Source organism: Pinus tabuliformis, chromosome Q, assembly GCF_031772625.1.
Source record: "Pinus tabuliformis cultivar Carrire ecotype Pingquan chromosome Q, CPIR1, whole genome shotgun sequence".
Classification (NCBI taxonomy): Eukaryota; Viridiplantae; Streptophyta; class Pinopsida; order Pinales; family Pinaceae; genus Pinus; species Pinus tabuliformis.
Genome location: NC_142296.1, coordinates 308646223 through 308718311, shown reverse-complemented (window position 1 = coordinate 308718311; position 72089 = coordinate 308646223). Strand labels below are relative to the sequence as shown.

The following is a 72089-nucleotide window of genomic DNA, read 5'->3' as shown; positions in this document are numbered from 1 at the left end:
AATAGGTTAAACGCATACCTACTTGTAGATCTTCTCTGATCCAGATCTCCAGCCCAGAGTGCATCAATAGAGCCACAAATATCCAACACTCTGTCCAATCCAGGTCTTCCTTGGTAGCACAAACCATAATCACTAGTGCCATGAAAATACCTAAAAACCCGCTTCACTGTTGTCTAATGCTCCTGTCCTGGTTTTGACATAAACCTGATCAATACTCCCACTGCATGTGCAATGTCTAGTCTAGTATAGACCATTGCATACATCAGGCTACCGACTACATTTGCATATGGAACACGGGACATGTCTTCTTCCTCTTCTTGTGTCTTGGGACACTGTACAACAGATAACTTTACACCTTCAAGAATAGGAACCTTCACCGGTTTACTATCCTGCATATTAAATCTCTGCAATATTTTCTTGACATACTTCCTCTGGTTTAACCAAAGCTTCCTCTTTGCCCGGTCTCTTTTAATTTCGATGCCCAAAATATAATTTGCAGCACCAAGATCTTTCATGTCGAATTTAGAGGACAATTGGGTCTTCAAATCCTAGATAATTTCTTTGTCATTTCCAACCAGCAACATATCATCCACATACAAGACGAGATAAATAACACGGTCACCAATTAATTTAAAATACACACAGTGATCTTCTTTGCTTCTGGTGAAGCCAAGTCCCCTTATAAATGTATCAAATTTATTATACCACATCCTTGGTGACTATTTTAACCCATACAGAGACTTCTTGAACTTGCATACCAGTTCTTTCTTACCCTTCACTGCAAAGCCTCCAGGTTGCTTCATGTAGATTTCCTCTTCCAGATCCCCGTGAAGAAATGTTGTCTTCACATCCATCTATTCTACCTCAAAATCAAAAGAAGCAGCAACAGATAAAAGAAATCTAATAGAAGTTACCTTATCAACAAGAGAAAAAATATCACCAAAATCAATTCCCGTCACATAGGAATAACCTTTTGCTACCAACCGAGCTTTGTATTTCTCCACCTTTCCTTCTACATTTGTCTTCTTCTTGAACACCCATTTTCTGCCAATGGGTTTCCTTCCAGCCAGCAACTCCACCAGATCCCAAGCCTTGTTTTTGTGCAAAGATGCCATTTCATCAACCATGGCCTCTTTCCAGAGTTTTCCATCCTCTGAATATACTGCTTCCTTCACAGTTCTAGGATCATCATCAGTAATAGATAAAGAAAAATTTGAACAGAAAGCAGATGGACTATATCTTTATGGCTGCCTTCTTTCTCAAACTGATCTTCTCACACACGGATTTTGTGGCTCTTCATCTTCTGATTCCTCCTCTGCTGTAGAGTCTGATTCTTCATCCTTTAGCTCAAACTCTATCTTCTCAGGTTCCTTTGGTTGGACTTCATGTTTAATAACATCTTTCACCTCTCTGAACACCACATCTCGGCTGTACACAACCTTCCTTGTTACTGGGTTCCAAAGCTTATAACCCTTTAAACCATCCTTATACCCAATAAAGATGCACTTTTCAGATTTACTATCCAACTTGGTTCGTTTCTCCTTTGGAACATGTACATATGCATCACATCCAAATACCCTCAGATGTGAAAAAGAGGGTTTTTTACTATTCCATACCTCTTGTGGAGTTTTATCCTCCAATGTTGATGAGGGTGATCTGTTGACCAGGTAACATGTTGCCTCCATCGCCTCTGCCCAGAATTCTTATCCTAACCTGGCACCACTGAGCATGCTTCTTGCCCTTTCCATCAACATCTTGTTCATTCTTTCTGCAACTCCATTTTTCTTAGGTGTATATGGAGTATTCTTATGCCATGCTATACCACACTTCTTATAGAATTCTTCAAATTCCTTACTGCAAAAATCTCCACCGTTATCTGTCCTTAGCACCTTTATCTTCTTCTCTGTCTAGTTTTCCACCAGAGCCTTGAATTCTTTAAACCTATCAAAGACTTCATATTTCTTCTTAAGGAAATATATCCATGTATTCCTTGAGAAGTCATCTATAAATGATACATAGTACACAGACTTACCGAGTGACGGAACCTTCACAGGTCTAAACACATCACTATGCACAAGATCTAATATCTATTTCATCCTCTTACCACCAGCGGGGAAACTCACCTGATTCTACTTCCCATATACACATTTTTCACAGAAATCAAAATCCAAAGAGCTATTACTCATACCTTCTACCATACCTTTACCATGAAGTATTCAAAGGCCCTTCTCTCCAATATGTCCAAGCCTTTGATGCCACAACATGATCTTCTCTCTAGAGACCACAAGATTTTCTACTCCACTTTCAGGAACCACAGAACTGTTGCACCCATCAACAACAGTGCTACCTTGCAGCTTGTACAGAGTTCCAATACGAACTCCCTGCATCAATAGCAGTGTTCCCCGAACCATCTTGTAGGTATCCTTCTCGAACACTTTTTTTACACCTGCATCATCCAGCTTGCTTACAGAAATCAAATTTCAGGCCAATGCATGAATATGTATGACACCCGGAAGTGTTCCAACCCTTCCACCTTGCAACTTCAACTTTACTTTTCCACGACCAATGATTCTAGCCTTCCTATCATCCCTTAAGAAGACATCACCACCATTGTATTTCTCATACTCGCAGAACCACTCTCTATGGAGAGTGAAGTGAAAGGATGCACTTGATTCAATCAACCATGCCTCATGATCTACATGTGTACTTGAAGAAGCCAAGTACACATCCCCACCTTCATCTGAGGTGGTTTTTGCCTCTACAGAAGGAGCATCATCAGATCCATTTCCTTTGTCAGGAGCTTCAGATTTACAGTCCCTTTTGTAGTGCCCTTCCTTTCCGCATTTCCAACACACCACCTTTACAAGTTTTCCTGGAGATTTAGATCTCCCACTCGATGACTTATTTTTATTTCTTTTCTGGGACCATCCTTGTACAGACAAGGAATCACCATTCTGGCTCTCCATATTTTTCCGTCTCATATCCTCCATCAGCAAGGATGAGACTATTTCATCAAACTACAAGGCAGTTGCATTGCTACCTATTACAATAACCAGACTATCCCACGAATCTGGTAGAGAACACAACAAACTGATGCACTTATCTTCATCTGAAATTTTAATATCAACAGATGCTAACTGACTTACCATAATATTAAATGCGTTGAGATGCTCTGTCACCGAGTCTCCATATTTCATCCTCAGGTTATACAACTTTTTTCGCAGGAACAGTTTATTCACTAGAGACTTAGATTGGTACAAAGTCCCTAACTTGTCCCACAAAGCCTTCACTCTAGCTTCCCCTGATACATTCAAATATACTGAATCTAAGACACACAATCGTATTGTGCTCTTTGCCTTCCAATCCAACTTCTTCCATTATTCATTGGACACTCCCGTTGGTTTAGTACCCGGATCTACCGCAATCCACTGATATTTATCCACCAACAGATCCTCCGTCTTGAGTTTCCACAACTCAAAACTTTGAACATTAAATTTCTTGATCTCTATCTTTCCACTGCTCACCATCTTCTTTCACCACCAGAATCGATCTCGCGGATCTCCCACTAAACAGGGTCTACCACAGGCCCGAGAAAAACCCCTTAGCAACAAAGGCATCCCCTTGAAGCCAAAACAGCTCTAATACTAATTGTAGGTTTTAACCCGTACAGAAATTACCTACATACGAATTCTAAATCACAGAAAATAAACAATGCGAAAGCATAACACATAAAACATATATACACAAAGATTTTCCCCTGGATCCCCAAACCAGGACTACCAGCTTGATTTTTCATTATGTTCCTTTCAATGCTACAATACATATTTATAAATGTAGAAGCATCCAATACCATGGACCAAAAACCATCGCATCCAAAACCATGGACTGAAAACCATCGCGTCCAAAACCATGGACTGAAAACCATCGCATCCAAAACCATGTGCAAAAAAAAAGCACAAAACCATAGGTAGGTCCTCCCAACATGCATGTCATTGCAGGGACCCCATAGAGTGGGGTTACCTGCACCCCTCAAACCCCCTGTGACTCCCCCGCTAAGCAATCGGCGCAACGAAGGGGGGGCTCCACCGCCCTTCTAACCCCCTGATTAACTACGTGGGCTGGTCGTGGAAAGAATATAACACAACCCAACAGAAGCATGTAGATTAACAACGCGCAACTCATGTATTCTTCAAAGAATGCATGTCTTTCACATGAGCCTACAATGGCAACTGTGTGCCTTACCAAGGCTATGTAGCCTCCACCATCAAAAGTTCTATGAGACAAGTCATCCGTGAGCCATTTCAGGATGATGAAATCATTTCCATAGGATATACATTCTGGAAGAGCAACTCGGTAGTTAGTCATGATAGATGTGTAGAGATTCAAAATAGGTGTGAGGACTCAAATTGTCATCTGGCCCTCCTTCTAGCACCAAAATGTTGACAGTGTTGGACCCACCAACATGTAAGGGGATCTCCCCAATAAGAAGTCCCAATTAGACCTCAGACCATTTGGTGTAGGAGTCCCACCAGTAGGTCGTAAGGTAATTCCTTGACCCCAATGTCACACGGAGGCAAGTAAGATAACTCTGTCAGTAGCAAGGGTGTGACCACTGCAGTGAGTCAAGGAAGGTGCATGAGAGGTTCTAACACAAAGGGGGTGGGATGAGTGCGCCCTTGACAACCTGTATCAATACACATCTAGGAAGGGAACACACGAGTGAAGATGCATCACAAGGTGGAAAGCAGAGCAGTCGAAAATCCAAAGTGATGGTTAAACCAACGTCACATTTGCAGCAAGATTCATATAATTGCATGCAAATCAGTTCATACACAAATGTGTAAGTTAAACAACATATATCATTAAGGCAACCAGAATAGTCCAACTACAATAGCAACATATTCATGAAAATGTGATGGCTCTTATTATATAAAGAAGTGTAAGTTCCAATCATACAATACATCCATGTAAACCTGCTAGCCCCATCAGTGGAATGTTACAGCCACATCCTCTTGCTCCTCCAAAGAGATGAACTAGCTCCTTGCAGTGGAAAAGCCAAGGCGAGTTACAATACTGTCCAAGCTCTTTCCAAGATAGTCTTATCAAAAGCTTGGCTGACCAAAAGCCCTTACAATGAGTTATGAGGGACTATTTATAGCAAAGGGTGGAGTGACCCTTGACATTCCCCTTTGTGATAGTTCAACTACCCTCATGACTCTTCACCTACTCTATGACTATTACATCCAACTATTGACACTTGAATTACACTTGATGTGACTCAACATTACAATGCACATGTACTCATGTGAGACAACATGGCTTGAGCAAGCCATGCAAGACATCACTAACACTCGGTCCGCTGTGATGAGACCAACTCTTTGACATGCTTGTGATGATGAAGGTGAAGGTCGTCTGTGATGGTGTGCATGCACCTCGTGGTGACATCTTGCTGAAGCAAACTCTTACCTCCGTTGCAACCGGTGATTGGTTTGGCTCCTTCATCCAACTCGTCTACTAACATATGCATGGTCTTCTTGGGTGCGGCTGAACTTACAACACATTGATGCATGGTGTCCGTGATGATCTTCAAGTGTGTGTTGGTGGTCATGTCCATCAACTTGCTGAAGTATATGTTTAGCTCTAGTTGGACTTGCTTCTTGTCTTCGCCTTGGTGAGTGTGTCAAATGGGTTGGATTTCATGCGTGTGCACAATGACATGCATGCTGCTGAATCCCTTACATGCGATTAACAACACTACTCACCATGTCTTCTCCATGTCAGCTGCTAGGCTGGATCTATAACTTGTATGAGCACAGTTTCATCCATGAGTGCTTGTTGTACCCACTGCTGTTCCTGTTCCTGCTGTAACTCATTCATCTGTCTTCGCACGATCTTCATGTCGCACCGTCACCTCATAGCCTGTGTATCCAAAGTTACTTTCTTTATCAATGGATCTGCTTGATCTTGCAACTTCGTTCTGCCTCTGTGTTGTCAACAACCTTCCTCTTGTATTCATTGCATCTGTTGCATTCACTGCGTTCGTTGTGTTCGTTGCATTCGCTGTGTTCGCTGCATTCGTTGTATTCATTGTGTTCGGTAAGCTACCTTCAGTTGTTGTTCATGATGTTGCTTGCTGTGATATCTTGATGTTCTTATCTACGAACAACCTGATATCTTCCTGAGTAGGCAAGCTCATAGACATTTGATCGATTGCATCTCTAGTTGTGCTCTGAACGGTGTCTTTGACTCTGCTCTCTTGGAAACCATTGTACCTGCACTGCTGAGAGGTAAATGAACACCTACAATACCTAGAGACATGACAACACTCATTGAAAGTAATCTATCAGTTGAAAACCAAATTTAACTTGAGAATTGACTTGCAACATACCTGTGTAACTGATCCTGAAGGTTGTGCAATTTCGACTGGGAGGTCGGGAGACCGACTACCAAGACTACACAAGGCACATCCTGGGATGCTGGGAGATTGATTGACTGCTGGAACTATGCAATGCACAGTCCAGTCTGGTTGTTGACTATTGGGATTGCACAATCTCATATGGTAATGGCTGCAGGCTTAGTGACTGCATCGTGCAATTTTCTTGGCCAACAGTCACTGTCCCTCAGGATTGAGCAAAGCAGGCTCGGGGAACAACTACTGGGTAGAAATGTGCATTTCTGGGGAGGAAGGCAGAGCCTTCCCTCTCAGGATTATGTAATGCTATCTGGTGAGGCTCTTGGTGAGGTAGAGTCTGACCCAAGGCTGCCCAGACTCGCTGATGGGCAACTGAAAGTGAAAGTGAATGCGAATGCATGCTAATACTGAGTGTAAGCATAATTGAATGATCATGCATGCAAATGGTGAATGACAGATTTAGAAAATGGAACCACATGCATGTGGGTGAGGCGAGTCGCCGAATCGGTGACCATTCGCGAAAAACAGTTTCGTGCATGCGATAACAGTGAGATGTTGACGAAAACTAAAACGATGCTAGGAAAAGCTAATAGACATGTAAAGAACAACAATAATTCAAAGAAATCAAGCAAACAATACTCATACAAGTAAAAACACAAAAAGTGACAGAAATGCAACACAAGGCATGGGAAGCGGGCTTACCCCAAGACAACTGAGCTGAATGTGCCCACTGCTCCTAGATGTGATGTGGGATGTTAAAGTTGCAAGTTTCATGTGAGGAATGAGATCTGCAGCATCTGGTTGATGAGTTTTGATAACATCGAGGTTGTGACGTGCATGCCACAAATCTATGGAAAGCGACACTTGGTGGGAGGTTTCTGAAATGACCCTTGCATGTAACCTCCAACTGCTAAACATAGATCCCTAAAACAAGGGATTCCTTTGCATGTTGCCTTGGGAGAAGCAGCCCATGCATGCAAGTCAGTTTTGCTCGGTCCCAGAGGGAACCGATCAACTCAGCTGCACATGTAAGATACTGCTCGACTGCTGGAAGGAAATGCACATTTTGGTTGGGAGTTGGGTTGACCGCCCAGGAGGTTTACACAATTTATAGGCAGAGCAGCTGACTGCTACCCACATTTGTGCAAATCCTGCTAGGAGTGTTGGCTGGAAGGATTGCACAATCCTAGAGCCCAGTAGGATGCTAGAGAGGATTTGTGCAATTTCTTGAGGGAAGGCTATTTTCCCTCCAGAAATGCACAATTTTCAAGGTTGAGTTGCTCAGCCTGCAACTGGACCAAGTCCGGGTGAACACCCTGTGAGGGGAATGGATCAATAGTGATCAACAGGTTGCCTTTGTGCGAGGAGAACACTTGAAGCTTGAGTACTTGACGAAGTAAGACAAAGTGTTGTGAAAGGTTGGTAGGGAGGCTCCAAAACAGACTAAGGCAAAATTTTGAAGGGTGGTTGTAGCCGCTAGAACAATACCCTTATGGACTTCATGCCAGTAATGTAAATCATGTGAACAACAAAGATATATCGATTAATGAAATGAGTTACTTATGTGTTGATTCATTGAATGGATATTATGATATGTGTGATGTCTTTTTATGATGAGAATGAGTAGACCTACCTAAAATGGATATATAGTATTTTAATGACTTATAATTCATATTTATTGTACTCCTATGTTGTTTCTTTCATGCCTATCGATAGGAAGTAAATGGTTGAATTAAGCATGGGGATGATAGCGTTTTATTCCTACTTATGGATAAAGTACGTGGTCCACTAGTAGATATTGGAGAAGCTCTAAGCCTGCTGAAGTAACTAGAGGTTCTTGTGGATGATAAGGACTTAGAGATGAGAATATAAACCTTGATTAATAAGGGGAACACAAGAGGAAAGATTTTTCTCAGAGAATTTTATCGAAAGTGTTAAAAAAAATATTGAGTAAATCTAGAACTAGTTGAATTTTGTTGAAGAAGGTGAAAGCCCGGAATTAAGGTAGAGAGATAATATATATTGGACACCTCAGAGCTAGCAAGGACCTTTATAGGTTTAAAAGTACCTTGAGGCATATCCTTGTCTTGTAAAAGTCTCTTCTAGCATTGGAGACAGGATGAGAAGTTCCTTCTAAAGCATGTTTTTCCTTAGTATCGATTAGTTTGAGAATTTATGGATTGACTCTCCTTTAATTTTGTATGTCTTAAAGGATTGGAGGTCTTTATCCTTAGCCATTGGTCATATGGTTTAATAAGGGAGCCAAGGCCAAGAGCTTAGTATTTTAGCTGTCAGACATTAAGCTATTGGGCCTTGAGGGTTGGGTTTTTCACTAAACCACCCTCATGCAAACCTATAATACTAAGAAAACCCAAAAAAGTCAATAGTTAACATAAAAAAGTGATCAAGCCTATCAAGTGACAAAATATTAGGTGTCGACTTTTTGGATTTCGGCATATTGGTGTTATCTTTTCGAATTACAGTGTACCAGGAAAGCGTGGTGGAGTCTACTGATGTGATACTTTGGTGCAAATGGATTCCAAACTATTTGTTACATAACAGGAGTTTCAATTGCTATCAGTTAACGATACTGGGTGTTTGGCTTCGAGGTTGGGTGATAAAAAACCAAGTATCAAGATATCACCCTAATACCAACAACACCAGATAATACTAGTGGACATGACACGTTGATATGGAAATGATGGGATGATCCATGAGGTAGGGTGACATGGAAAATTATATATCATGGTGGTGTGGCATGGGACATGGGTCATTGATGACATGTCAAGTTGACATGTTATGGTGACTTGACGATCCATGTGGCAAGGTGATGTGGCACAACGTGGATCAAAGTGTGCAACAATAAGTGATGATGTGGTAGACATGTGGTAAGTATCATGGATATCCTATTTTGGACCTTAGGAAGTTTTGGAACCATATCAAGCTTATCCTTGATACAAATGGTACTCAATAGACTATCAATTTATGGAGTCGCAGAATGTCAAGTGATGGATTTTTGGTTTCAGTGTGTCAGGTTACTAGTGGTCAGACATCGATATTTTAGGAGAATCAAGATGAGGTATGGTGAGCCTCGGTATTGCAACAAGAATGCTGCAACTCCCAAGGCTACCGACTTTAATTATCAACCCGGGGTTCATACAAACTTAAGAGGTGTCGGCACTATATGTGCAGCATGCAATGTGTCCTTCCTTTGTTGTCATGATGTAATGGAGTGCATGTACTAAATTCAAATCCTAAACTAATTCCAGAAAATGAAATGTTCGAAATGGAACCTTAACCTATTGCAAGAAAGAAAGTACAAGGAAAGAGACAAAAATTCAATGCTAAATCACACCATTTCCTAATTAATTGCCAAGAAACTATGCTTTGCAATAATGATAAATTATCATGAACCAAATGCTACTATCTAAGCATGGAAGTAAGAAGCATCAAACATCACTAATGTGCAAGTAAAGGGACTGAAATAAATCTGTTTTTGTCTTTTTGTCTTTTCATGCAAAATCAAGTATGCAAACTAATTTCCTTTGGTGATGTGGCAGGTGAATTAAGGATGTTGGAGGTTGGATGGAAGGTTTAGGAGATTGTTTGATGGTGTGGGAGACCCTTGGGAGGCTTTTGGAGATTGTTTGATGGTGTGGGAGACCCTTGGGAGGCTTTTGGTGACTTCCTAGAGATTTTCTCTTAATTCGGCCTCAAAACAAGCTATTTTAGGAAAACTTATAGGATGTACTAGAAACCTACAGGATGATTCTATAGGAATTACAGTGAACCTACAGGATACAATCAAGAGAAAAATGTGAGGTGTTGGAGGTGATGGGAGGCCTAGGAAAGGTGTGCGATGGGTGGAATGGAGTGGGAAAATTCCTAGGATCACTCAGAACTCAAAACCAAAGTTGGGAGATGGATGGATTTGCTCAAAACGCTTGGAGAAGTTTCCTTTTGAAATGATGAAATTGGTGAGGGTTTAATGACCAAAAAAATCAAATCCAAATTGGATGGGACAATTTTTTTATTAACTAGGATGTATTAGGTCCCTATTCCAATTGGAATCACTCAAAAATACCTATGTTAACCCATGCAAAAAAAATAAAAAACATTACTAGTCGAAAATCTAGAAATTTGAGAACTAGTGAGCTAGTAAATCTAAAAAATGCCTAACCAAATTAAGTGCAAATGCAATGGGGTAATTTTTTTTATGAACAAGGATGTTTTTATGATCTAATGCAAGTGGAATCGATTCGATTGAAGCTCAGTAGTATGATCTAAAAAATAGCAGAAATTTATTGTTCTTTGCTAAAAAGGATGTCAAACAATCTAGATTTGGGAATAAGAAGACTAATACAAGCGGCTTAATGATTACTATGAACTTCCAAAGATTTTCCAAGGATGAAATAATGCTTTTGATCTTGCAAAAGAACTTACATCAACCATTTAAATCAATCCCACAACAAGAAATCATTAATACTACATGCATAAATAGAAAGAAATAAAAATTAGAGATGCATGTGAATAAGAAGTGAAAAGAAGGAAAGATAATGATACAAAAGGGCTCTGAGGCTCGTGGGATGGCCAAGCCTAAGGAAACTCAGAGACCTATGGAGGAGAACAAGATTTAGAAGCTGAACATGACACCAATCTTCATTATTTTCATCAATAGAATTACATCCTTGCAACAAAATACAATGGAGCTGCAAAAATACAAGCTCTCTCCACAATAACACTAATGAAAATCTCCCCCTAGAGGAAAATTCGACTTGGTACTTATAAAAAATTATTATGAATCATTCCCCATGAATGGAGGAAGCTTTTCCTACCAAAATCCCTTGATTAGTGGATCTAGTCCCCAATACTAGGAATTTGCATTAAATGGTGGGGAACACATTCCTAGATTTTCTCAATCATTCCCTAGAGGAAAATTTGACTTGGTACTTATAAAAAATTATTAAGAATCATTCCCCATGGATGGAGGAAGCTTTCCCCACTGAAATCCCTTGATTAGTGGATCTTCTCCCTTGATTGGTGGATCTGCTCCCTTGATTAGTGGAACACATTCCTAGATTTTCTCAATCATTGGAGTTCCACAATTTGTGTGATAATTCCATAGTATCTTGTTGACTTATTATTTATTATTGATCCTCCAGTAGTAGGGAACACATCCCTAAATTATCTCCTCCTCCAACTCTTCATAATCTGCCCAATATTCTCATAATATTCCACAAAAAATAAATAATATTAGGCACAAATATTCAATTATTCATAAACCTTCCTAATTAATATATTAAAGTTAAAAATAAATTATCTAATGCAAAAAGATAGGTTTAATGTGTTGAAGGATGGTCATAGGCCTTAATTTATGTTTTAAATTAGAGGCATGGGCCTTAATTTATGTCTAATTTAGAGTCCCATCATACCCCCCTGCTAAAAGTGTTGTTCAGCCTCTCAGCAACTTAGTGACCTCATTGTGCCTCATCCATGGTCCTGGTGGTCTCTCTCTTGTGCATTAAGAATCTTGGTTGTAAGCTCAGCAAGGACAAGCCCAAAATCATATTTGTTCAAAGAAAAATCATTGTTTCTTGAGACCATTAGCTTGCTTTCTTGCCCTTATTGAAGATGAGTTCTTGAATATTTTTTTAGTTTGGCAAGGTCTTCCACACCCTTATTTGCATAAAAAGTCATTTATTTGCCTTAGGACTGCCTCCTGTAGGATTTCTAGGTCACTGTAATTCCTATAGGATCATCCTGTAGGTTTACAGGGGATCATGTAGAAAACACAATCCCTTTGTAAACTGAAGTAAAGGAGTGGAAAAATTGATGGAAATGGTGGAGGAATGAATGGTAATGAGTAGTAAAATAAAAATATGAGTGACAGGGGTCTCTTTGTGATCCTCCTTTGCTCTTTGACCATCCTTCTTGCTGGCCTGCAAATGGAAATTTCATGAAAATGGAGAGGATGTTCTCTTTATTTTTTGTTTTTGTTTTTTTTCAAAAATGAAATGGGATGGATGAATGATGAATAGATAGTGAATATGAAGTGGATGGAGGGTTTGGAGTGTTGTGGTGACCTTGGCCTTTGCAAAAAATTCTTCTTTTAACTGCTGTCCTCATTCCTTGAAATCATCACCCTTCATAATTTGACTTTTCAACGTTGCATGAGAGAAGGAGTGAGTTGCAATTAACTAGTTGAAGGTGGCTGAGACTGCTGACCAATCCTTAGCTTATAAAACCTCATTTCTCATGCATTGACAATAGATTTCTAACTATAATATGCTCAAGAGAAGGGGTCAAGAATATTGCATACCTGTACCTACCTGATGGTTCTTGGAGAGACATGCATGCTGCTGCTGAGTTGATGTTGATGTGCAGGTGTTGGATGGTGATGTTGATGATCCTAATGCTACTGCTAAGCTTTGGAGGAGCTTCTTTGACCTATGGATCTCCTTTAAAACTGCTCACTTCCAATCCTGTAGGTGTTGTTATGTATCTTGTAGGTTTACAAGACAACGACTTGTTCTGTCCATATCTCCCAAACGGTAGACTAGATTGAGCTAAAACCTTTTGAGCATGTTGTCGTCATCATTATGCACCTCCCCATAGAAATGTTTTGGTCAAAGGATGCACAGATCTTGAGAAAAAATAAAAATGGTTAAAGGTGATGGAGGCCGATTTCTTGGAAATCGTGCACTAGAATTTGCTGAAATTGGTTGGGCATGTTACCATCATCCATATGCATCTCCCCATGAAACAGATTTTTAAATGGATGCACTTATATTAAGAAAATGAAAAAATGGCTGAAGGTGATGGAGGCCAATTTATTGGAAACCGTGCACTAAAATTTGATAAAACTTCTTGAGCATGTTATCAACATCCATATGCATCTCCCCCTGAAACAGCTTGGCAAATGGATGCATGGTTCTCAAGTTATGGGAAAAACAAATTTCTGCTCTATGTATTTTTGCATCATGTAGTAAAACAGAGCATCCTATAGTTTTTAGGACAACTAGCAAACTGAATGGTAGAAGCTTGATAATGATGGGTGGATGGTGAAAATAGATGAGGGTGATGGATTGGCATGGCCTTGGCCTTGTTGGAGCATTTGAGCAAAGGAGGAGAAAGTCAAAATTTGACTTCTTTTCACTAGGCTTGACCAATTTTCCTTTTGGTACCAACTTGTTCTTGTTGCTTGCAGATGTTGGAGAGTACATGCATTTATCAAAGAGATGCATGGAGCAAGGATTTCTTTTATTTTTTTTTCTCTTTTTTCTTCTAGGCCTACTAGCTACCTCAATGAGGTTTTCAACTAGTAGGTCTGCCTAGGTGCCTCAAAGGAGGTTTTCACCTAGGATCTTTTCTTTTTTCTCTTTTTTTCTTTTTTCCCAACCCATTGACCGCCTCATGGAGGTTTTCAATCAATGAGCCAATCTGAGGCACCTCAAAGGAGGTTTTCACATGAGTTTCTTTCTTTACCGTACTCTACTTGGAAAACAAAATCACTTTCAAGTATAAGAATACTTCCAATGGAGCCATGTGCACATCAAGATGACAGAAAAACTGATGTGTAGGTTTGAGATGTATGCTTTGACATTTACTTGAATTTGAGAGATCAAATGATTTGACTTTGATGATATCAAACACAATTGAAGAAGAGGGTATTGCTACAACTTAATGACTATCTGGAACCATATTTCAATATAGTTGTGATGCCCCTAGTCCACTTGTTGATTTGGATCATTCTTCATGCCTTCTTCTACCATGACCTTCAAATCTTCCTCTTTTCACTGATTGTTGTCTTGAATACATGGAGGATTTGATGGTAGCCTTAAGGGAGTTCTCTCGATCTCTTATTTTGATGTCTGCTCTTCATCAATCGCAGCCCATGGTTCTCTGGTCTTCTTATTTGAATCTTCTTCTTTTGGATGTGGTCCTTTAATGATATTAAGATGATCTCTTTTTTACAGTACTCTTCCTGAGCTATGGTGAATACCATTGATCTCAAGAGGAGATGTTTGGAAGTGTTTTGCCTCAGCATTGTAAGTGGGTTGAGCTGCTTCAATGTGTGGTTTTGGAAATGGTGGTACAGATAGTTAAGTGGGAGTGTATATTTGAGATGGATGTGGATGGGGTTGTGGTTGTGGTGGAGGTGAATGGTAAGGATAACATGGACTTTGGTATGGAGGATATTGAGGAAAATATCGAGGATATTGTGGATGGCTCCCATAAGTTCCTTGCCAACCTTGTTGCAAAGATTGGTTTTAGGGTTGATATGGACAATGTTGCCAAGGAAAGGTTGTGTTACAATTACTTTGAGGTGGATATGCATAACCTTGAAATTGTGAATTAGGTTATTGCATCATATCAAGCTGAATAGGTTGCCATGGTCCTCTTGGAGCTACATAACATAGTTGCATTGGTGATTGATTTGCTCCATTGTCCTCTTGGTGAACTTCCTTCAACCTTGGTAATGATGGACAATGTTTAACATCATGTGATTCTGAAACACAAATATCATCATTTTATTTTCCTTCATCTTGCATTCTTAACATTTCTACTTGTTTTGTTAGATTGCTAAGAATTTCTGTTTTAAAATCATCAAACAAATTTCCAAGTTTAGCTTGACTTACCAATCTTGATGTTGATTTACCTAATGTTGCTTTTCCTCTTGATATGTGTTTGCATGCTTCACAAATTTCTTCAAATGATAATTGATAAACATCACCTCTACTCATGAGATTAAGGAGATCAATCCATTCATCCCTAATTGTTCTAAGTAAGAGGGTTTTTAGTGTGTTAGATCCTAAATGGTGTAGCTTTTCCCTATTAACATTATACATGAACCTCTCTATTAGATCCTCTAGACTCTCATCTTCTCTTTGATTCATTCTAAAGATTTCTTCTTTAAGATCATGATCTTTATACTTTTCTGTAAATATCTTTTTCATATCATTCCATGATCTTATTGAATTAGTCCCTAAACTCATGAACCATCTAAGAGCTCTATCCTTCAATGTTGCCAGAAACAATCTCAATTTTTGAGTTTTTAATAAGTAACCATAAGATATACAAACAATCTCAAATTCAAAGAGAAAAGTTTCTGGATCCTCTGAACTTAGACCATGAAATTTTGGAAGAAAAGAGGGAGGGATGTTCTTCATGTGCACACTACCATCAGTATCTTGAATGGGAAATCCAAGAAGATCTTCCTCATTGTCATCATCTCCATCCATTTCTTCTACATTCATTGTCATCTTCATCTTCTACCTACAAAAGTGAATGGTGATGTGGCTCTTACTGCACCATGTGATCAAATGGAGGGGTGGGTTGGTGTTGGAGAAATTTTGTTTTTGTGATTGAATGAAAACACTAATGCAATGCACTTTTCCTATTTTTGAAATGAAATATGCCTACTACAATTTTTTTTTGTTTTTGCAAAAAGTAAAAAGAAATGAATCAACTAGAGAAGAAAACAATGCATACTTTGACACCTCCCCGACAACGGTGCCAAAAAGTGATGAGCCTCGGTATTGCAACAAGAATGTTTCAACTCCCAAGGCTACCAACTTTAATTATCAAACCAGGGTTCATACAAACTTAAGAGGTGTCGACACTATATGTGCCGCATGCAATGTGTCATTCCTTTGCTGTCATGATGTAATGGAGTGCATGTACTGAAGTCAAATCCTAAACTAATTCTAGAAAATTAAATGTTCGAAATGGAACCTTAACCTATTGCAAGAAAGAAAGTACAAGGAAAGAGACAAAAATTCAATGCTAAATCACACCATTTCCTAATTAACTGCCAAGAAACTATGCTTTGCAATAATGTTAAATTATCATGGACCAAATGCTACTATCTAAGCATGGAAGTAAGAAGCATCAAACATCACTAATGTGCAAGTAAATGGACTGAAATAAATCTATTTTTGTCTTTTTGTCTTTTCATGCAAAATCAAGTATGCAAACTAATTTGCTTTGATGATGTGACAGGTGAATTAAGGATGTTGGAGGTTGCATGGAAGGGTTAGGAGATGTTTGGATTGTGTGGGAGACACTTGGGAGGTTTTTGGTGACTTACTATAGGTTTTCTCTCAATTCGGCCTCAAAACAAGCTATTTCAGGAAAGCCTACAGGATGTACTAGAAACTTACAGGATGATCCTATAGGAATTACAGTGAACCTACAGGATACAGACGAGAGAAAAATGTGAGGTGTTGGAGGTGATGAGAGGCTTAGGAAAGGTGTGCGATGGGTGGAATGGAGTGGGAAAATTCCTAGGATCACTCAGAACTCAAAACCAAAGTTGGGAGATGGATGGATTTGCTCAAAAAGCTTGGAGAAGTTTCCTTGTGAAATGATGAAATTGGCGAGGGTTTAATGACAAAGAAAATCAAATCCAAATTGGATGGGACAAATTTTTTTATTAACTAGGATGTCTTAGGTCCCTATTCCAATTGGAATCACTCAAAAATACCTATGTTAACTCAAGAAAAAAAAAAAAACATTACTAGTCCAAAATCTAGAAATTTGAGAACTAGTGAGCTAGTAAATCTAAAAAATACCTAACCAAATCAAATGCAAATGCAATGTGGTAATTTTTCTTATGAACTAGGATGTTTTTTTTATCTAATGCAAGTGGAATCAATTCGATTGAAGCTCGTTAGCATGCTCTAAAAAATAGCAGAAAATTATTGTTCTTTGCTAAAAAGGAGGTCAAACAATCTAGATTTGGGAATAAGAAGACTAATCTAAGTAGCTCAGTGATTACTATGAACTTCCAAAGATTTTCCAAGGATGAAATAATGCTTGTGATCCTGTAAAAGAATTTACATCAACCATTTAACTCAATCCTACAACAAGAAATCATTAATACTAAATGCAGAAATAGAAAGAAATAAAAACTAGAGATGCATATGAATAAGAAGTGAAAAGAAGGAAAGAGAATGATACAAAAGGGCTCTGAGGCTCGTGGGATGGCCAAGCCTAAGGAAACTCAGAGACCTATGGAGGAGAACAATATTTAGAAGTTGAACATGGCACCAATCTTCATTATTTTCATCAATAAAATTACATCCCTGCAAGAAAATACAATGGAGCTGCAAAAATACAAGCTCTCTCCACAATAACACTAATGAAAATCTCCCCCTAGAGGAAAATTTGACTTGATACTTATAAAAAATGATTAGGAATCATTCCCCATGAATGGAGGAAGCTTTCCCCACCAAAATCCCTTGATTAGTGGAGCTAGTCCCCAATACTAGGAATTTGCATTAAATGGTGGGGACCACATTCCTAGATTTTCTCAATCATTCCCTAGAGGAAAATTCAACTTGGTACTTATAAAAAATTATTAATAATCATTCCTTATGGATGGAGGAAGCTTTCCCCACCGAAATCCCTTGATCAGTGGATCTGCTCCCTTGATTGGTGGATCTTCTCCCTTGATTAGTCGAACACATTCCTAGATTTGCTCAATCATTGGAGTTCCATAATTTGTTCCATAATTCCATAATATCTTGTTGACTTATTATTTATTATTGATCCTCCAGTAGTAGGGAGAAAGTCCCTAAATTATCTCCTCCTCCAACTCTTCATAATCTGCCCAATATTCTCATAATATTCCACAAAAAATAAATAATATTAGGCACAAATATTCAATTATTCATAAACTTTTCTAATGAATATATTAAAGTTAATCTGGAAAATGATCTACACAATTATGAGGATCGCAGAAACCTAAAAGACAGAATCTATTAAAGTTAAAAATAAATTATCTAATGCAAAAAGAGAGGTTTAATGTGCTGAAGGATGGTCATAGGCCTTGAATTATGTTTTAAATTAGAGGCATGGGCCTTAATTTATGTCTAATTTAGAGGCCCATCATGGTATTGGGTATACTTCTAAAACTAAAAAATCCCAAATCCCCATCAACTATTGGAGATGGATATTTTTTATCTATCATTGGCATTAAGAGGTCAAAGTAGCTACTATTGCACCTGATACATGCCTCGTGTGGCACAATTGGCTTGATGATGTGGACTGATGTGGTTTGACCATGAGGACATGGAGTACTGTATTAATGACACATGGGTAATGGGTGCCACGTGTCAATAACATGGATCTACATTGATAATGATATGGCCTTAAGGGGCAGATATTCAACCAGGCATAAATTTGTGCGAAGAGGTCAATTTGAGATGAAATCTATATCATTGGAAATCTCTCAATGAACATAAGATAATGGCAATATTATAATAATTTTTTGAGGTGCCAAAATAAAGAAAAAAATTAATAACCCCATATTCATAATTAATCTTGAAGGTTAGGTTCAGATAGACCATATAGCCCTAGTTCATATGCACCAACCTACTTCACTAAGTCTACTTGATTCTTCACAATGTTTTTTAGCTGCTTCTGCTTTCACCAAGTCTGATTTCTACTTATACCTTCACTAGGTCTTTTAGTTGCTTCTGCCTTCACCAAGTCTACCTGTTTCTTCTTCCTTCTGTCTATTCTCTGAAAACTTGTTGCTTTTGGCTTCTTCTCAAGATGAACTTGCACAACATGCCACATATCCAATTTTACAAATATAATTATAAAATTCTACCACATGTACTTATAGATCTCTTCTTTGTCTCATCCAAATTTCGTACTCTGAAACATCTAGAAAATAAAATTATAAATGCCAAGGTAACTTATTTGTAGCATGTTTCAGGTGCATTTCAAAACACTAAATTACTCATATCATATCTCTGTAATTATAGTGAAGCAAGGTCTACGATTTATATCACATATACCTTGAGAAAATTTCTCCATATCATCCAAATTTCATAGTTTGAAATGTCTCAAAAAGAAAGATATAGGAAAAATTCTAGGTTGGCATATTTCGAGCATGTTTCAGGGGAATTCAAGACACTAACTTCCTCATACCGCATCTCCAAAATTATAGCGAATCAAGGTATGAAATACCTATCAAATGTACCTTGAGATATATTATTTGTCTCCTCTAGATTTCACATTTTGAAACATCACAAAAGAAGGATATAATCAAAATACCAATCTAACTTGTTTGAAGTAGATTTTATGAGCATTCATGAAATATAAATTCCTTAGACCATATATCCAAAATTATATTGAATCAAGCCCTGGAATTTTAACCATAGATACATGAAGATAATATATCTATATCCTCCAAGTTTCACATTCTGAAATATCTCAGGAAAACATGTATAGCGAAATGTCAAGCTGCCCTATTTGATGAGCATTCAGGAAGCCAAACTTCTTTAGACCATATCTTTGAGATTATAGAAAATCGAGGTCTGGAATTTTAACCACAAGTACAAAAATATCTTTATATTTATCCTCCATGTCTCACGTTTTGAAACATCCTATAAGAAATTTTATAGCAAAAATGCTAAGATGGCTCATTCCCCACATAAATCACATTTTTTCTTCCACCTTTAGACTAAGAATCACACTGAAAATCATTCCATAGCTCTTCTTGTGACCTCATGTGTATTATTTATTATATTATATACAAATAAACTCATATTACCTTTATTTATAGTGTTTTCAAATCACTTATGGGTCTGACTTGTAAAATGGTTGGGTCGGCTTGCTTGTACTTTGGATGGTTCATTTTAATGAAATCTTTCATATTTCCTCATTCCTATGGAGTTAGAGGGAGTTCCATATGTAGTTGGAAAGGTATTGGAATAATATTTAGAACCATATATGTTATGATCCAATTTAATCTATGAAATTAGAGTAAAAATCCCTTCAAATATAGGGTATCCGAATTTGGCATTGAAAGTCAAAAAACTATAGTTCTAACAATCTTCATTTTTTAATATTTATCTTGGACATATGTAGTCTCCCCATGTCTTTGAAATCAACGACAAAGATATTTTCAAAAATTCCCCCCTTTTCATTGATGACAACCCTTAGTCAATTCTACAATAATATTGAATAACTCTCCCTGTTTTCAATTTTCCTTGTGCCTACAACTTCTCCCCCTTTGACATCAATGGCAAAGGGATGCTCCCCTTGAACTTGTGCTTCTTCTTATCTATAAATATTCTTATATATGCAAATTTTCTTATTGTCTACAACTCTTCTTCTATTTACAACTTCTTTGAGTGACTACATCTACTCCCCCTGTCTGCTATCTCTCCTTATGCCTACATGCTCTCCCCCTTTGCCATCAATGGGAAATAATTGTTTTTACTTTTGGCAGCAATTTATCCCTCTGAAATGTTAGCAATTTTTTTTTACTTCCTATGATTTCTTACTTCTCCTTTTTATGAAACTATTCTCCCCCTATCAAGGTTGTGTCTATCTATCCCTGCATGCAACATTTCATCTTATGTATCTATGGTCTTGAAACTACTCCTCTTATGCTTGAACTTCCTTTTACTTCTTCTGTTTGATACTCGTCCCCCTAGGCTTATGTTTCCTTTTTTCTACAACTTAACTCTTTTAACATCAAAATTTTCTCCCCATGAATTGATTCCTCTCCTTATTTTCAAATCTCTCCCTTTTTCTTTTCTTTTCAAATGAATTTCAACATTCACTTCAATTTCAACTGCTAATTCATATTCTACAAACTTTCCATTTCATCATCCTTCTCCTATAGCTCACTCTCAAAAGTTCCCATATTATTAATGTGGCATAAGGGGATACATTTTTCTCACTTATCTTATATTTTTCTTTTATTGATTAACTATTAGGGATATTATGTAATATCCCTCCCCTTAATAATAAATAAAAATAATACAAATAATAAATAATACAAAAAATAATAATTAATAATATAAATTATAAATAATAATAAATAAATCACTTAATAATAATAAAAATAATAAATCATAAATGATTAAATAATAAATAAGATTAAAAATATATACAAAGAAAATAGTAATAACCATACTAAAGCTCTAGATAAGAATAAGGAAACTATCAAAAAGAAGGAAATAAAACAAGAAAAGGAAACTATCAAAAAGAAAGAAATCAAAAGAAAGTTGCATGAGACACATGGAGTGTGTGCATGTGGTTCCTCTTCCAATGTTTGTTCTATTTAATAGATGGCGAGGAAGATGAGAGGCATTCCTGCATTCCATCTTTCCAAGATTCTGTCTTTCATTCTCTTGGGAGAATGGTATACTAAGACCTAGGAGTCACTAGCAGTAGTATGTTGATTGAGGGATCGGGGGTGGCCAGTTGTAGCAAGACGTTGCACAATTGAGCCTACGGTTGGGTGGAGAGTCGTCCCCAAAACCTTGTTGCGGTAAGCCTACTTCGACCACAAGTAAACAGGTAAGCACTATTCATTCAATTTGCATTTAGTTAATTAAATCATGTTTATTGGGCTAGGTAAGTGCCACTCTCATTTAAATTAATGTTAAATTAGATATTTATTTTTTGGACTATTACATATGGTATCAGAGCTTAATTTTTTTTTTTATTTTTTTTTTTGTATTGGTCAAAAGTTGTAAACAATTCTTTCAATATCTTTTGTTAGACTTTGTAGGCATCCTAGTGGTTAGATCAAAAAGTTATAATACGCAATTCATGTCATTAAGAAATTCCATATGTTAAGAAGAAGCCAAGGAATGATGACATTTTTTATGCTCCCTATAGCATGCACAATTTTTTTTTTTAATAAAGGCGATAATGAAATTATGGTAACATTGGGTTATAGAAGTAATAACTGCATGAATATTTGTATGATGGGAATTGGATAACTTTGCAAGTAGATGCAAAATTGGTAGATTTAAAAGTGTCTAAATTGGAAGTTGAGAATACTTGTAATTGATGAGAATGTCAAGTGATAAACTAGGATGAAAATGATGATTAATTGTGGGAAAATGATATAGACTATGCAGACTAATATTAAACACCAAACATGAAGCCTAGGAAAAAGAATTATATAATGAAACCTTGAGAAGGACTACACATAAATTGATAAGAGAAGAGAAAATCAATTAATAGAGGATGTATTGGATTCATGATACTGAGGCTTTTGCAAAAGAATTTATCAAGTTTTTACCATGGGAAATGGAAGGAGTTACCAAGCACACCAAGCATATGAAACCTTTTTGTGGATGATAGTGGCTTTGGGCTTCAAATGATTAACTAAGGATGAATATAATGAGACAGTAAGGCAAAGGTGTAAATTGATGTAAAATCCAATATTAATAATTTAAGGAATGTTGTAAGGCTATTAATATATTGAGGAAGGAAGAAAATATGACGAGAGATTAAATTTCAAAGCTGATGAGGCTCACGATGTGCTTCCTAGTTGAAAGAAGTGAAAATGAATATTGGAAATATGTGATGCTTCTTTATTTATCTGTTATTATAACGATGTTGAATGCTCATAATGGGTATGATATTCATAGAGATCATGATGTCATGATAAGATGTATACTAACATGTGTTTCATTTATTACGTGAAGTCATGATATATATTTGGTGCAAATATGTTGATGTTATAACTTATGATGGTATTTCATGAGGTGAAGCATGTGATAGTTGCATACAAATTTATGACATGCATGAGCATGTAGTTTGTTATTTTTGCGATTAACAATGATGAATGTTCTCATGATGACATGCAAGACTTGGCATGTGGATTATTTTCTATGATACTATGATGGTATAGCTAATGCATTGGTTGCATGTTGAGGTGTGATGATTCACAGGACTCCACAAATGGGCCGAAAGGGCCGGTTTATTCGATGATCTCGTGTGAACCCATACGCATGAGAGAGAATAAGTAACACCATATGGGTTGGGGACAAACTCAATCAACACTACATATGCCAGTGGTTCCTTTGTCTTGTGTATAGCTCTTGATGGATAGCTCTTGAAGAGCTATGGGATCATCTTGAGGAGGCCAAGTGCCTGATGTTCTAGGCTAGGTGCCTGTTATTGGATTGGGATGCCGAAGTCTGGAAGGGATGTAAAGGACTTCGATGCCTGGGGCTGTTCGCCTTAGTAGTTGTGGAGGGAGTGGGCCAGCATTGCGAGATGCCCGGGGTCATTGAGTACCGGACCGGATGCCTGCCTTGGGGCAGATGAGGTCTGATTCAGGTGCGAGCCTTGGGGCCAGCCTTGGACTAGGATACAGACCGGGTCAGGCTTACCTTGGTGCCGAAAGTGGGAAAAAGGACAGAGATTCCTTGATATTTCCCGGGGTGTTGGGGACTTCCGATGCCTGCTGGTTATACTAGTTCAGCAGAGGGTGTTGGCAACATGAAGTAAATTAAATAATAAATAATAAATATAATAAATAATAAACAATTCTACTTAACTTCGGGACGAAGTTCCTTAAAGTGGGAGAGTATGTAATATCCCTCCCCTTAATAATAAATAAAAATAATAAAAATAATAAATAATAAATAATACAAAAAATAATAATTAATAATATAAATTATAAATAATAATAAATAAATCACTTAATAATAATAAAAATAATAAATCATAAATGATTAAATAATAAATAAGATTAAAAATATATACAAAGAAAATAAATAGTAATAACCATACTAAAGCTCTAGATAAGAATAAGGAAACTATCAAAAAGAAGGAAATAAAACAAGAAAAGGAAACTATCAAAAAGAAAGAAATCAAAAGAAAGTTGCATGAGACACATGGAGTGTGTGCATTTGGTTCCTCTTCCAATGTTTGTTCTATTTAATAGATGGCGAGGAAGATGAGAGGTATTCCTGCATTCCATCTTTCTGAGATTCTGTCTTTCATTCTCTTGGGAGAATGGTATACTAAGACCTAGGAGTCACTGGCAGTAGTACGTTGATTGAGGGCTTGGGGGTGGCCAGTTGTAGCAAGACGTTGCACAATTGAGCCTACGGTTGGGTGGAGAGTTGTCCCCAAAACCTTGTTGCGGTAAGCCTACTTCGACCACAGGTAAACAGGTAAGCACTATTCATTCAATTTGCATTTAGTTAATTAAAATCATGTTTATTGGGCTAGGTAAGTGCCACTCTCATTTAAATTAATGTTAAATTAGATATTTATTTTTTGGACTGTTACATATTACTCCCATAGAATTAGTTTTTCTTTCTTTTAGTTTCATTGAGGACATATACATTGTTTGGAGACCTGATTGAATTTACTACCAATCTTCCTGAACCTACTTTTCTTATTTCGCATATTTTAGAATTGAATGTGAGATCATAACCTTGATCAACCTTTTGACCTCCACTTAGTATATTTTATTCTAGACCTTCAACCAACAAAACATTTAGAGTTTTTGTCCTTCCATCATCAAGCTTGGCTATGCCTTTTCGAACTATCCTTCCTAGATCATTATTTCCAAGTGTGACACTACCTCCTTTGACTTCCTTTAGATAGATATATTTGGTTCTATATCCTCTCATATGACTTCAACATTCATTGTCTATATACCATTGGTTATGTTTGTTTTGAACACATAGAGCTAGACCACATTCTACCCGCTCCTATTGCTTCCTTCTCCATAGCTTTGTTTTTGGATTTCTATTTTGATAGTACCTTTTTCTCTACTTTTATTTGGAGGCCTCAATGTAGTTCTTCTAAAATCACAAGCTTTATGCCAAAAATTATTACACTTGAAACATTCAACATAATTTAATGAGGGGGAAAATGAATTGTAACTTCTTACATCATTCTCATAAAAAAATCTAGGTTTGCTTCTCACAAAACCATTCATTGAGATATTGTATGATTCCCTACTCATATTCCTCATATATTCATTTCTTAAATATTCACTACAATATATTTCCTTATGACCAAAATTATTACATCAGAAGTAATAATCATAAAAGAGATTTTGATACATGGAAGTAAAAGGCCTTCTTGGGGAAATTGTTCTTTTGAATACATTCATGGATCTCGGCTAGTCTTTACTTCCTTACCTAGTTCTACTTTCTTTAATTTTCAAATTAGATATTTTGTGGTCCTCTCCTTCTTTCCTACTGTTATTTTCATTAATAGATATTTTGAGAAAATTAACATAGCTTTTAGGTTCCTTTTTGCATTTCTCTTTTGATGACATTGAGCTTGATTCTCCCTTGGAAATTTCATGATATCCAAGACCTATTTTAATAAGAGGATATCTAGAAATTGAGAATATTATTTAATTATTTAGTCCCTTTTACAAACTTTAAGTTTAGATTCAACTGAGCATTTTCCTTCTCTATATCCTTTCTTAAGGATACAACCTCTGCTTCTAGCTTCTCACAATTTCTTTCCTTTTCTTTCAATTGAATTATCAATGTATCCTCTATATTCTTAGAATTTTTATTTAGGAGGATAATTGATGCTTCATCATAATCATGATCATTATTTTCATATTTCTGCAATAGAAACTCCAAATCTTTCTTCTTTCTTCTGAGCCTTTTTGTTTCTTTTAAGGCACTCATAAGTTCTCCCTCAAAATATACCTTCCTATTAACATCTTCTTCCTTTGAATATTATTTGTCCTGATCATTATATTGAGCCTCCATGGCCATGATTAGGAATTCCTTTATGTCATTATTAGATGCATATCCATTACTTTCTTATGATAAGCCACATCTTTCCTTTTTATACTCATAACATTTTCTCTTATCTACATGTTCTTCTTTATTGTTATTTTTTTTCAAAAATTAAATGTGGACATATAACATCACGATGACTTATTTTTCTAGAATTATGGTAGAATAATAGCTTACCTTTTCCTTTAGTTCCTCTTGAGATAGATTGCACTTCTTATGCATCTAATACACCTTCAACTTCTTCCTCTAACTATGAATCTTCATTTTGATGATAAAAACTTGAGCATTCAAACTGAAAGAATATACTAATAATATTTTATCTTATATTCATGTTCTTATTTGTCGTTAATATATTAAAAAATTACATCTAGACATCTAACATAAACATGACCTATTTTTCTATAATTAATGTAGAATAGTAGCTAACCTTTTCCTTTTCTAGTTCCTCTTGAGATCTATTGCACTTTTTCAGCATCTAATACACCTTCAACTTCTTCCTCTATATGTGACTATTCATTTTGATGATTATCAACTTGAGCATTTATGACTAAAAGTCTCCTTCATCATCACTATCTTCCAATTTTGAATATGTACATTTAGAAGCATAATGACATATTCTACCACACTTAAAAATGTTAGATAATAGCTTATCCTTGAATTTACAAGATCCTCTCATTAGCTTTGTTACAAACTTAGATTTGTGTTCATCTGATTCATAGCTGGGCCAATTATAGGATTTGAGATTATGTGATTTCTTTGAATCCTTGAGAACTTCTTCATTTTGAGTTGACTTCTCTATTATTGTTTCATATGTTGTATCCATACTCAGATTCTCCTTATCTTTTATTTCTTCAATGTCACCTCCTTCATAGATTTTTTGCAACTTATCCCATATATCTTTCATTGTTTTACGATGAATCACATGATCAAACTCTTATTTTTTTTAGGCCACTCAAGATGACACACATGACTTCTGTATAATGCTTATACTCCTTCCATCCATCTACTACAAATTTTGAAGCATAAGCACTAAGAGTCATCAAATTTTCCTTCATCATTATCTTCCAGAAGGCATAGTTTGATCCATCAAACATGGGAGCTTTAATTGAACCTTCATGAATAGCCATGGTCCCACTAAGATCTTCCTTCTAGTGGCTAGACTGCTTCTGAAGGAACCTGCTTTGATTGTTGGATTCATGATTATACTAAGAGGGGTTGGTGAATTAGTATAATGCCAATTTTTACTTATTTAAAGCTAGCCAAACATCATAAAACATCAATCTCATAAAATAAATAAGTAAAAAATGGTATACATGGAAACCCTTACTGAAGAAAACCATAAAACTTCTATATATGAAAAATCTTATAGGCACCAAGCTACTATTACACTCAATTTGTAAGCACCAACCTATATGAGATACCAATCCCCTTTGACAGCTTTATAGGAACTAACCTACAAGAGATACCAATCCCCTCTGTTGCTTTGTAGGCATCAACCTATAGGAGAAACCAATCCCATTTGTATATTTGTATGCACTAACCTATAGGAGACACCAAGCCCCTCTGCTGCTTTGTAGGTACGAATCTACATGAGACACCAATTCCCACTGCTGAAAATATTTATAGGCACCAACCTACTTTCCTCTTCACAATGTGTATTAGATTCCTTTTCTTTCACCAAGTCTGCTTGCTACTTATTCCTTCACTAGGTTTTTTAGTTGCTCTTTCCTTCACTAGGTCACTTATTGTTCCTTCTTTCATAACGTATACTTCTCCAAAAAAAAATATTTTGGATTCTTCAAAGAATGAACTTGAACAATATGCCACATACCCAATTTCGCAAATATGATTTTGGAATTTCTACCATAGGCACCTATAAATCTCTTCTCCGTCTCATCCAAATTTCATAGCCCGAAGCATCTGAGATGTAAATTTATAACAAAAATGCCAAGTTGACCTATTTGAAGCATGTTTAGGAGTGTCAAGGAACACTATATTCCTAGTATCATATGTCCAAAATTATAGCAAAAAAATATTTTAAATTTCTATCACAAGTACCTTGAGATTTTTTCTCTTTCTCATCCAAATTTCACAATCTGAAACTTCTTAGAAAGAAATTTATATCGAAAATGCCAAGTTTACCTATTTGAAGCATGTTTTAGGAACATTCGGGAATGTTGATGTCCTCATACCATAACTTTGAAATTATAACGAAACAAGGTTTGGAATTTCTATCATACATACCTCGATATATATTCTCTATCTCCTCCATATCTTAGATTTTGAAACATAATAGAAAGAAAGATGCAGTCAAAATACCAAGCTGACCTCCTTGAAGTAGATTTTATGAACATTCCAGAAGCCTAAATTTCTCATACAATATCTCCAAAATTGTAATGAAACAAGTTATAAAATTTTAATCATAGGTATATGAAGATCATCTATCTACATCCTCTACATTTCACATTCTGAAACATCCAAGAAGAAAATATTGCGAAAATTCAAAGTTGACCTATTTGATGAGCATTCATGAATCCTAACTTAGACCATATCTCCAATATTATAGTGAACCAAGGTCTAAAATTTTAGCCATAAGTACATGAATATGTCCCATAAATCACATTTTTGCTTCCACATTTATACTCCAAGAATCACCCCAAAAAATATTCCTTAGCCCCTCTTGTGATGTCAAATCTATTTTACTTGGATTATATACAAATGAAATCATATTCCCTTTATTTATAGTGTGTGTATGTTCACTTATGGGGATGAATTGTAAAATTGGTTGGGTAAACCTGCTTGTACTTTGGATGGGTCATCTTGATGACTTTTTTTATATCTCCTCATTCCTATGGAGTTAGAGGAAGTGCCATAAACTATTGAAAAGGTCTTAGAATAGTATTTCTAACCATATATAGTGTGCTCCAATTTGGAAATCGTAAGTTCGAAAACAGTATTTCCAAGAATTTTCATTTTCCAATCTTTATCTTGGACATATGTAGTCTCCCCATTTCTTTGACATCAATGAAAACAATATTTTGAACATGATAAACTAGATTTGATTTATTGGCTATAAATTTGATTTCAAAACACTAACATGTTAAGAAATTAATGTGATCTTGTTAAGTAGTTTCCTTATGTAGAATGATGGGTTATGTTGGGTGTGGAGCCTGATTATCTTCCTGATTGTTCAGAGGTTTTTTTGTTTCAGCCACGTTGGATGCTTGTTCCTAACAAGGTGGAAATATCCCATGTATGATCACCATTAGGGGGGTCTGGGGGGGAAACAACAATTTTTATGATCCCTCCCATGGCGGGGTTTTGGGGGAAGTTCCCCAAAGCTAGAAATAGATGAAAAATTTCCTTGTAAAATATTGTATTTTTGTAGTCAATCTGGGCCATTCATTAGGTGGATGATCTGACAGTAGAAGTTATGTTAATTTAAGTTTTTTTCCCTAGAAGGAAACCCTCAGTATATATGAGGGAATTGTATAGTGGTTGTGTATTATTATTCTGAGTGAGAAAGAGAGAGGAGACTGTGTGAGATCGAAGAGGAAATTACAACAGATTTGTTGTAGGTTGTATCTATTCATTTTGTTGCATAATATAAAAGGAAGGATTGGTTGCTTCTCCGTGGATGTAGCCCAAATTGGGTGAACCACGTATATCTATGTCTCTCTTGTTTTATGTATTTTTGTGTATGTGTTTCCAGAATATTTTATGTGTTTCATTGCTCCATTAATTGATTTCTAACAAGTTAAATCTAAGAGGAGATAGCCATCCTAGTTGACAGTGATTGCTCAAGGGAATGGGTCAATATTGTTGTGAATTCCAAGCTATGCAAAGGAATAAAAAAGGGATAACCCTTGAATCTCTCTCCCCTAACGATGTCTTGTTGAGAATGAAAACTATTGTAATATATAAAATTTATAAAGGCCTACAAAAAGATAATGGTCTTGGTATATGCAAGATAAAAAGAACTTATATGCACAATAGTGCAAGGGTGATGGACCCCTAGGATGTTATAAGAAGTAATTTGGATTGTTAAGCTTATTGAAAATTACGAGAAACATTTAATTAATTTACTACACAGGCTTAACATGTCAGAATTTTGAATAAATTTGGAAAATTTCCCGTGTTTAATTGAATGTTAAGTTGCATTAAGAGGACATAGTTGGAGTAGTTAGAAATCAACAAGAGAAATATTGATGGGGATGATATGAACAACTAGGCCATGGAGTCCCTAAGTTGTGTAAAATATTTGGAAAGAGAAGTTTCCTTTTGAATAATTATTTTACTTTGGTTGTTATGATTTTCTTTTGAAAGAGTTTGAATTGTGAAGTACCTTCATTTTGAACATGTTGATTTATTGTTCAATGTTTGTATATGCAAATAGAATAAACTAGTTGTTTATTAGAAGTGTTAATCACATATTGAGATTGATTCGACTAACAAGTGGTATATGAATGAACTTGTACATCAAGAAAAATATAGATTGTTCTGGAAATTTGACATTAAAGGACCACTTTTTTGAAGTGGAATTGGAGGCAAGGAAGTACCTTTAATAATTGAAAGTGTCACAAGGACAACAACAAGGGGATGCAAGGCCAGAAAAGGAACCATATGGACACCCTTATACATGGTAATCACAACCATGTAAATATGGAAATCAACCATGCTACACAAGATGGAAAGATAAAGGAATTGGGTAAGAAATCCTTCAAGTTGAGTTAATGTTGCCTTAGAAGTAATTTCAATTGAATGCATGTCTTGTATGAATTCCCTAGAAAGTATAGTTAAGGTATATAGTTGTTGGTACATAAGATTTGGTTAAATATTAGAAATTTGTATGACCTAACCATGATGCATAATGATATTAAAAGTGAGTAGTACACTCACTAGTTAAAGAAAATCATGGTGGATTATATAAGTAAAATGTGGGCTTGTGAAATAGTGAAGCCCATGGGAATGAAATCTAATCCACTTATGAGGTTGTGAGTGTGACTCCCAACATGGGATGTGGAGAACCTATTGATTAATTTTTTTTTAGGTGGAATCATGATTTTAACCTTGTTAATTAAGGAGATCAATGAAGAAGCCTTGAACCTAGGTTAGGGGATAGAAAGAAGTTTTAGAATGTTGGTTTGATTAAGGAACTTAATGCACTAGAAGGAGATGAATTAAGTGACTATTAGATCAGTGAAGGACTCATTTTTGTGTCTTGAATGCCTTGGGTGGACACATTTCATTGAGTTAATAGGCCTTAAATCAACACTTGAAGTGGAAAATATTGAATCCCATATATGAAGGACATAGTGATAATGAAACACTTGGTCTTGAGTTAATCCAAATTGTTGTGAGGGAAAAGTTTTTCTTTCTATGTGTATTCTTTTTAAATGAGTGTGCTTATATGAAATTATCATGTAGTGCAATGATGTTTCCTTTCATCTTACTTAGTATGAAACTTAACATGATTAAATTATTGACTATGAAATGGGCTTGAAACAATTTTTTGTCTATTGTAAATGATATATTGAAAGTATTTTATACCTAAGAAACTAAAAAAATTTAACTGTGTGAAAGTGTATATTACAGGTAGAATGGTTTTGGAATATGGCCTAAAATTGAAAACAATAACAAGGATGGGCAACATCACCCACAAGGAGGCAAACATTATGAAAAAAGTATCATATTTATGAGATCTAGCTTCTATATGAAGTGAGTATAGAAAAATGAAGCTTTCTAATTTGAAATTTTATAATTGTACCTCACGAGAACTATAGGAATGTGATACAAGTAGGATGATGTATCTATCCATGAACGATGGATGACGAATGTGAAGCTAAAATCATAGGAGCATGGCCACTGTGGTGAAACTAGAATCCCATTATATATCTTGATCACCATGAGCCATGACAAGTGAGATGTGTGGTGTTATGATAAAGTAGCCAGAGGGATGATTTTATTGTAAGTCTCCATGAGTATATCTTGAGTTTGTTTTGTAAGAAAGCCTTAATAAGGTAGATTTATTGAGGGACTATGTAGTAGAGAAGGGGTTTTCCTAAGCCTAAAGGGGTGAGTGATTGCAAGGAGAGGATACTTGGATGAGATTACTATGAAAATTTTATGTCATCTTCTCATTGGGATAAATAATGCATTTAGGTGCATCTAATACAAGAAATGAGCTAAATTTGTTTCTTATGGAAGCCCATGAAGCAAACGTCACTCAAGTAGATAAGTATTATGTTGAAAGCCCATCTGTTTAAATACGTGTTTCCTTATGGAAATAGAGACTTCCTATGGAAAAGGATTCCATGAATCTGTATGAATATGGTCGTAACACATGTTCTATTGTTTTTTTTATTGTAGATACCAAATGGAATGACATAAGTCCAAAAGTGACAAAGTTGTGGAGAAAATGCATTGTTAAAGTGGTGGAAAGAGAAAGAATATAAAGAATGATGATGCTATGAAGGAATAAGGAAATTGGCATAGGTGAAAGAAAGAAGACTATATACTACTACAATGAACAAAAAGGGCACCTAAAATGGTGTAACGATGTTGAATGTGACACCTAAAATGTATTTAAACACTAAGGATAGGGTTCGTTTAAAGGGAAGGGCATTGTAACACCCCCAACACTTAATCCTGCTAATATTGTGATTATAATAATTATGTAGCAATCCTTGTATGGGCATGAAAATGTAAACAAGAAAAAGACCTTGAATAATTGTAATTATAATTAATACCATATTATGAAGAGGTGAATCCTTGACACAGACCATTAGAAGCAATGAGAGGATGAAATCCAACAAAATGGGTTGATGGAATTAATCCTTACCAATGAACTATTTGGCTGAGCCAATATTATGAGATTATAAACTTCTTCCTAAAAAGAGTATCTAAAAGGAAAGTGTTACTAGAGAGAGAGAGAGAGAGAGAGAGAGAGAGAGAGAGAGAGGACTTATGGAAAGACCTCTCCTTGTGTTGTGAAAGCCCTATTGTGGCCACATTATGAATGAGAATAGGCCTATGATTGACAGGTTGAAAGAATCAATATTGACTTCTGATATGGGCTATGTACCCTTTATCTTGGAGACTTCTTATCACGCATGAGAAATTGGAGAAAAGAGGGGAGGGAGGGAGAGGGAGAAAGAGCGAGAGAGAGAGAGAGAGAGAGAGAGAGAGAGAGAGAGAGAGAGAGAGAGAGAGAGGGAGGGAGGGAGGACTTATGGAAAGACCTCTCCTTGTGTTGTGCAAGCCCTATTATGGCCACATTATGAATGAGAATAGGCCTTGGATTGACAGGTTGAAAGAATTGATATTGACTTCTGAATGGATGAAGCAGAGTGGTCTTTGTTGTTACAACACTGGTAGCATGGGAGACATTTTCCCCCTTGGATGCTTGATGTGTAGAGTAGCAAAGAAACCACCCGTAACAACTGGACAAGACTCCAGCTTATTATGATCTTAAGGAAATCGATGAGCTTTACTTGATGAAGGAGAGTGGCCTTCATGACTCAACCCATGGTAATTCCAAGTTAGAGCATCCCTCATGGCTTCTTTGTTTGGATTTGGGGTTTCCATTTGCAAGAAAGGTTTCAACGCAATTGAGCATATATGGGGTGGAATGTGGCTCACCCTTCAATAGTTGTAGACAACATAGAATCTTGATAAGATAAGTACCCATGTGGAATTCATTTCTATAATGTAAATTATGTTGAAAAGAAAAAAATATTAATTAAATAAATGAGCTACTTATGTGTTGATATGCTAAATGGATAATATGGTATGTGTGATATCTATTTATGATGAGAATTAGTAGATTTAGATGAAATGGTTGTATAATATTTTCATGCCTACTTATCCATATTTAATGTACTCATTTGTTTTGTCTTCCATGTTTATGGGCAAGAAATAAATGGTTGACTTAAGCATGGGATTAATAACATTTTAGTCTTGGCTAGGGATGAAATCAATGGTTTTCTATTTGACAGATTAGAGAAGCTCTAAGAATGTTAAACTAGCAAAAGGGTCTTCTGGATGATAGAGAATTAGAGAGAAGAAAAAAATCCTTGATTAAAAAGGGGAATCAAGAGGAAATAGTCTTCTCAAAGAATTTCATGGAAAGTATCAAATATTTCATTAAGGAACCCTAAAGCTAGTGGAAGTATGTTGAAGAATGTGAAGGAAGACCAGGAATTAAGGTGGAGAGATAAAATATTTTGGATACCTCAAGGCTAGCAAGGACCTTTGTAATTATAAAAGTACCTTGGGGCATATCCTTTCCTTGTAAATATCTCTTCTAGCCTTAGCGATGGTCCAAGAATTTCCCCTACATGCATGTTTTTTCTTAGGTATCAAGTGGTTTGGAAATTTGAGGATTAACTCTCCTTTAGTTTGAAAATCTTGAAAATTTGGGGATTGGAGGTCTTTAGCCCAACCACTAGGCATTTTGGTTGGTAAGGGAGCCAAGACCAATATCTTAGCCAAAAAAATGGGTGTTGGGATTTCAATTGTCATACATTGGGCTATTGGGCCCCAGGGGTTGGTGTTTCACCAAACCATCCTCACATTCAAACATATGATACTAACAAAACTTGAAGACTTTGTCGGTGAATGAAGATGGGTAGTCAGACCTGTCCAGTGACGACATATCGTGTGTTGTATTTTTGGCTTTGGGAATTTTGAGGGAGTGTGGTGGAGTCTATCAATGTGAAACCTTGGTGCAAACTAAACCCACACTATTCATCACCTGATGGGAATTTTGGGTGCTATCAGGTTACAAGACTTGGTGTCAGGCATCAGGAATTTATAGGTTAGGCGTAAAAAATTGCATATTGAGGTATCACCTTGATACCATTAACGCCCAATAATATTGGTGGACATGGCATGAGATATGGAAATGACAATAAAATCCATGAGGCAGGGTGACATAGCACAAAACATGGTTCATTGATGACATGGAAAATTGACGTCTTGTAACGAAATGATGATCCATGTGGCAAGGTGATGTGACATAATGAGTGCGTAGCAAGAGGTGACCAAGTGGCAGTTAGGTGGTAGGTTTCATGGATATCCGGGGTTTGGATTTCGAGTAGTTTTGTCACCATGTTAAGCTCACCTTCGATACCAATGGAACCTAATAGGCTATTGAGTGTTAGAGTTAGCAAATGTCAAGTGACATAGTTTTGATCTCGACGTGTCAAGTAACTAATGGTCGGACATTGAGATTTTGAGAGAATCCAGACAAGGTTGCAAGCATTCTCTCGGTACTGATAGAACTTGAAACATCACTAGTTACCAAAGGTGCGTACCCATCATCTATCGTTGCATATTAGGAAGTCAAAGAAGCTACCGTCAGATCCAACATGGGCCTAGCATGACACAACATGGCATGATGATGTGGATTGACATTGTTTGACTGTAAGGAGATGGACTAATGTAGTGATGATACGTGGGAAAAAAGTGCCACATGTAAGTGATGTAGATATGCATGGAAACTGAAGTGGACATTAAGGGTATACCTTCAACTAGGTGCAAATTTGTGCCATGAGTTTAGATTGAGATGAAATCTATATAGTTGGAAAGTTCTTGATGAGAAATATTGTTGAGCAAATTTCAAGTTGGTTGTCACTAATGCCAAGCCTAACCATTCATGTCAAGTTCAGTTATAGATTAGTGAGCAGGGTTACTAGTTGGTAGATTTTGGAGATTGTTTAATAGGTTATTAGTTGGCAGATATTGATGTCAAAGTGAATACAAGTTCAGGGAGAGTTTGTTGACGTTGTATTTGATGCGTTTTTGGTGTTTGTAGTGTCCTTTGGTGGTTGTAGATTGTTGGATGTGAAGGAATTTTGTTTGTAGTTGACATGCTCAAATGATAGTGCAAAATGTGTAGTAGGATATCTCTCTCGGAGACCTTTCTAATGGTATATGATACTTGGTCAAACTCCCAAGGGTTGAGGAAAAAAATATTCTTGAAGTGAAGGTAAGGTTGGTAGTGAGAAAAGGATTCAAAGACTCTGGGTATCCATGCAATTTGAGGCACAAATAATTTAGCACATCGCTAAAAGAATCATATTTTGGATTCATCCAAGCATATTTGAGAAGTGCATAATATCTAAACAATCTAGAGGTTGTACATTTTTCCATAACTAGATTCAAGTGGAAAAGTGCGCAATGCCAAGGTTCTAAAAGTTCCAGGTTTTGTGCAAAGGTAAAGATATCCAAGTATTTGGGTATCTGAGGGTTGCACATGATAATCAATTAAAGAATGACCCATATCTAGATTCAATTTGGCAAGAGAGGTTTCACGATTCTAGTAAAGCTTGGTTCCAAGTGGAGGAAGAGATATCCAAGTATCCGAGCATCCAAGCCTTTTGAAGGCATGAAAAAGGAAAACACATGAAAGTGTTGGATACTGGATTTCTTCTGATTGATGATGATGTGGCAGTAACAATAGGTGGTAGACTCCGAGTGGTTGATGATGATGATATGGCAACAGTGGCAAGTGGCAGATCCCAAGTTGTTGATGATGATGATGTGGCAACAATGACAAGTGGCAGATCCTTAGTGCTTAACAATGATGATTTGGTAGACATGTGGTAATGACATGGCACACTGTCAACCACGTGGGAGGTAGATTTAGCCCTTTTTGGTGGACGTGTGGCTTGTTTTTTGGTGACACACGACATCACCTAGAGGATTCCATATGGTAGGATGATGTCATTATGATGACAACATGATGTTATCATGACAGGTAGAGGAAGAAAGACCCGGGACTATGATGACTTCGTATGGTAGAAGACGTGGCATTGCAGACGACGTGATAGTGACATGGCAGATGAGTTAGTCGTACCTCGAGATTCACATTAGGGGTTGTTTTTGCAACATTTTTGTAGTGTTAATGTTTATGGTCCATGGTGGATTAGTCACGTATGACAAATCCACACCCCTGCTTCTGTCAAAAGTCGAAAAAGCAGGGGGGCATTGGATGGTTCATTGGTCGTTGATTGAATAGACCAACACAGTTCATCTGCCATGCTTGTGGAAGATGGTGGATATTTAGTCGCATAAGCAACAAATCCTAACCCTCTCCTACCTCCCCTCCTCCTCCCCGCTCCCTTTCATTAACCATTAGACATACAAGGGGCCCCAGGATGGCTATTGAATTGGCAATATGTTTCTTTTAAATATAAAATCAAGAGCATCGTGAATTTTTACCAATGAATAAAGAGCCTAACGCTAAGAACCTGAAGGCTTAAGTCGTGGTTTTGGGATGTGAGCATATGCAACTAGGTCCAACTATTAAGGGATGCAAATATGTTTTGGCATTCAATGCCAAAATCTGTGTGGAGAATTAAAGGTTGTGAGCTGAATGGAATTAAAGTGCGGTTGCATATATAACTTAAAAATATGACAATGTTAATATATATAGTTGCATGAGAAAAGGCCAAATGTTGTTGTTGAAGAGGAGGAAGCTTTGTGCCAATGGATTGTTGTGAGAATAAATTGCTAGTATAACCACTGAGCAAGAAAACATTGTTGCAGCTGAGTAGAACAACTTGTCAAATGTTTATAGGGAGCTAGCACTGTGGAATACAAGCCTAGTTCATAGTCTTGATTAAGTCAAACGACTTGGTTGTTGATACAATCAAAAAGGAAAAATTTCCATGGGACAAACCATGGACTGATACACATGATATTTCAAGGTAACAAAGCTATAAAATAAAATTTAAAAGACAAAGGAAGCTGGGATGTCCCAATGAAGAATTGAAAAGGACGAGTTTTATATAAGTCCAACTTTGTGAAAGGGTTGAGAGTGTAACTAAATCATGTCGAAGAAAATATAGAGGTTGAGACTTGAGTTAGAGGGTTTTAATGTGGAATGATCACATGTTGCTACAAGACACAAGAAAACGATGAAGGCCAAGATAGTTCGAAGAGTGTTGAAGAAGGTTGAGTTCGGAAAAAGAGCCTAGAACATATCTGTATGTAGATTTGAAATATGAGATGTTGCTGACTAGTAAGAGAAGTAGATTTGAATGTTGACATCAAATTTGAGATTAAAGAGAAAGAGTTTCTAAAACGTATATGAAAAACTATGGTGAAATTTGAATGTGATGAAAGAGTTAGTAAGCAGATATGAGAAGCTTGATCAGATCTCGGTCTGAGGGGAGAGTTGCAGAGTAGAGAGAGAGTTAAAAACACAAGTATAGATAACTAAGTATATTTGTACTACAACGAAATATCTAGTTGATTGAGAGGTAAAGCAGGGAGAGAAGTAAATACAAATATGAAGTTTAAAGTGACAGAGTACTTGTGGATACAAGTTTGAAAATGGATGAAAAATGGATCTGCTAGGTTTTGCATGTTGGTGTCTGCACATTAGGGATTCAATTCTTTCTTTAGGTGGGTGCTTCTAAAACAATATGGGGATCGGTGCCTCCTATAAATGGGTGCTTGCAAATCAGGGAGTTGGTACTTCCTTCAAGCTCGTGATTGTAAAACAATTAGGGGTTAGTGCCTCTTGCAAGTGGGTCCCTGAAAATCAGGGAGTGAGTGCTTCCTTCTGGTTGGTGCTAGTAAACATGATGTAACAATAGGTCGGAGTTTGCATTTTCATAACAAACAAAAACAATATTTGTGGTTTTCTCTTTATGAGTTTCCACATACATCTGGTGTCTCTATCTATTTCATTTGTGTATGGCGTTTATGGTATTGTAATGTGATTCATGTGTTATTTACATGATTAATGGTTAAGTATTTAAAAATATTAATAATTAAGTATTTAAATATTATTTTTAATTGTTAAAATGGGCCATAATATTGATTCTCCCCACTTTTAATTTGGTTTCCAACGAAAACAATGACAATTTTAAAATTAATATTTGAAGTGCTAGAAAAAAAAAATATTATTACCCATCTTCATAAATAACATTGAAAATTGGTTCTTTATAAAACCTGCCCCTCTAATAATTTAATTAAAATCATTAGAGAACTTGGTACGTTATATAGAGATCCTTCTATTACATATATAAGATATTGATTAATGGATTGGGAACGATTAGGTAGCCTTTCTAATACTAAAGAACCTTACTGCAGCAACACTAATCTTAATTAAGAAGCAATACCGCGGCTTATGCAATTTGTGAATAGTATCCAACTCAAACGCTGCAATTTCTCATTGTATCCAAGCTGCTTTTGATCGTGCTGTCATCTACTCCTGGTCAGAGACCAGTGGGAGAGATTTAAATATATAAATTTACAGAGGAATAGAGTTACCAACTCGATTCACTGATTTCGATTTTCAAAGTTTTCAGCCATTAAAGACCTAGTAAATTAGGTAAAGGCATTGTAATTTTTAATTTCAGTAACATACAGTAAATAAGCAGTATATATAAAGATGGCGTTGCTGCCATATTTGACATGTTTTTCAAGTTTTTCATGCGAGTTTGCTTTGCTGACATACTTGACATGTTTTTAAGCTTTTCAGGAGTTTAAAGTCAAGTAGGAGTTCAAAAGTGCCGGTGCACGTTTGTTTTGACTCGAAAAGCCGTCGGCAGGGCACACGGACTCGGGCTCCTTTATCATGGCAGGGCAGGACTAACAAGGGTAGCCTGGCGCCACGTTTCAAACCCTTTGGCTGTACTCTTTAAATCGGGTTTGGGTTTTCATTCATCAGAGATATTCTGAAGATTGCCTCAGAGGGCAGAATCAGGTCTTCTTCTAAGTTGACATCCAACCCTATTTGCTGACAGATGATAGTATCATTAGTTTGTCAAGGATCCTTCATATTTATACACATATATGTGTGCTGTGGCCTTGCTCCACATAGTATTTGACGGTTTTTTTGTTGGCTTGATCTGTGGGGATTTGAACTTCAGATCACATAGTTTATATAGTATATTATGGCGACCCCAATTTAGCTTAAAACTGCTCTCTGGACTGGAATCCCCAATTAAGCTGCCCTGGGCTGAAAGGTTTTCACTATTAACTCAATTCTGATTTTCATTTTTTTTGGAATTACAATTCCCCTGAATTTCAATTCTGGGTGGTTTATGTAAAAGGGTATCAGGATGGATCCAAAAGAGAATGCAGAGGTAGCTGAGATCCCTTCCTACTTCATATGTCCGATATCTATGCAGATAATGAGAGACCCCATTACAGTTTGTACCGGTATGACATATGACAGAGAAAGTATGGAGAAATGGGTCTATTCTTGTGGTAAGAACACGTGCCCTGTTACGATGCAAGTAATGTCCAACTACGATATGACTCCCAATCACACCCTGCGTCGCCTCATTCAGGGGTGGTGCCTGGCCAACAGCTCAAAAGGTGTCCAACAAATCCCCATGCTCAGGCCCCCTGTCGACTCGAATCAGATCAAGAAATTGCTCCAAGATTTTGAATCATGCTCACCTTTTCAGGGAATTAATGGCTTGAAGAAACTGAGATCTCTGGCCGATGAGAGCGTGGAAAACAGAAGATGTATTGCTGATTGTGGTGGAGATTCTGCATTGATTTCTGTGATAGAAACAAATATTGTTGAAATGGAAAGTGGAAGTTATGAATGCGCGATGGCTTGCGAAGAGGCCTTGGGGATTCTGCACAAACTTCCAATGTCCGATGAGACTTCAGAAATGCTTTGTAGGTTCAAAACCCTAAACCACATTTCATGGATTCTCAAGAAAGGAAGCTGCAATGCAAGAGTTCATTCGGCCATGTTACTGAAGACCCTTTCTAGCAGTGGGCATAACAGGTTGCAACAGCTCGTTGCGAATGCGAATGAGGATCTGATTGAAGGGCTCCTTCAACTGCTGACAGAGGAAGTCTGCTCTCAGGCAACTACTTCATCTCTGGAGATTTTGATGGCCATCTGTTCTCCTTCCAGAAATAACAGAGTCAAGGCCATAGAGGCCGGAACTATTTGTATATTGATAGAATTACTTCCTGAATCCCAGAGAATGTCTTGCGAGAAAATGCTGTGTCTTCTGGATATTCTATGTGAATGTGCGGAGGGAAGAGCTACAACAATTGATCATGCCATGGGCATAGCTTCCATCTCCAAGAAAATATTCAGAGTCTCTCAAGTTGCAACTGAGAAAGCAGTTCGAATACTCTGGTCGCTCTGCAAGTTCTCTCCTACTACTCACCTTCTTAAGGAAATGGTGCAGATTGGTGCCGTCTACAAATTGTGTGTGCTCCAGCAACTTGAATGCACATCAAAGACAAAACAGAAGGCGAGGGAAATGCTCAGAGCCCACGGTGAGTATTGGACAAACTCACCCTGCGTTCCACGAATTCGTTAGCAAGCTATAGATGGCATTGAACGTAGTAAGCATTATTGACGGCTTAATCCAGCACAACTTCAAATCCTTGTATAAACCTCCATAATTTTTTTAAGGATAATTCATCCAGTTTATGATTGGCAATGTATTTTAGGTGATGGCCCTTAATATTCGTGCAACAATGCTGCAGTCTTTAGATTTTAAACTTCAATATGTCAACTTGGGTTCATGCAAATTTAAGATATATCATCTACTGCAGATACAAATTACAATTTTTTTTTCCCCTGTAATGCACACAAATATATTGGAACCATTACTTTCTTGATCAAAGTAAAAATAGTCACGCGAATCGGTTGTCACTCTAACTCGTCTAATCTACCAGGGGGTAAGGATTCAATAATCTAAGTGCAGCAACTGAAATTACAGAAGTAAAGTTGAAGGAAAAAAAATACAAAGTTGTAGAAAAATGCTGGAACGTGAGGTTGCAAGAATTCAAATTACACTAATTGAACTCAAGGAATTATGTGGCAAGGAAAATAGCTCTCAAACTACACTAATTGAATGCAAGGAATTATGTGGCAAGGAAAATAGCTCTATGTTAATGTTGTAGAAAACTAAAGCAATCCATTCAACAATAAGACAATCTGTGATCTTGTAGACGATTTTGGAGCTATGACAACTTCTTCAATTCATTCTCATTCACTTAATCATGCTAAATTAACTAACTAAGGTGCTTTGCAATTAACCAACATGAAATCTCAAATAATGATGCAAAAACAGAGCTGTTGGGTTTGTTCTACATGAAACCTATATTTCTATAAGAAGACCTGTAAATTTTACAAGGAATCGTATGAGTGCAACAAATTAATGAAAGAAAGATGAAATGAGGTGTATGAAGCTAATTTTAACTTATGAAAACCATAACCATCACTCGACAAATAAGAAATGTTACTTTCCAAGCACCTACAAGAACATTAACACTACGACTATCACTGTAAAATAAACAAAAAGGTATAACAACATAAGGAAACATATGAAAGGAAGGTAAAAAACATACCAGAAGAATTTTAGAGTGCCAATGGGCGAGCCCTCCCCAAGGTGCTTAGGAACCTTAAACAAAATCAACTTAGAATATTTGCAAAAATATGTCTTTTCATTAATGGAAATTTGTCATTACAGGAATGGAAATTAAAAAGCTATGAGACTCCAAAGTGACAATATGATTTTTCTTCTCCAAAAAAAGGCTTCCATCGCTAGCTCGAGTTCCCCTACTTATCTAAAATTTGGAGAAAACTCCTCAATAGGAGGGAAACTTTTCCCTCCAAAAATCCCTATGCTCATGAATTGCTTCCCCTAGGGCTTGTTGTGCAACCACCATGTCTTTAACTACTGATAGCTCTGAATTATTAGTGATGTTGTATGTTACTGAGGGTTGTTGGAGGAGCTTGTTAAGCTTCAAATACCTTTCCAAATTAGGGTTCTAAGACTTCAAAAGGTCACACAAGTCATTCGTATGGTTAAATCTCTTAAGCACACACTGCAACATAAGGAATAATATGTAAACTATCAAAATGCATAATAATCAAGGTCGGAAATATGTGTATTCCTAGGTGATAGAGGTTATAGATGGACCTTTATATGTACAATTCAAGGGCTCATCATACCCCCTTGCTAAGATGTTTTCCCATCCTTGGGAAAATTTACCTTTTTAATCTTCTTGATCCTTGAGCTATTGTTTCATTATTTCTTTGGAAGTTTGTTTAACATCCCATGCTACATACCTAGGCAATTCTCCTAGTAAGTAAAACCCAACTACACTCTCTTTCCTTCCATTCCCTTGATTCTTTTTCTTCACTGGTGCGTTGTTCCATCCTCAACAGTAGCGGAGAATTGAACCTTAGTCCAATCCACTGTATACCCATTCTCTAGATGATCCTCTTGTAAAGTGGGGTCTTAGCTAAGGCATTATGCATACAAGTGGGTATGTGGGATTCCCTCAACTGTAGGCTATATGGTAGACCCTGTCATCTTCTTTGGCATGCCTGTATAGCTTCATCACTTAGTAGTCTAACCATGTCCTCAAAGTGGAGGATATCCTCCTCTTGTCTCTGTCTCCAAATTGGGGTCACTTGCTGGTACTCCATAAGGATGTTGTGGGTTATGATAATGGTTATGGGATTAGGTACCTTTACTCTTATCCATAGTGGTTTGGTAATCTCATCCCCTAATGTTTTCTTCACCTCCTTAACCCTCCTCTCTTCATGCCTTAGCCAGAAGGAAAATGCTAGAAGCTAGACATCCCCCACATGGGGGTTTGGATCCCATGATGGTACGTCAAGTAATATCATATTATCTAAGTATAATTCGCATAGTTTGGCTTTCTCCTCCACAATGCAGTTTTGGCATATCCCGATGAAATCCTTGGATGTTTGTTATGAAACCAGCTCACAAAAAGATAGAAAAGAGAGATCCACGCCTTAGAATTCAGCCTCTTCGAGGGGGCAACCTCCTTTACATTACATAAATGAACAATTCTTGGATGATACAAATGACAAAACCTCCTTTCTATATATAGGAGTCTAAGGAGTCACAATATAATCCAGCCGACCTAACAATAATAATATAAAGCCACAAAAATAACAATAGAGGGATTCTATGGGGCACAGAAATAACAATATGGGGGTAATAGGGGCACAACAATATAAATAAGGGGTATAACTACAATAGTAATGGGGTAATCACTAGTATTATAGGGACCCAACATGCCCCTCTCCTTCAAAAAAGTGTTGTCCTCAACGCTTGAGTAGTTCTGGATACTTCTGCATAAAATTCTCATCCTCCCATGTGGAATCTTCAGCGGATAAGTTCTTCCACTTGATAAGATACTCTGAAATTGATCGATTTCGTAGCTGTCGAGTTCTTGTTTCTGTGACTGCTTCCGGTTCCAATATAATTTTTCCTTCCTCGTCAAGTTCTGGCAATATTGTTTGAATTGGGAGCTTGTCACCTATAACCTTCTTTAAACATGAAACATGGAAAACTGGGTGCAATCGAGAAGCTGCAGGAAGCTCCAATTTGTATGCCATAGTACCAATCTTTTGCAACACCTTGTACGGACCATAATACTTTGGTGATAATTTATTATCCTTCTTAGCTTGCTTTAGGGACATTTGCTTATATGGTTGTAGCCGTAGGAATACCCAATCACCTACATCAAAACTTCTTTCACTGCGATGTTGATCTGCCTGTTGTTTCATTCTATTTTGTGCCAACACGAGGTTATCCTTTAAGAGTTGGAGGACTTGTTGTTGATGTTCGATGTGATGTTCCACTGCCTGAACCTTAGAATTTTCTCTTAAATATGATGTGATGGATGGTGGTTGATACCCATAAAGTGCCATAAATGGGGTCATTTTTGTTGCTGTATGGAAGGAAGTGTTATACCACCATTCAGCCAGAGGCAACCATTTGACCCATTGTGTCTGTTTATCAGATACAAAGCAACGAAGATATCCTTCCAAACATTTGTTTACTATCTCAGTTTGCCCATCAGATTGAGGATGATAAGATGAGCTATGAGCTAACTGAGTACCAAGACAAGAAAATAATTCTGTCCAAAAATTTCCAGTGAAAATGGGATCTCTGTCACTTACAATAATCTTTGGGTTTCCATGTAGCTTTTGAACTGTTTCCATAAATGCAGTAGAAACTGTACTGGCTTTAAATGGATGTGATAATGCACAAAAGTGTGCATACTTGGTAAGTCTGTCAACTACCACCATGATGACACTCTTTCCCTCAGACTTGGGTAAACCTGTGATAAAATCCATTGAAACCTCCTCCCAACGTTGGCTTGGAATGGATAAAGGTTGTAATAGACCCGGTGTCTTAATTGTTTCAACTTTATTTTGCTGGCAAACCAAACATTCCGCCACAAACTTTTGAATATCTGATTTAAGGCCATCCCAAAAAAATTCCTTCTTAACCCTGTGGTAAGTTTTTAAAAATCCTGAGTGCCCTCCTAAGGGAGAAGTGTGCAATTCCATAAGAATCTTTTGTTTTAGCTGGGAATTCTTACAGAGGTATAAGCGATCTTTGTACCATAACGAATCATTTTTCCAGCTAAATGTATCAGAAGTACTGGAATCTTGTTGTAGCTTTCGAATAAGTGCCCACACTTCTTCGTCATTCTTCCATTCCTCCCTTGCTTCGTTTATCCAATCTGGTTGGATAATAGAAATGGCACACAACAATGCTTCCACATCCTCATCCTTTCTTGAGAGTGCATCTGCCACCACATTTTGCTTCCCTTTTTTGTAGATGATTTCAAAGTCATAACCCAACATCTTTGTGACCCACTTTTGTTGCTCTTCAGAGGATAATCTTTGTTCTAAAAAGTATTTAAGGCTATCATGATCCGTTTTTACCTTGAAGTGTCTTCCCATTAGGTAGGGTCGCCATTTCTTAAGTGCATGGAGTATTGCCAACATTTCCTTCTCATAAATAGCTTTGCTTAAAAACTTTCCCTTGATTGGACGACTTTCAAAAGCAATGGGTCTTTCATCTTGCATTAGAACAACACCAATTCCATTTCCTGAAGCATCACATTCCACAATAAAGGTTTTTGTGAAGTCCGGTGTAGCTAAGACCGGTGCTTGGCACATTGCCTCTTTAAGATGTTCAAAGGCCTTTGTTGCTTCCGGAGTCCATGAAAATGAATCTTTCTTCAATAATGTTGTTAGAGGTGCTGCTATTCTCCCATAATTCTTAACAAACTTGCGATAATACCCTGTCAACCCAAGAAATCCTCGCAGATGCTTTATGGATGTGGGGATTTTCCATTCCTTAATGGCTTTAATTTTGCTAGGGTCTACCTTAACTCCTTCATGAGATACAATATGACCCAAATATTCCACCTCCTGGACTCCAAAGAAACATTTGGATCTTTTTGCATATAATTGTTTCTCCTCCAATAGTTGTAGCACCCTGTCAACATGTTCAACATGATCCTTCCAAGACTTGCTGTAGATTAGTATATCATCAAAAAATACTAACACAAATTTTCTAAGGAATGGTTTGAAAATTGAATTCATCAAACCTTGAAATGTTGAAGGTGCATTGGTAAGGCCAAAAGGCATGACCAAAAATTCATAATGACCCTCATGAGTTCTAAATGCCGTTTTCGGAATGTCTTCAATCTTCATTCTGATTTGATGATATCCCGAACGAAGATCCAACTTGGTGAAGTAAATTGATCCATGCAATTCATCCAGTAATTCATCAATAACAGGAATGGGGAACTTATCTTTAATAGTGAGCTTGTTGAGCTCCCTATAATCTGGACACATGCGCCATGATCCATCCTTCTTGTGCACCAATACTACTGGAGCTGAGAAAGAACTTTGACTCGGTTGAATTATACCAGCCTCTAGCATTTCTGCAACCATACGTTCAATTTCACTTTTTTGGACATAGGGATATCTGTACGGCCTGATGTTTGGAGGAACACTTCCTGGAATCAGATGAATAGCATGATCATGATCACGCATAGGTGGGAGACCTTTGGGAGTCTCAAATACCTTGGAATGATTGTCCAAGACTTTTTGGAGATCTGGAGAAATAGATGATTCCAATGTGGAAACATCTAGCGAACATAATTGTGCAATTACACCTCTTTGCTCCTTTTTTAGAAGCTTTGTCATACCATTAGAGCTGATTATCTTTCCTGGTTTCCCTGCAATACCCCTTAATTCAACTTCCTTTCCTTCCAAGAAAATTTGATGAAAAGTTCTTGAAAATTAAAAGCTATTGTACCCAAGGATTGTAGCCATTGGACTCCTAGTACAACATCAGCACCTCCCATTGGAATGGAAAGCATTGGGCTAGTCAATACATATTCTCCCATGGATAGCTTGATATTATGGCACTTTCCAGAGCAATTTATTGTTCCTCCATTTGCAATCATCACTTGACACTCTGGTGCTGGATATAGGAAGCAATTCAATTCTTTTGCTACCCTACAATGAATAAAATTGTGGGTGCTTCCTGAATCAATCAACACTATTACCTTTTTCTTCTTGATTTGTCCTTCTATCTTGATGGTTTGAGGAGTGGTAATTCCCGCCAATGCATTACAAGATATGGTCGGATTTATTTGTTCTTCATCTAGGCTTTGTTCCTGGAATATATCCTCTTCTTTTGACCTTTCTTGCTCCTTTTCTTCTTCCTCTTCACAATCTATGTAGAATAATTTCTTCTCAGCACACTTATGACCTTTTGTGTATTTGCTATCACAATTGTAACAAAGCCCTTTTGCTCTTTTTTCTTCCAATTGTTGTGGTGTCAACCTTGTAGGTTGTGGAAGACTATGGGCAACAACACTTCCATCTTTATAGTTGTGAGTGGTATGCTTCCTAGTTGCCATAATTTTGCTTTCCATTTTTCTTGCTAACCTGAATGCCTTCTCTAATGAATCAGGTTCCCAAAGGCGCACATCATGTTGGATATTATCCTTTAAAGACCCTATGAACACATCAATCCTATGCTCCTCTGGAATATCTTTTACCCTTATGTTCAATTTTTGGAACTCCTCAATGTGCTCCATTATTGAACCCTTTTGTTTGAGACTTATCAATTGGCTAAAAAAAGTGTTGCTTTTTGTATCCTCATAATGTGCTATCAATTCTTCCGTAAAAATTGCCCAAGTGATAAATTGTTTACGAGAACAAAGCCATTGATACCATACAAACTGATTTGGTTCCAAATATAAAGTTGCCATACGTACCTTTTGTGTGTTTTGCACATTATTGAGATCGAAGAATTGCTCCATCTGTAATATCCATGTGGCGGGATCCTTGCCATCAAACTTCCTCATATCGATTTTTGGAACATGGTGAGTCTTCGATCCAACATTAGAGTCTATGGAATCATGATTAACATTTCTTTTGTTCTCATCATGAGTTTCCTTTACTACCTTTTCACCATTAGTGACCCTTTCTTGTAGCAACTTCTTCAATTCTTCCATGTCTGTCTTCAAATCTATCTTCAAATTTACCATCGAATCCTCCACTTAGTTTCCATGCCCTTTATCTTAGATTCCACACCATTTATCTTAGATTCCATGCCATTTATCTTAGATTCCACGCCACTTATCTTAGCTTCTGTTAGCTTTTGTGAGCGTGACATTTGTTGCACTTGTTCTTGTAATTTTGATATATCATGTAGCATTTCTTCCTCTTCTTCATGAGTCATGCTAGAGCTTTCAGGTTCCTTACTAGGTGTTTGCATTTTCTTTCCTCGGGGCATCAGTTACCGATAATAATGCTTTACTATGCCCTTTGAATTCCGTTAAACCAAGCTTACATAAAAATTTAAAAAAAAACTACACACCTTTTTTCACTTTATAGAAGCCTGATATTGAATCTGATGTATCTCTGTAATTTCGGATCATCCAGTTCTGAAATTGCTACCTGTAGTAGCCTTCTGCGTCCTCTTTCCAATGCCACAAGTCTGAGCCAAATTGGATTCTCCAAGGAAGAGTTATGTGAAATCTCCCACAGTGACTTGCTTTTAGACTGGTTCAGTAGAGCGAACTTGTACGACGTGCCACGAGTCACTGTTTCAACCTTTGAATCTGAAACACACATACAAGAAACTACAGTCCGTCCTCTTTCTGTACCTTTTTACGAAATTTCAATCCGATCCTCAGAGAGAAAGTTATGACGATTTTCCCCAGGTCACCTGTTTTGAATGTAATTCAGGAGTCTGCAAAAAGACCAACTTCCTCAGATCATATCTCCGAAAATATCGCGCGAAAAGCTCTGAAATTTGGACCCAAGGTTCAGCGCCAATTCTTCTCAAATGGGTTTTTTTTGCGACTTCTGAAACGTCACAGAAAAAAAGTTATAGCGAAAATGCCACGATGACCTGTTTGGAGCAGCGAAACCCTAGAATCCAAAGCTCTGATACCAAATGTTATGAAACCAGCTCACAAAAAGATAGAAAAGAGAGATCCACGCCTTAGAATTCAGCCTCTTCGAGGGGGAAACCTCCTTTACATTACATAAATGAACAATTCTTGGATGATACAAATGACAAAACCTCCTTTCTATATATAGGAGTCTAAGGAGTCACAATATAATCCAGCCGACCTAACAATAATAATATAAAGCCACAAAAATAACAATAGAGGGATTCTATGGGGCACAGAAATAACAATATGGGGGTAATAGGGGCACAACAATATAAATAAGGGGTATAACTACAATAGTAATGGGGTAATCACTAGTATTATAGGGACCCAACATGCTGGTACTCCATAAGGATGTTGTGGGTTATGATAATGGTTATGGGATTAGGTACCTTTACTCTTATCCATAGTGGTTTGGTAATCTCATCCCCTAATGTTTTCTTCACCTCCTTAACCCTCCTCTCTTCATGCCTTAGCCAGAAGGAAAATGCTAGAAGCTAGACATCCCCCACATGGGGGTTTGGATCCCATGATGGTACGTCAAGTAATATCATATTATCTAAGTATAATTCGCATAGTTTGGCTTTCTCCTCCACAATGCAGTTTTGGCATATCCCGATGAAATCCTTGGATGTTTGTGATTGGAATCCTCCTTGTTGTGCTAATCAGGGAATTATGGAATTTGCACCATTGCTCCTTCAAGAAGACATTGTAAGTTCTAGTTGGTTGTCTGAAATTGTCCACCTCTAAGGATAAGTGGGCCATGATACCTAGATTAGCCTCCATTTTTTCTTCACTGGTCACTGCCAACCATTTTTGTTGATTCAATTTGCAGTTGTTATCTGTTAGGCCCCTATACTACTAGTGTAACCCCTTATTGTTATTAGTACAATCCCCTTATTATATTTTTGTACCCATGTAGTCCCCATATTGTTATTATTATGCCTCATAGAAGCCCACTATTGTTATTATTGTGCCCTTACATTATTATTGTTATGTCGGCTCTGATTATATTATGACCCCTTAGACTCCTATATATAGAAAGGAGGTCTTGTAATTTGTATCATCGAAGAATCGTTCATTTGTGTAATGTAAAGGAGGTTGTCCCCTCGAAGAGGCTGAATTATAAGGCGTTGGTCTATCTTTTCTATCTTTTTGTGAGCTGGTTTCATAACATTTGGTATCAGATCTTTGGATTCTAGGGTTTCGCTGCTCCAAACAGGTCATCATGGCATTTTCGCTATAAATTTTTTTCTGCGCCATTTCAGACGTTAAAACAAAAACCCATTTGAGGAGAAATCGTGTTGAAGCTCAGGTCCAAAGTTTAGAGCTTGTCTCACTATATTATCAGAAATATGATCTGAGGAAGTTAGGGTTTTTGCAAGCTCCAGAATTTAAGCTAAAACAGGTCATCGTGGAATTTTCACTATAACTCTTTCACTTCGATGTTTCAGAAGCTAAGAAAAAAACCCATTTGAGAAGAAATCGGTCTGAACCTTCGCTCCAAATTTCAGATCCTGTCTCACTATATTTTCGGAGATATAGTCTGAGGAAGTTAGGGTTTTTGTAGACCCTTGAATTACATTCCAAATAGACCACCTTGGGAAAATCATCATAACTATCTCTCTGAGCATTAGATTGAAATTTCGTAAGAAGTTACAAAAAGAGGATGGACTGTAGTTTCTTGTACATATTTTTCAGATCCAAAGGTCAAACCATGGACACGTGGCACTTCATACAAGTTCGCTCTTTTGAAAAGGTATATAACCAGGTCATCTTGGGAGATTGTGCATAACTCTTTCTTGTAGAATCCAATATTGATCAGACTGGTGGCATTGGTAAGAGGACATAGAGGGCCACTGTGGTTCACAATTTCAGAGCTGGAAGAGCCAGAATTACAGAGTTATGGTCATTTCAAGATCGAGCTCCTAAAATCAAGAAAAGGTGATATGAGGAAGTTTGATGGCAAGGATCCGGTAAATTGGATACTACATATGAAACAATATTTCGATCTACATGAGGTGAAACTATTACAAAAGGTACGTATTGAATCTTCATATTTAGAACCAGATCAATTTTTATGGTATAAAGGGCTTTGTTCTCGTAAACAACTTGTTACGTGGTCAATTTTCATGGAGAAAATGATAACACATTATGAGGATACAAAGAGCAACACCTTCTTTAGAGCAACACCACAACAATTGGAAAGAGTAAAAGGGATTTGTTACATAGTGGAAAGTAAAATTATGGCAACAAGGAAGTCTACCCTCACAACTATAAAGATGGAAGTGTTGTTTCTCCTAGCCTTCCACAACCTACACCACAACAATTGGAAGAAAAAAGAGAAAAAGGGCTTTGTTTTAATTGTGATAGCAAATGCACTAAAGGTCATAAGTGTGCTAAGAAGAAATTATTTTACATAGAGTATGAAGATGAGGAAGAAAATGATCAAGAAACATCAAAAGAAGAGGATATACGCTAGGACCCAACCCTGGAGAAAGAAGAAATAAATTAGACCATATCTTGTAAAGCATTGGCAATAATTACCACTCCTCAAAATCTCAAGATAGAAGGACATATAAAGAAGAAAAAGGTGCAAGAAGTGAAAGATCACATCGAGAAAGAAGAAATGAATCCAACCATATCTTGTAATTCATTTGTCGGAATTACCACTCCTCAAACTATCAAGATAGAAGGGCATATCAAGAAGAAAAATGTTCAAGAAGTGAAAGATCACATCGAGCATCAAGAAATGAATCCGACCATATCTTGTAAAGGATTGGAAGAAATTACCACTCCTCAAACTCTAAAGATAGAAGGACATATCAAGAAGAAAAAGGTTCAAGCAGTGAAAAATCACATCGAGCATCAACAACAAGTTCTCCAACTTTTAAAGGATAATGCCACTTTGGTGAAAAATCGAATGAAACAACAGGTAGATCAACATCGTAGTGAAAAATGTTTTGATGTAGGTGATTGGGTATTTTTACTGCTACATCTCAAGCAAGCTATTTATGAGAAGGAAATGTTGGCAATACTACATGCACTTAAGAAATGGCGACCTTACTGAATGGGAAGACACTTCAAGGTAAAAATGAATCATGATAGTCTTAAATGCTTTTTAGAACAACTATTATCTTTAGAATAATAGAAAAAAATGTGTCACAAATATGTTGGGTTATGACTTTGACATCATCTATAGAAAATGGAAGCAAAATTTTGTTGCAGATGCACTCTCAAGAAAGGAGGATGTGGAAGCATTGTTTTGTGCTATTTCTATTATCCAACCAGATTGGATAAACGAACCAACGGATGAATGGAAGAAGGACAAAGAAGTGTGACCAGTCATTCAAAAGTTGCAGAATATCCCAGTTCAAACAATATTGCCAAAACTTGAAGAGGAAGGAAAAATCATATTGGAACCTGGAGCAGTCACAGAAACAAGAACCCGACAGCTAGGAAATCGATCAATTTCAGAGTATCTCATCAAGTGGAAGAACTTATCCGCTGAATATTCCACATGGGAGGACAAGCATTTTATACAAAATCATCAAGAACTACTCAAGCGTTGAGGACAACACTTTTTGAAGGAGAAGGGCATGTTAGACCCCTATACTACTAATGTAACCCCTTATTGTTATTAGTACAACCCCCTTATTATATTGTTGTACCCATGTAGTCCCCATATTGTTATTATTGTGCCCCATAGAAGCCCACTATTGTTATTATTGTGCCCTTACATTATTATTGTTATGTCAGCTCTGATTATATTATGACCCCTTAGACTCCTATATATAGAAAGGAGGTCTTGTCATTTGCATCATCAAAGAATTATTCATTTGTGTAATGTAAAGGAGGTTGCCCCCTCGAAGAGGCTGAATTATAAGGCGTTGAACTATCTTTTCTATCTTTTTGTGAGTTGGTTTCATAACATTATCTCAATTGTTTGTTCTATTTATCTATGTTTCCTTCTATTGGCCTCTTAGTGATTGAGGAGTGTCATTTATTCTTTGAGTTGGACAACCTCATCCTCCAGTGTACCCACATATGTAACCCCTTTTTATGTTGCTATCCTCTTCCACCTATGTGCATTTATCTTTGCCTTCTCAATTTCCAGCATGACATGGGGCAGGAGGTGATGAGGTTGTAGTTGTCCCCTAGGAGGGAGTCTCAAGGATTTTGGATGCATCCACCTTTTTGTAGAAGTTCTAACTCTTTATGTAGGCTATGGCTTATGTCCTTTTATAAAGGCTTTGGTTTCTTCAAGTTGTTGAAGATGTGGGTGAGGAGTCCTTTTTTTTAGTTGTTCTTGTGGGGTATGATGCACCTTGAATGTTTGTGATGCCCTTTCTTGTAATATTGCTTAGACTGATGTTTCTTGTAGCTTTTCTATTTCCTATTGTTTTTTTATCTTTTTCAATGTTTCCTATAATGTTTTTTTATTCTTCCTACATTGTTTCTTGTAGTGGCTCTGCTTTTTCCTGCAAAGTATCTCCTTCTTCTCCCCCTATAATTCTTCTTTATATGATTCTTCCTCCTATAATTGCTCTACAAATGCTTCTTACTCCTATAGTTCTTCCCTAAACTCTTCAAGCTATTGTGACTCTACTCTCTTTGCAAGGGATGTCTCAAATGGTTCCTTGGGACTAGGAATTTCTTTTATATGAATTATCGTTTGAGAAGATTGCTTCTTTTACACAAGGATCTTTCTCCTTCGTGTATGTCTTCTAAAATTCTGGCACTCCCAACAAATTATTGGTTTTCTTTGCCATGGTGATATTTTTGGTTTGGGAGGTTTTTCCTACTTTAGAGGGGTTCCCATCTCAACAAGAGAGGCTACAATTTATCTCTCTGTTATTTCAAATCTAAGTTTCTTCTTTATAGAAGGTATAGGGTTGGAAATGAACTTCTCTTTTTCTTTTCCACTATGGAGAACCCATGTTATGCCAACGTTATGCTCTTGACCTGCGAGACGATACTAGAATACCAAATATGCGAAGAAATATACCCAAAACACAGAACAATAAGAAATAACAGGATGTATTTTATTATTCAGAAAGGAAAGCAATGTTTACTTGCCTCTTCGAGGGGGCAACCTCCAATAGAGCTAGGCTCAATTACAAAATAAGACATGACGCTCCTCAATGGGAGTCTCTATCCATTATATAGGATTCATACATGCAATACCATGGGTCAGTACCATGGTTCTTATTAATACCATCTATCTAATACCACGGCCCATTTGCAAACAATTGTGGTCCCTTCTTTAAATGCGGGTCAACCACTTACAATTTTTAATATGGGCTTTATTGACTCTTTAACTAACTATAACTATGACTCGACCCTATTACATAAATAAGGGGGTTAGGGTTGGACCCTAACATGCCCTCCCCCATAAAAATAGCCTTGTCCTCAAGGCTAAAGCTGCAGAAACTGCTGAAGAACAGTGGTTGGTTCCCAGGTCGCATCTTCTGGTGAGGTGTCTTTCCACTTGACGAGGACTTCCTTGATCGTGCAGCTGCACAGGTGTCGTTATCGCGTGTTAAGAACCTGTTCAAGTTGGAGCCAGATTGAACCTTCTTCATCCAATTCCGGTAGATTGGTTTGAATTTTGCAACGGTTCCCAACCACTTTCTTGAGGCATGAGACATGGAAGACGGGATGGATTTTTTGCAGTGGGTGGCAAGGCTAGCTTGTAGGCTACTTCTTCGATACGCTGAAGTATTTGATACAGTTCGTAGAATTTTGGAGATAATTTCTGACAACCCTTGTCTTTGAGTGATGTTTGCTTATATGGTTGTAGCCTCAAGAATACCTGATCCCCTTCTTGAAATTTGCGCTCTGAACGATGTTGGTCTGCCTGTTGCTTCATGCGATTTTGAGCTTGATGGAAATTCTCTTTGAGGTGGGCAAGCATGGTTGCGCGGTTCTGTAGGAGTTGATCCACTACTTGTACCTTCGAGCATCCCTGGATATAAGAAGTAGGTGAAGGAGGGAGTTGACCATAAATTGCTTCATATGGAGTCATTTTGGTGGTGGCATGATAGTTAGTATTATACCACCATTCAGTTAGAGGTAACCACTATACCCATATATGTTGCTTTTCTGAAGTGAAACACCTGAGGTAGGTCTCCAGATATTTGTTGACTGCTTCAGTTTGACCATCAGTTTGGGGATGATAGGAAGTACTGAGTTGTAGTTGGGTACCTTGTAGCTTGAAGAGTTCCTGCCAAAAGTTACTGGTGAAGATTGGGTCACGATCAAACACAATGGAAGTGGGCATGCCATGCAATTTGAAGATCTGGTCCATGAAAGATTGAGCCACCAAAGCTGGTGTAAAAGGGTGGGGTAGGGTGCAAAAATGAGCATACTTAGAAAGTCTGTCCACAACCACCATGATGACTGACTTATTGCTTGACTTCAGAAGGCCCATAATGAAATCCATAGAAACCTCTGTCCAGATTGAGGCAGGGATGGGCAATGGGTGTAATGTGCCTGGGGATTTGACTATTTCTCCTTTGTGGCGCTGACTCACATCACACTCAGCTACAAAAGTAAGAGTGTCCTTTTCCATGCCTATCCAAAAGAATGAACGGTGAGTGCGAGCATAAGTCTTCTGAAAGCCTGAATGGCCTGCAGTGGGAGATGAGTGCAACTCTGCAAAAATGCGACTTTTGAGGGTGGATGTTGGTGATATCACTACTTTGTCCTTGTAGCGAAGAATATCATCCTGCTAAGAGTAGCTCGCTGTGGAATTTGGATCCACCTGCAATTTATTAATGAGTTGGGAGAGCAAAGGATGTGAAAACCATTCCTTGCGAGCCTCTTCAATCCACTCTGGAATGGGAAGAGAGATTGCTAGCAGGGTGCTTTCCTCCTCAAATTGGCGTGATAAAGCATCCGCTACGACATTTTTGTGCCCTTTCTTGTAAATTATCTCATAATCATATCCCAACATTTTGGCTAGCCATTTATTTTGTTGTGGCGAGGATAGGCGTTGCTCCAAAAAATATTTAAGGCTTTGATGGTCTGTGCAGATTTGGAAACGCCGCCCCAATAAGTATGGTCGTCAGGTATCCACTGCATGTAAGATGGCCATCATCTCCTTCTCATAGGTAGATTGTCCCAGATTTTTCCCACTTAGTTGTTGGCTAGTGAAGGCTAAGGGTCGACCTTCCTGCATTAAGACAACCCCAATACCCGTACCTGAAGCGTCACATTCAATCACAAAAGATTTGGTGAAGTCTAGTAGTGCCAATACGGGAGTGGAACACATGGCATGTTTGAGAGCTATAAATTCCTGTTGCGCTTCATCATTCCAGAGGAATGGATTTTTCTTGAGAAGGTGAGTGAGGGTGTAGTAATGCGACCATAATTGTGGACAAATTTGCGATAGTAGCCGGTGAGACCCAAAAATCCCCTCAAGCTCTTCAAGGTCTTTGGTTGAGGCCAATACTGCATTTCATGGATCTTTTTGGGATCCACCCTAACACCTTCACGCCCCACAATGTGGCCCAAATACTCAACTTCTTCCAGGTCGAAAGAGCACTTGGACAATTTGACAAATAATTTATGCTTCCGGAGCAGTTGCAAGAGCAGATCTACATGTTGAAGATGTTTTTCCCAGGTGAGGCTATAGATAAGGATGCCATCAAAGAAAACAAGGACAAATTTTCTGAGATATGGTTTGAGTAGGTAATTCATGAGGCTCTGAAAAGTGGATGGGGCATTACAGAGACCAAATGGAATGACTAGGAATTCATAATGGCCTTCATAGTTCGGAAAGCAGTCTTTGGAATGTCTACTTCTTTCATGCGAATTTGGTGATAGCCCGAATGAAGGTCGAGCTTAGTAAAGAATTGAGCCCCATTTAGTTCAACCGGCAAATCATCAACAACCGAGATGGGAAATTTATCTTTGATCGTCAGCTTGTTGAGGGCCCTAAAGTCTGGACACATATGCCATCCCCATCTTTCTTGAGCACCATGACCATATGCGATGAATAAGGACTAATGCTAGGATGAATGACACCAACTTCCAAGAGTTCCTTGGTGATTTTTTCAATTTCATTCTTTTGGGCAAAAGGATATCTATATGGGCGCACATTTGGTGGTTGTGCCCCTGGGACCAAAGTAATGCTATGATCATGTTCCTCTCTCGAGGGTGGAAGCTCATGAGGCTTGTCAAAGACCTGCAGATGGTTGTTTAAGACCTGTTGCATCTCAGGATGAATATGAAGAGAAGTGGGTTTGAAGTCCTGGATAGCATTAAATTGGGCTATAACTCCATGGTGGCCCTTTTTAAACAATTTTTCCATCCAATGCGAGCTGATGATAGAAGGAGTACCTGTCTAGAGTCCGCGGAGGGTATGTGTGTGGTTATTCTACTTAAAGCTCATATATAACTCCTAGAAATCCATTGTGATTGGGATGAGTGTGCAGAGCCATTCAACACCCAAAACAATGTCACACCCACCCATGTTGATGGAAAACATGTGGGTCTTTAGGTGATAATCCTCCATTTGAAGTTTGACATTTTCACAGTGGCCTTCACATTTCATTGTCCCCCCATCAACAATCTAGACCTGGAAATTAGAGACTACTCTGACAAAACAATGCACTCCTTCAGCGACCCTATGATGGATAGAGTTATGCATACTGTCACTATCAATCAAGACTACTACAAGGCGATGCTTAATAAAACCTCTGATTTTGAGAGTTTTGGGAGAAGAAATTCCTGCCAAAGCATGAAGCGAGATAACTAGTTCTTCAGGTGTAGCTGGGAGCTCATTGTCCGGCTGGTTGTCCTCATCTTCCTCCTCTGGTCCCTCAAATGGTGGGGCTTCCTCAGATGAACTATGATTAGTAGAATCAATTTGAAAGAATTTGGGTTCCTTGCATTTATGCCCCAGGGAGTATTTCTCATCACAGTACTAACACAATCCTTGCTTTCTTCTTTCCGCCATGTCCGCCGATGACACCTTTTTAACCTTAAGTGTTTGGGTAGTGCTCGGAGCCTAGGTGGGGCGTCCCTTGGCTATGAAATTTGGACGAGTCGACTAGGCCGCTAACGTGCGTTCTACTTCACGAGCTGTCTTGCAAGCTGCTAGCCATGAGACTGGGTGTTGCATTCGGACGTGGGCTTGTATGGTGTCTTTGAGACCACTAATAAAACATTCCAAGTAGAATTAATCTGCTAGACCTCTTGTGCGGAAGGCTAATGCTTCAAAGGCTTTAATATATTCTTGCACTATGCCTGTCTGTTGGAGCTTAGTAAGATGACCCAAAAAGTTAGATTCATGGTCAAAGCGATCAGAAAGGGATTTTGAGAATATCTGCCAAGTCATTGGCCTTGCATAGCAGCGTTGATGCCACTGCCACCATTGCCATCTTTCTTGGTCCAAGTACAGGCTTCCCACACTTAGCTTAGTCGCATCATCTTTGATGTGATTCAATGTGAAATATTGCTCCATTTGTGATAGCCATATGGCTGAATGAGAGCTATCAAATTTATACATGTCCAACTTGGGTGGTCGAGGCTGGGACTGTTGGTGGTTTCCATAGAAGTGAAGAGAATGGCTAGACTCGCCCTCAAGGTTTTCATTAAAATCATATGCCTCCGATTGTTCCCTCGACTTGCCCTTTGTGATTGTGTCATTTAAGGTCTAGATCTGCTTCGTTCATGCCTCCAACTTTTGTTCAAGGGTGTCTATCTTCTCATTGGCCATAGCTTGAGCTCTGGTTTGTACCATGCACATATCCGGTGCGTTTGTCATTACTATGAAAAAAAATTGGGACCACCCGAAATTTTGACGCTGACAAGTGAATGGTACCACCTTGCTTAGCCTGTCGACTTGATTCTTATGGGCTAAGTCTCCTATAAGCGTCTCGGGAGGGTCTCAAACAAAGGAGTTTTACTCCTCGCTTAGGAATAATGCAGTAGCTAATTCCCAGAAAAGTTAATTCTGCCCAATGTCTTGCGAGAATCACGCCCAGGTATAGGAGCCACACAAATAGTCAGATCTGTCGGCGAAACCCTCAACTGCAGAGTATGAGTAGGAATTTGGCAGTGATCGAACTCATGTTGCTATATCTAAATGGCAGATCTGATTGTTGCGACTGCTACAGAACCCAAACTCCTGGATCTGAATGGAAAACTGATTGTTGTGGCTGCGACAGAACCCAACCTGCTAGATCTCATTTGGAAAAGATGATGCGTGATCTAGAGAGAGACAAGGGAATTATGGTCTCAAGGAGTGTCAGGTGCTACAGATCACAATATACATAAGGGTCCGACAGTAGTACTCGGCCCAATCTTTCAGGGAACTAACCAAGGAGGATCAACCGTACCCTTAGTCGTACAACCCAACTACTCTATCATATGCGCGAGTAATCTCCCCGAGTGGTATTGTCGGTGTACTCTAGCAGCAAGACGGCCGACGGTTTATCTATGGCGAGGTTTCAAGAGAGCCTAGGGGGCTTCTGATATACCCAGAGGGTACTTGGAAGACAGTCCATGCGTGGTTCTATCTAATGCGCTACTACTCGAAGGGGTACCTGGTGGGCTCCAGTATTGTAGCAATAATGCTACAACTCCTGGAGCTTCCTATCTCTAATTTTATCAACCCGGTAGTTCGTACAAACTTGGAAGCGACGGTGTTGTATGCACAAGTACTAGCTCTTGTCGCAGTTGTCACTTGGTCAGCTGGCACAAGTCCACTAGGGCTCAAGCCAACTTCTATATGTCTCAGAAGAAGCTTTCTAAATGATGGACGAAGGCTATTTCAAAGGAAATTAATCTACTTTGCAAAAATGAACTGAAAGCCAACCAAAACATGGAAACCCTAGTAAACCCTAATCTGACTAGTTTAACCTCTAGGATGCAATAGTGAGAGTGCCAATGTCTAACGATGATGCCATTACTTCTAGTGATGTGAAATGTATGAACTCAAAATACTTCCATTAAAAAGAACATTGTTTTTGTATTTTTGCTTAAGTGGTTGGAGTGATTATGATTTTGTTTCTTATTAGGGTTTGGCTGTGCAGAGGTGGTGCGAAGGGAGAGAAAGCTTGGGAAAGGTCAGGAGGGCTAGGAGAGGTCCCAGGGGGTCCCTAGCATCAGTCCACAGAAGTCTACAACATTTAGGTGCTCGGCAACCAAGTTTGCAGGCTCCTACAGGATGTCTGCAGGGGATCCTACAGGAAACTAAGGAATTCTACAGGAAGTCTGCTACCTTCTACAGGATATTCTACTGTGGGAGTTTTGGGTGATGGTGAAGTGATGGAGCGGTATGGGTGGATAGGTAAGGTTGGGATGGAGCTTATGATGGCTTAGGGGCAGAGAAATAAGATGGAGAGAGAGTGCACGGAGTTGGTTGGTGAATAGAAGGATGGAAACAACGAAAGGTCAAGAAAATGAAGCTACGTGGCAATGGAAGAGTTGGAAGGTAAACGAGCTGAACAGAGGTCGAGTAGGTGGCTTTAGGCGTGGTTAAGAAGAAGAGGAAGGAAGTGGAATGATACTGAGCAGTGTAAATAAAACAAATTGCTTATGTCTTGCACCAAAAACGAGAATCCATTAACCTGTGCTACCTGTGCTATTAAACCAATGAACAACAATGTAAATCATGAAGAAATGTTGTGCATGGAGTTGTGATGAAGAAGTATGGCTCAAAATCAGAGTGCATGGATGGTTCTATGATTAAAACGACTATGTTGCAGCTTGCATAAAAGTAGGAAAAGACTGCGTTTTTTTGGTGGTTGGTATAGACTGCACCCCAATCTCTAAACAGAGATGGCAGTGAAGGCACTAACAACCTTTTCTTGGAGCTCCAGTGAATTACAAACCTTCTATTCTAATCTAAGCAACTGAAAGTGATTTAACCATAAACTAATCCTACTCAATATTATTAAAGAAATCAAATCAGTAGACTGTGTTCTTGAAATGCATATCAAAACAAAGAAACAAAGTGCTGGAAAGAAAGGCAAATAACACTACAAGAAGAGGAGATCTATTGCTCTGAGGTTGGGCCCTAACCTGAGAGATATAGCTCCCTTAAAAGCTCAGAACTAGATCCAAATCTGCTTACCTTTATTCATAATCAAGAGTCTAATGTCATGCCAAAACTGGCTTACAAAAAAAACACCGAGCTGTGCTCAAAAATTACAATATCAGTTCAAAAGTTCAAAATGCTCCTAACAAAGGCTACGGCCTTCATATTTATACACAATGAAGATCAAGCTGGCTTCCTCCATTCGTGGAGCTTGGTTGTCCAACTGAAAGTCAAACTGCTGTAAACTGCTAATCCTGTAGAACGTGTTGGCTGCCTTTAAGCTCAGTGGGGAGAGCTGTTGGAGCTCGGAGTTAAGGTAAAAATCACGAGGAAGGTCATCAAGACTGTGGACAACCTCCCTATGAACCCGCAATGTCACCTTTGTTGTCTCCTTGTCTCCATTTACGTGGTCGTTTGCTCTCTTTAATGCCAAAAACCTGAAATCATCATGTATTAGCCACATAGATATAATGCCTGCCCTTCTTCCTACAAATAACACGAATATACTAAGAAATGAATGCATAAGTGATAAAAGATGAATGGTTGAGCAAGGTAAAATAGGCCAAATGAGCCCAAATTGTACCAAAAATTGGGGCTCATCATCACCCCCCAGCTAAAATATTTGCTCATCCTTGAGAAACCTTGCTCCAGCTCCTTGTCCTTGGCCGAGAACTAGGGCCCGGAGCATGCTCTTCCTTTCCTGTTCTTGGTGGCCCTGCCTCTTCTGCCCCTGGCGGTGACGAGGGTGGCGCTTCCTCCCCCTTTCCTGTTTCCTTGAGCCGGGCTTCGGAAGCTGATTGGCCTATCCTTCGTGTCCAGGAAGTTATTTTTGGGCTTCCCCTCTCGGGGGTGGCCGATGTTTTAGAGGGGGATCTTTCACTGGGTGAAGTAGGGACACCCCCTAAAATGGTTTGGCTGTTGGGTGGAGGCTGCGGCTTGCCCGTGTTTATTCTCTTACTTCTCCTGGCTTCAAAAGGTAGAGGGATCTCCCTCTCTCTCTTCTCCTTTGGCTTTGGAGGTGTACTAAGGGCGGCCAGCGCAGCTGCTGCCTCCTTTTCAAGAATTCCAGCCTTCTCTTTCTTGCGTTTTGCTTTCTCAGGGCTCCCTGTAGAGGGCCCCTTCTTTTCTGATTTCGGGCTTCCTGTAGAAGACCCTGCTTTACCCACTTCCGGGCCTTCTGTAGAAGACCCTTTCTTTACCAATTTTGGGCTTCCTGTAGAAGACCCTATTTTAGCCACTCTCGGGCTTCCTGTAGAAGCCCCTGTTTTGGTAATTTTCGGGCTTCCTGTAGAAGCCTCTTTTTCAATGATTTTCGGGCTTCCTGTAGAAGACCCTTTTACTGTTTTCGGGCTTCCTGTAGAAGCCTGTTTCTGCTTTCCTGTAGACACAGGTGTCACCACCTTTGCTTGCTTTGCTGCATGGGTTTTGCTTTTTGGTTTGGTTGCAGGTGCTGATGAGGTACTTGGGCTGATGTGGACCACCTCAGCTTTGTCCGTTCTGCTCTTCAACCTCTTTTCTCTTGCTGACAAGATGGGTGTGTCACCTTTTTCTTTGTCATCCTTTTTCTCATGCTTCTTCTTTTGTTCTTTCTTCTGCACTGTGGTCGGGGTCTTCTGGCCTGTTTCTTTCTTTCCCTCGGCCACTGTTTCTTTTTCCTCACTGCTGGAGGAACCCGTTTCTTCAATCAACATCCTTATGTCTCCATCTCTTGTCAGATTCCTGAATGATTCCCATGAGAGGGGAACCTTATATGAATGAAGCACATCCTCCACAAGAAGTTTGATCAACCCATGGTGGGCTACCTGATCTGGTATGCCTTCTTTTAACTTTGTGGCACACTCAATTAGGGACTGTAGCAGGAAATAAGGAATGCTAAGTTTCTGTTCTACAGGAAGATCAACCCGGTGCCTCAATTCAGTGAGCAACCGAAAATGATACGCGTACACGATGCTAAAACGGCCTTCACAGGTTATATACTTCATGATTTGCAGGCTAACTTCATTCCATGGTGGCAGCAAACTGGTTCTACGCACCCCATTTTTGTCCTCCGAGAATTCCTCCTCAGGTGGAAAGAATTCTTTCTTGGCCTGCTGGCTCAACTTCCTTTCTTCCTTATCCCATGGCAAATCCATTGGAAGTTCAGTAATTCGACTGATATATTGCGGGGTGAGCTTGAGGCTTAGATCCCTGAAGTTCACTGTGGCCAGTGTCTTGGATTTCGGCCTTAGAGCCTGCAAAAATTCTTCTGCCACTTCATCGTCGTAACCCTGCAATTTGTCACAAAAAGATATCCATTGAACCCGTGTGAAGAGCTCCACCACCTCCTGGTTTTCCCTTAATTTGGTTGAATCAGTGGGTTCTCGTCTAATAAACCCACCTGGCATGATAAAATAGTCTCCTTAACCAGAGGTGGTGATTGTGGAAGAAATTTGGTTTACTGAGACAGAGCGTAGAATGTCATGCACATAATCCACAAAACTTATCCCTGAGGAACTTAACACAGTTTAATTACCCTGACATCCTGTAGAATGACAGTATAGGCACAGCAGACAACAATTGCACCATTTTTCTATGACCAGACTGTGGACGACAATTCTACCACCTTTAATAACCAGTTGCATGAAGAGTTCAGGGTTACCTTTTTAATTTGCCACCTTTTTACGTGAGGCACCCGCCTTCCTGTAGAAACCGCGTTCCTGTAGGATGACAACGTTCCTGTAGAATGACAACGTTCCTGTAGAATGCAGTGCGCGATTTTCGGGAAAGACTGCAGTCAGTCTGCGCCTTGGGTGTGCTTCACAATCGTTCTGATAGCCAAAGGCTCGGCGTATCGAACTACAGAAAGATCAGGATAGCCGCTCGAGTTCAAAACGGTGGTTGATACATGCATGAGTGCAATCTAGGCGATTAGATTTTGAATCGGCGGAATCCGTGGCGCGGGGGTGAGCTGTCCTCGCCAGACCATTGGGTGACGTCATCCCATCATTCAACTGCGCGTTCACTTGTTGCCGCATCAATTCCCGCAGATCTACCGCCGCCTCTTCTGTTAAACTCGTTTTTTCGACGAAATTGCTCTCACGTGCGTGCTGCCCATTCTTTTTGTCATGGCCGCCACCCACACATCCAACTAGACCATTAACTGGCCGACGTGGCTGGCCAAATGGCCATACGGCCACTCAACCCATACACCTTTACACTTAGCAATCAATCAAAGTAACATTCATGCAATCTGATGGAAGGAAGGGTCGAGACACTTACCTACGCGGCTGCACGCGATGTTTTGGTTCTTTGGACGCTGATGAGTCGATTTACCTGCTGTTGGCGAACTTACACAGGCCCGGAGGTCCATGTTTAGAGGCTGCCGACGATGGATGGGATGCCTTAGTTGCATGCACCCACGCTTTATTGCATATGTCCTGCGTTATGAATGGTATCCACTCTAGCAGGTTTAACTGTTACAGGACTCCCGCGGGATGTCTTGTAACAGTTCTTCCTCCTTGGGTGCATGCTGCACGACGATGGATGGCCTTACGATCACGCTCCTGGAGCTTCTGGATGACTGTGATAAATATGGTGCGAGTTCTCTAGCGTTTTTTCCATTTACAATTTGCTTTTTCTTGAGAACTCATCGATCTGCTTTGCTGGTGCAGGTAACTTTGTTGCATGTCGACAAGGATGGTGGGACAAGATAACAGCAATGTGCAAGGGTTACAACAGTGGCTTGCATGCGCCTAAACCGATCCTTAGCCGTTAGATCTCCTCATGAAATGAATTCTGGCCCGTTCTGAGCTTCTACAGGAAGTTTCCTGTAGAAATACAGAGCTTCCTGTAGAAAGGTTGAGTTTCCTGTAGAAAATCTGCATCTTCCTGTAGAAACTCTGCATCTTCGTGTAGAAAATCTGCGTCTTCCTGTAGAAGACTCAAGCTGTAATAAAATTGCACATACCTTGGAGAAAGTGAGTATTCTTTGGAGGAGGTGCTGGTGAGGCGTCCTGACTGCATGATGAGGACCCTTGGCTTTGAGTTCAGAGGCTTCCCTTCCTCCATAGAACACCTGCATGCAATTTTACATAATGAATCTGCTGACCTTGTTTTTTTTTTTTTTTTTCTCTTTTTTTTTCTTTTTTTTTTTTGAAAGAGAACAGGGGCGCCTCATTGAGGTTTTCACCCTTGCCATCTGCCTTAAGCGCCTCAAAGAGGTTTTCACTCAAGGATCTTTTCCAATCTTTTTTTTTTTTTTTTTTTTTTTGAAAAGACAATAGGGGCGCCTCAATGAGGTTTTCACCCCTACCACCTGCCTTGGGCGCCTCAGAAAAGTTTTCACCCAAGGATCTTTATTATTTCTTTATTTTTTTATTTTATTTTTTTTTAGATTTTTTTTCAGGGTATGCCCAAAGCAGAGGCAAAACCCTTCTCTATGACCAACACTGCCTTCTCCATAGTTTTGATGAACTCTTGTCTTGAGGGAGGCTTCCTGTAGATCTTCAATCGATGCCCATTGACAAGCATGGGGATGGCTTCCTCATCAATGGTCCGAATAAGAACAGATCCATTGCCATGACATTTTTCCACTGAATATGGCCCTAGCCATCTGGTTCTCAGCTTCCCCTTGAAATCTTTGTATCTAGAGTCATACAACAAAGCCCAATCTCCCGGCTGAAATTGCTTGTCATGGAGATGTTGGTCATGCCACACCTTTCTCTGAAGTTGAACCACTTCTGAGTGAAGGAGGGCCTGCATTCGGTGCTCATCCAGTCCATTCAGCTACAATAACCTTTCTTGTTGTGCATGGCTGAGATCTAGGTCCAGCTGAGTTGCCATCCTCAAAGTGTTGTATTCAAACTCAATGGACAGCAAAGCTTTCTTCCCATAGACCAGCTCATAATGTGTGAAGCCGGTGGTGGTCTTCCAAGTGGTGTTGTAAGCCCATGTGGCTTCAACCAGGCGATCTGCCTAGTCCTTTCTGCTGCTGCTCAACACCTTAGTCAAGATCCCTTCTAATGCTCTATTGGTGACTTCCACCTGCCCATTTTCTTGAGGGTGATAGGGGGTGGAAGTCCTATGCTTGATCTTGTGATGAGCTAGTAGATCTTCAACCAGGTTGGAGGTGAACTGGCTCCCTTGATCGGTGACCAGCTCTCTTGGATAGCCAAACTTATAGAAGATGTTTTCTCTTAGGAACTCGGCCACCTTTTCTTCTGTTGCTGCTTTGATTGCTTTGGTCTCTGCCCACTTTGTCAGGTAGTCAGTGCACACAATGATGTAAGACCTTTGCCTCGAAGGAGGGTTGATTGGGCCCACAAAGTCCATACCCCACTTCTCAAATGGCTCAAGAGTCACCTGAGGTTGGAGAGGCATCTCATCCCTTTGGGTCGGTTTCCCCATTCTTTGGCATTGGTCACACTGGCTGACATATCTTCTGACATCTTGATGAAGTGTGGGCCAATAGTAGCCTGCCTGCAGGATCTTGAAGGCAGTTCTCTTTGCTGCAAAATGTCCTCCACAAGGCCCATCATGACAAGTGAGGAGGATATCAAAGACTTCCTCCTCCCTTACACAACGCCTTAAGATCTGATCGGGGCCAAGCTTGAACAGATTTCCCCCGATCCAAGTAAATGAGGCACTTTTTCTGATGATTCTGCTCTTCTCTTTTGAAGATAGGTGCGGAGGGAACTGTGCTGAAACAAGGTAGTTTTCTATATCAGCAAACCATGGAGAGAGTACTGAAATAGCAAACAGATGTTCATCGGGCATCTGGTCATCCACTGTTCCATCCTCATCTGCAGACAAATCCAATCTAGATAAAATGTCAGCAACAACATTTTCTCTACCTGGTTTGTCAACAATGGTCAAATCAAACTGCTGCAATAAAAGTAACCATCTAATAATACGAGCATTCACATCTGGTTTATTCATTAAATATCTAATTGCAGCATGGTCTGTATGTACAAAGGTTTGATAGCCAGTAATATAATGTCGGAACTTGTTCAGTGCATGGACCACAGCCAAGAATTCTTTCTCGGTTACAGTGTAATTCAGCTCAGCTTTGGACAAGTTTTTGCTAACAAAGTAAATGGCATATGGAAGTTTTTGCTCAACTTGTCCTAAAGCTGCACCTATGGCTTTGTTCGAGGCATCAGTGTGGATGTGGAAAGGTAGGGCCCAGTTTGGACCTCTCAGGATTGGGGCTGACACCAACTTGTCCTTCAATTCATTCAAAGCCCTCTGACAATCGTCAGTCCATTTAAACTCCACATCTTTTGCCAACAGGCCAAACAATGGCGAGGCTAGCTTGCTGAAGTCTTTAATGAATCTCCGGTAATATCCTGCTAATCCCAAGAAACTCCAAACATCCCTTACCTTTTGAGGAGGTGGAACCTTCTTGATGAGAGCAATTTTGTTAGGATCCACCTGTAACCCTTGGCAAGAAATGGTATGGCCTAGCACGGTCCCTTCAGTCATTAGGAATTCACATTTTTCAGGACTAAGGGACAAGTTCATCTCAATGCATTTGGTTAGGACTTTTCCCAGATTGGACAATGCTTCCTGGAAGTTGGCCCCATAAGGAGTAAAGTCATCCATATAGATTTCCACTGCATCATGGACCAGCTCCGAGAAGATGCTCAAGACAGCTCTCTGGAAGGTAGCAGGAGCATTGCATAGCCCAAAGGGAAGGACTCGGTAGGCAAAGGTGCCCCAAGGGCAAGTGAAGGTGGTCTTATCTTGGTCTTCCGGGCTGATTTGGATTTGGTTGTACCCGCTAAACCCATCCAGGAAAGAGAAGAACTTCTTTCCTGCCAGTCCATCCAACACTTGATCTATGAAAGGTAGAGGGAAATGGTCTTTCTTGGTAGCTTTGTTCAGTTCTCGGTAGTCCACACAGATTCTCCATTTCCCATTTTTCTTGGGAACCAACACCAGAGGGGACACCCATTCACTATCTGAGATGGGGTAGATGAATCCGGCATCCAACAATTTTTGCAATTCTTCCTTGACAATATCCTTAAGGGCTGGATTCATTCTCCTCTGGGGTTGCCTAACCGGCTTGCAATCCTCTTTGATGTATATGTGATGGGTACAGACCAAAGGATGGACTCCTTTCATCTCCTTATAGCTCCAAGCAAAAGCATCTAGGTGACTGGCCAACAGGCTACACAGCTCCTTTTCCTGGGAAGGAGATAGGGAGGAGCTGATCTTCAACGTTCTCTCAGGGCCGAACTCCACATTCTTGACTCTGGGAGTGACAGGGTTGGTTGTACAAAGATTAGCTTGGGCATCCTCCACCAATTTCTCTAAGGATAGAGCACTGGAAGGTGGATTCTGGATCAAGGTCTCGATCAAGTCATCCTCGGTTGGGGGGTCTCTTCTAGTGGTATCCAAGGTGCACAAAGGTGTTGAGTACACCTCGTCTTCCTCTCCTTCCTCTAACCAGAGTGGTAAGTCATGCTCTAAGGAGGGTTGGGCAGGAGGGTATAGGACTAGCTGTTTGGACATAGGACCATTTTTGATGGTCATGTTTCCTGCACGGCAACTTATGTAAGCATCTGCAGTGGCTAACCAAGGCCTTCCCAAAATGAGAGGATATCCAGTAAGCTTTGCCTTGGGTTGCAGAACCAAGAAATCTGCAGGGTATTCCCAAGAGTCGATAGAGACCAAGACATCCTCCACAATCCCTTCGGGAGTCACAGTGGAGCGATCTGCTAATTGCAGTACTGTCGAGGTCTTCCTCAAGGAACCCTGAAGATTGAGTTTGAGCATGGTATCCCTGGTCATCACATTAATGGCAGCCCCCAGATCAATGAAGGTGTGAGGTATGATGGTGCCATTGATGTGGACATCTACTACAGGACTTCCAGGATCTAGGTACTTTGGGCAGATGACTTGTCTTAACATAAGGTCAGACAGTTGTCCTATGACATTGATGGTTGAAGCATCTTTCTTCCACCTGCCTGGGTGTTTGAAACACTTTTCCTTAACCAGTTTGTTGTATATTGGCACATCCTTGATGGCTTGGAGAAGCGGTATTTTTACACACAACTGCTTGAGCTCACCCAGAAGCTCATCCTCTTCTAGGTTGGGTTGTGTGGTGGCTGTTGGTCTCTCAGGAAAGGGTGGAATAGCCTTTGGTTCACTTTCCTGTTTATCTTCCTCATCCTCTGGGGGAGGAGGTTGGCGATCTGGTAGAGTCTTTCCAGATCGAAGATTGATCTCCTGGATCTCCACAGCATAGGTAGGGCATGAGGTTTCCCTAGTGTATACCTGCTGGGCCTGTCTATTGTTGGGGTTTGGGTTCGGTTTAGCAGGCATTTGAGGTTGCCTTGGAGGAGCAGGAGGTAATGGCTGAGGTTGAACTGGTGGTGGAGGCAAAATGGCGGGAGGAGTATTGTACTGGGGCCTCCACCCCGACTGAGGTGCATTCCACTGAGGCTGTGGCTGGGCATGTGAATGATATGAATGAGAAGTAGGTTGAGTAGGGTACTGAGGTGGATAAGACCATGGAGGAGGCATGGACCAGGAAGGATGAGCAGGGGGACCCCAGGAAGGCATAGGAGTCGATTGGTTGGGGTTGTAATAAGCTTGAGGTGCCCCTTGCATTCCCTGCTGATAGGGTCTAGATCCTTGTGGCCTCCTTTGGTTGAGGTAATAGAGAGGTTCAGTGGGAGCTTCTGTCCCTTGGTATATGGCTTTAAACCCAGGTAAGGTTGGACACTGATTTGTGGGATGGTCCTCCTCACAAACGAAACATACTTCAACTGAATGCAATGGGCATTCGTTCTTAGGGTGTCTCCTTGTGCACCTAGGGCAAAAGACAGCCAAGGCTCTCTCAGCTTCTTCTTTCTTCTACTGGATCCTGAATGTGTCCAACTGCATGGCAATGGTCTGTCTCACCTCACTCTTAAGATCTTCTAATTGATTTGCAAGCTCATGTTTGGAGAAAGGGACACTAGTTGAGAGGAGGTGTCCTCTACCTCGTTTCCGGGCTGCCCTGGAGTGGTTCCTAAACACAGTCTTGATGTCCTCATAAGGCAGTTGGTAAATGTCCCCCTAGCTAACATGTGAAGGGTATCTAAGAGATCTTCAGGGACTCCTCGGAGCAAGACCAACTTGAGGGATTCAGGGTCAAGTGTGCACCTGGCCCGCTTATAATTAAGTTGGAACCTTTCCTCATAATCCTCTAAGGACTCATCATTTCCCATGGTCATCCGAAAGATTTCTCCCTTGGTTTCCTTAGACCTACAATAATCCCTGTACTTGGTATTGAAATCTTGCTGCATCTGAGCCCAAGTTGTGATACTATTCCCAGGTAAGCCCATGAACCAGCGTAATGCTGCATCCTTAAGAGTGGAAGGGAAGAGTTTCAGCTTTTGCTCATCTTCAGTATAGTCATAGGTTCTACAAAGGACAACAAACTCAAACAGGAAGGTATCAGGATCTTCAGTAGTCAGTCCATGGAAGTGAGGTAAGGCGGAGGGGCTAATGTTCTTCATTTTCATCTCTCCATTGGTCTCTCGGATGGGGAAGGCACCTTCTATTCTCTCATCTTCTCTTCTATTGTCAGCCATAGCTTCAGATGGAGTGGTCTCTAACTCTTCTTCTTCTATAGGACCTTTGTATATCTCGGGATGTTCACCTATAGGTTCTTCTGGATCACTGTCACCAAAGAAGAGAGAAGGGTGACTCAGTGATGTGGTGGGGGTGTTGGGTAGGAATTTGCCTGATTTATCTCGGTTTCTACGAGGCATGAAATGGAAAAGACTTTCTTTTTTTTTGTTTGCTTTTGTTTTTTTCTCTGGCACCTGCAAAACTGAAACAGATTGATCTACAACTAACTATAAAGATGCAGAATTAAACTGAAAGCAGGAAAGAACTAATCTACTTTGCTCAAATGAAATTGCAGGAATGGAGATGCTAGTCTACGCTTGCAGAATTGAAACACTAGTCTACGCTTGCAGAAATGAAATGCTAGTCTATGAAAGTAGGAAATGCTAATCTATGAAAGCAGGAAATGCTAATCTATGAAATCAGGAAATACCTATGCTACTTTTGCAGAATAGAAATGAAATAAACTACTTAGCAGAAGGCAAGAGTAAGAAAATAGAAGAAAAGCAACAATTACTAATACTCTGACGCTTCCCCGGCAACGGCGCCAAAAATATGGTGGGCTCCAGTATTGTAGCAATAATGCTACAACTCCTGGAGCTTCCTATCTCTAATTTTATCAACCCGGTAGTTCGTACAAACTTGGAAGCGACGGTGTTGTATGCATAAGTACTAGCTCTTGTCGCAGCTGTCACTTGGTCAGCTGGCACAAGTCCGCTAGGGCTCAAGCCAACTTCTATATGTTCTCAGAAGAAGCTTTCTAAATGATGGACGAAGGCTATTTCAAAGGAAATTAATCTACTTTGCAAAAATGAACTGAAAGCCAACCAAAACATGGAAACCCTAGTAAACCCTAATCTGACTAGTTTAACCTCTAGGATGCAATAGTGAGAGTGCCAATGTCTAACGATGATGCCATTACTTCTAGTGATGTGAAATGCATGAACTCAAAATACTTCCATTAAAAAGAACATTGTTTTTGTATTTTTGCTTAAGTGGTTGGAGTGATTATGATTTTGTTTCTTATTAGGGTTTGGCTGTGCAGAGGTGGTGCGAAGGGAGAGAAAGCTTGGGAAAGGTCAGGAGGGCTAGGAGAGGTCCCAGGGGGTCCCTAGCATCAGTCCACAGAAGTCTACAACGTTCAGGTGCTCGGCAACCAAGTTTGCAGGCTCCTACAGGATGTCTGCAGGGGATCCTACAGGAAACTAAGGAA

At 38.9% G+C, this 72089-nt stretch overlaps 1 pseudogene; it reads left to right on the top strand.

Annotated features, from left to right (window-relative positions):
• Window positions 1–39597: 39597 nt before the first annotated feature.
• LOC149219444 (E3 ubiquitin-protein ligase PUB23 pseudogene) lies at window positions 39598–41478 on the top strand (annotated as a pseudogene).
• Window positions 41479–72089: the final 30611 nt, after the last annotated feature.